The sequence below is a fragment of the Mangifera indica genome, chromosome 11 (assembly GCF_011075055.1).
Source record: "Mangifera indica cultivar Alphonso chromosome 11, CATAS_Mindica_2.1, whole genome shotgun sequence".
NCBI lineage: Eukaryota > Viridiplantae > Streptophyta > Magnoliopsida > Sapindales > Anacardiaceae > Mangifera > Mangifera indica.
The window spans coordinates 14,421,640-14,493,728 of NC_058147.1; the positions used below are offsets into that span (position 1 = coordinate 14,421,640).

The following is a 72,089-nucleotide window of genomic DNA, read 5'->3' on the forward strand; positions in this document are numbered from 1 at the left end:
CATGAACCACAAGAACTGCTTTATCAAATAAATAGAGGAGGCAGTTTTCGCTACTGATTTTATCTACTGTTTTGACTGCCTGATTGAATGAATTATGAGTGCTATTATATCTTGTTAGAAAGCTCTTTGAATCCTCTTTTTAACGATATATAGCTTGCATGAATTAGGAACCACTGGACTATGAAATTGTATGAAAAAGAAGGTTGTCCTGTCAAATGAACAAGGTGTGAACAGTATTTCACAGTTTGGAAAGGAAAAGAAAGAAAAGAAAGGAAAGGAAAGGAAAAGAAAAGAAAGGAAAAGAAAGGAAAGGAAAGGAAAAAATAAAAGAAGAGAAAAAGAAAAGAAAGAAAAGCAAGAAAACGTTGGGACTCAAGATTCAAGGGTCGTCCTAAGAGTAATGTCTGGTGAATTATGAATAAATTTAGATAGAAGCAAAATTAGTAAGATATAAGACTCGCATGCATGCTATAAACTATGAGGGGGCACTTTACACTACACCACCCACAGTAGGGCACGTCCACAGTAGGACACGTCCGTAGTAGGACATGGACCCCCAGTAGGGTCCGTTCGCAGTAGAGCATGCTCGCAGTAGAGCTCAATTCAGATTCAGAAATAGTGTAGTGAAAGAAAAAGAGCTTGAGCTTAGAAAAGTGCCAAATCCCTATAGTTAGCTTTCAGAAAGTGTTAAATAGATACCAGATGGGACAAAGTATGACCCAAATAGTAAAGAGTGAACTAAATTACCCCCTCAATCTCTTATAGAGGTTAGGATGTGAGGTTGAGTCCCAAAAGTGAGTTAGAACCGGAAAAAGAAAAAAGATAGTTTACTTGATTCTTCCCCCTTACTGAGTGTTCTTATCACTCACTCCCTTTTCTTTCCTGATTGCAGGTACAGGTGATTGAGGTAGCTGCGAGGCAGGGTCAGGTCAGCGTAGGTAGATCCAGCTGAAGCAGGTTACCTCTGGTTTATATTACATGCATACAGTAACATGTTATTATCGACTTTTGACTTTTTGAGATTATGGTACAGTTGCATATGATTACTTCCTGTTTTCAGATACTTTCAGATGAGTCTTTATATGAGTATATACATCTTTTGTTCGCTTCCAGATTTTCAGTTTTCTTGGAATACTTCCTAAACACTTTTAATGAGGCGTTTATTTTAAAGTATTTTTAAAAAAAGAAAAAAAATAGACGCTTCGAATATTAATTCGTAACATTTCTCCTTCGATGGGTAGTACTTCTAGGGAAGGATGTTACACATAACCTCATATAGGAAAAAAAAACTAAAAAGGCCAAAATGACCTTAAACATACCTACAAATGTTACATACCTTATTTAACTTCCTATAACCAATACACATGTGTATCAACCCATTTTGTTTTTCACAAAAAGGATCATACGTTTCATGATGAATAGCTTGGCTTGATGAAACCATTGTCTAAGAGCTCTTGTAATTATTTCTTCAATTTTTAAAGCTTAGTTGGGGTTATTCTATACGATGCTTTGAAGATAGGTGTTATCTTGGGAGAAAACTCAATACTAAACTCCACCTCTTTTTAGCACCAACCTTGACAACGTTTTAGAAAACACATATAAGAATTCATCCACAAAATGAGTGGATTGCAAACTCAAGACTAAATCATCATCTTTACCCACAACATGTGCCAAATAATCCATATAACCTTTACTCAACAATTTTTTGGTTTTAATACTACTAATCATCATGCTCAACACATGGCCTTTATCGAAGGTGAACTTCTCACCATCATCTAAGTGGAACCTGACTTCTTTCTTCCTATAGTCAATTTCTGCTCCATACTGACTCAAGAAATCTATACCCAAAATCATATCAAAATCAGACATGTCAAATACAATCAAGTTAATTTCCATTTATTTACCCTTCAAGGCCACTATCTTACCCAACAACATTTGATTACAAGGAATTTATCTCTATCAAGCATTTCAATGCATATACTACCCACAAATGTAGGTTTTAATCCTAGCTTCTCAATAATACCATGTGTAATAAAACTATGAGTAACACTAAAATTAATCAATATATATAGAAAACAAGAATGGAAAGTCAACTGACTAATTACAATAGATAGGCTAACCTTAGCCCGTGCCTGAGTGGCTTTAAATACTTTGGCTTAGCCTCTTTGATTGTTTATTTAATGAGGGTTGATACCACAGTGGTGTACTTTCAAGTGAAATGACCCAGTTATTTGCATCTATAACATAGTCCCATTTAGACTGAAAGCTCTTTTTGCCTCTAGGGTCCTAACTACCACCTGCCATAGCCTGTTTATACCTTAGCATCATCTACTAATACCTTAGGGCTATGGTTGTATATCTGGTTTACTTTAACATACCTCTCTCTCGAGCCATCTTTAGCCTCATAGTTTTTTATCTATAGGCTATGTTTACTGCTTCTATGTAGGAATTAGGAAGGTTGTCTCCTGTCAATACATCTTTTGTTATGTTTACCTAGAGTTTATTAATTTAAATTTTTGTTTTCCCTTTATTATCCATATTAGTCATACTTGGAGTATATTAGGCTAGTGCATTTAGTCTAGTAGAAAACTATTTAACCATCATGTGTTCTTATCTTAGGTTAAGTTATTCTTGTGCCTAAACATATAGTGTATCTGCTTCCAAGAACTTTCTCTCAAAGGCCTATTTAATCTCAACTTATGTTATCATATCCATTGACAGGTGTTATAAAGTGTTTGCCACCAAACTTAGACATCAGCTCTCATTAGGTAATTGGTATATTAGACCTTTTCATGGTATTTCATCTCAAAGAGCTTTATTGCCTCCTCAACGACCTTCAACCAATCATTGGTTAACACTGATTCTAACTTTGTATCACGAAGGTCTAGGGCCTAATGTTAGCTAACTAAACTGTATATGGGGTAGAGATGTCCCTACTACCAACAGTTGTAGTCCTTTATACCTCTTTGCCCTTTCAATTTGATTAAGGTGATGCATTCATCATTGATGGGTACTTAACAATCAGAGAGACCTCAATTGAATGTCTTATACTCTTAAAAGTCTCTTGATTCTCTTGAAGAATGTATTGGACCATTTTTCTAATCACCAAGGTTTCAATTTGTGATACTATAGTTGCATTAAATTTTTATCTCTACATCTCCCCCTAATTGTTGTTCAAGGTAGGGATTTCCTACTTATTACGCATAAGTCTCTTATATCTCCTCATCTTGAAATAACACACACACATACACACATACACACTTAGGCATACATATATCACAACTCAATTGCAAGTTATATCATATTTATAATTGTCGATGTACGAAAACCGTTAACATTGCATAAAAGCTATTTAGACATTTATGCATGAGCAATGCTATGTGTACCCATTTTTGGTACACAATGATATGTCATCATGTAATTAGGTGATTTTAAAACATGTGTCATTATATGATAAAAAAACATCCAATCACATAATAACACTTCATCTGTATATACAAATTATGTATTAAAAATAGGGTACATATAGTTTTATTGTTTATGCATACACACAAACACTTAACACTTTTGAGTTGCCAAGACCATGTTTTGATACTAAAAATGTAAGACCTTTCTCTAACTACATATCTCTGCTTGAAATATGTATCTGAAGTGATGTGTTGCTTTAAAATTTTTTCCAAACAAATACCTTAATAAATAAACACATGCATAACTCCTATTAAAATAAACACAATCCCTAAAAGTGTATTTATTGCTTAATAAATGAATAAATAGGTCTTAAAAATATTAAATTATAAATCAAAGGTACATAACCATATCTAATACATTAAAAAAATCAAATCATCAAAATGACTAAAATGCCCTTATTATCATACAATGTCTTAGGCTAAATCGTTGCCTCTGTCACTGTCTTGTTGTTTCATATGTCTACATACAAAATCACAATAGAACACGATGAGTAAAATACACTTAATAAGTAGGTAAGCACATAACTTATTATCATAAAAATATCCTTTAAGTGTCTTATAAATATCGATATTATGGTATTCCAGATGTTTCCCGACATCCTAAATGCTCATTCCCATTTCAACATCATCCTTGATAATTCATGTCCAATAATACAAAATGATGTTCTCGACATCTGATGAAAGCACGTGACATCCTCGATGTCAACTATATGGTGTTCCTTGTACACGTGTCGATAGGGCTAAGGATTAAGGTCATATAAATAGTTACGCAGACTAACCTTATTGTTTTCACTATAACACCACACATAACTCGGTGGCTACATCACACTGTACATAACTCGGTGATGGTCATATTGTACACAGCTTGGTGACAGGTCACATTGCACATAGCTTGGTGACCAATCATAATGTAAATAGCTTAATGAGTAGTCACACTGCACATAGCTTGGTTACCAATCTAGATTACATTAAGCTTGGTGGAACACACATCGCACATAACTTAGTGGTATGAATCTTATAGCACATTATTGGTATTTTCGATACAAAATCACTATGATTGGGGTTCGTACTATTATTCACATAATTGAGCATCTCCATAATGGTTTCCATTATAAACAAACTTTGTTAGGACCTTTCTTCTAATTTTTTCTTCATAATTATCCCTCTAGGGATAAAATGGTCATTTCACTCATCATATGCTATACTCTCATATTTTTAATCACTAAATTCTATTTTTTTCCAATAATACAATAGGGTGTTCTCTCTCCTAAGACACTCTTATGCAAACATCAAATACAAAGATTATTTTTCCTAATTCCACACAACTGACACAAGGGTGTATGCCATCAATTTCTAAAATTTGGTTCTTGTGTTTAGTCGTATTTTAGATATCCAAGACCATTCCCAATACCATAAATCTTATACTATTCATTGCACATACATACCATGTTAATCCTCACTACCAAAGGTTTGCAATAATCTATTCAATTACATATGTTTCATCAAACTTCACTCGTTCAAATGTTATATATAAAACACAATCATCAATCAATTCCCTATGCCATTCATTGACAAATTTCACCCATAAATTATTACTAAACATATGCAAATGGAATTATGCTTTCTGGAATAATTAGTTTCTTTTTAAAATACATAACACCATTTAATCAATTGACATATATCCATCCCTAAAACATCTATCAATGCATGTATCCACACAAATTTTGTCTTACGCACATATAATTCCTTTAACATGAATGAATTATAATAGTAATCAACGTGAGAATCAATCATGAATAATCCTCAAAATTGAAAGCAAGATCCTACTTACCTTTCCTTCGTAGATTAGCGTCGCGTGACAAGATGGATTTTCGATGATTCACATTTTTTCTCTTAGCTCCCAACAATCTCACAAGTCTCATAAATCTTTGCTTTTCAGTGAATTTTGTGAAAAGTGTTCAACCAAACACGTTTGAACCTTTTTATTTTCACTGTAATTAGTGAGACATAAACATGAACTATTCATACACAGTCGTAAAACTACTCCTTATCTAAAAATTCAAATGTATTGACTATGTATAAGTGTGTATTATTTATACACGGTCATGCATGTGTTCTAGATTTAGTTAAATTACACACAATGCATAAGAAAAGACCATTTTACCATTGTCATAACAAACACAAGTGTGTGGCAACTCCACACGACCATGCATCGAAGTAAATAACCACCATAATGCTTGCAAAGCGTGTACTATTCATACACGGTCATGCATGCCTTCCAAACTTAGCTAAATTACACACAATGCATGAAAAAAGACCATTTTACCTCTTGTCATAACATACACAGCTGTGTGGTAACTCTATATGGTCGTGCATCATAGTAGTCCCTCATTTACCACATATGTCTAACTATGAGATTTTTATATGAATTACCACCTTGGATGAACCCTACCACGGACGTGTATGTGATGTATCCTACATGTGTATCTAAATTACTACCCTTGGGTGGGCCCTACCATGAGTTGTTGTCATCTTTCACATAGTTTGACACAATCACTTTGGTTAGCTATCTTAATCTACCTTGATACAACCTTTCTTTTCTTTTCCCTCTTTGCACATAGCCTCGGAGTAAAATAGTCTATTTCTTTACTTAATATAAACACAAACATCTTTTAGCCTTACTTTCCCTATGTTTATCACATTGACCACATAGTGGGCATCCACTTTTAGGGAAACTACATAGAGATGTGTGTACTATACCATATGATCCTGTGAGTTTCTCTTCAAGATGAATGTTTTACTGCTCGTTAAGTATTTTCTCTATAAAGGGATACATGGGCATGTGAGCTATCACACACCTATGTATCACAATATGAAAATCATGCCTTATTGGTTCCTATGAATTTTGGCTAAACTTCGACAAACCATTCATACATATTCATTCCAAACATGTCAAAATCTTAGATCATGATAAAAATCATCTTAATTTCTCGATTTCTTCTTGTTCAGTCATGTTGAACATATCAATAAAATACTTACATTCATCTTAATCATAATAACAACATGATAATCATCAAAATCATTAAAGTATATCCATATTAACAAAAATTCTATAACAGCAGTTCATGCTCATCATCAACCAAACTTAAAGAACTGAATGAACTATACTTTTCCTCTGAAGACTTACTAATCTTGGCATGATTGTGGCTATTTTGGTGTCCAAACTCCTCTCAAGACTCTTCTAATCACTCTTTCTTTCTCTTTTGGTGGTCTTTGTTTAGCTTTGAAAAATATGAGTGCAAAAATAATGCACATCAGACCTTGCACCTCTTTTTATTTTGTCTATCAAACACGACACACGAGCATGTGTAGCGTTACTCATTAAAAGAAATTTTCGAAATCAATGTGAAATTGAGCCTTATCTAGAAATTCAAATATATTGACTACATACGGTCATGTGTTTTTGCACATACAGGTATGTGCTCCGCTTAACTTAGTCATTTTCATGTGCTTAATGTGAAATGACTTTTCTACCCTTTCTAAGACATGAACAAACATTACGGTTGTGGTGCATGATTGTCCCCACTAAAAACTCATTATAACTCAACTTAAATCACATATAAATGTATAAAAAGACCAAAAAACCCTTTGACTTATATGTAGGTGCTACGTGGATGTGATATGACACTTTCATGACGTCTATATAATAATAGCCATTAGAAATTTCATCACTTAAATAAATTGATTAGAAAGAATTTGGTCAACTGGATTTTTGAAATCCAAAAGCATGGCTTCTAGAGAATTTGATGACCAGAAATAAGAAAATTCACTCGGTCAATTTGGTTAATTGACTTTGCCCCATGAAGTTTTGAGAAATTACAATTTTTTTCTATAACTTTGAAAATTGACAATTTAACTCGGTTTGGATACTTTTTCAAACCCAACTTGGAGATATGATATTTTAGTTTACAAAGAAAATCATAATTTGAAATAAGTTGTTGGAATTTGATAAAAATCGGTTTAACTCATTAAATTAGAAAAATTACACTTTAACATAAAAATTGAAAGATATGACAAATTTCATTTTAACCAATTTTGGTAAACTTATTTAAATTGAGCTTTGAGATATAACATTCTAGTATACAAAAATTCTTAATTTCAAATAAATTATTAAAATTTGATAAAAATCGATTTAATTTAATAAGTTTGAAAATAACACTTTAACCTAAAAATTTGAAAGCTGTGAATACAAAATTTTGAAAAAGTTTCACATGCAAATAATTACTCTAATTAAGACTAATGTTTTAAGATTATAAAAAATTTTATCTATATTTGAGTTTTTCTTCAAAGTTTTGAGAATATTTTATTTGAATTTTGTTTTATATTTCCCAATTTGATCCTCTCTCAAGTATATTAGATACTTTTTTATAATCTAAAACTTACATTTAAGTAAATATATTAATCAATATGTTTAGAGGATATATTTGTTTGTTATAATCAAAATAAGAGTAACGTAACTCTTTCAGCCAATAAATTTTGATGCGTGATCATTTAAGATGTTTGCACGAAATACAAAACCTAATTAAAGAGGTTATAAAGGGTTAGTCAAAGGGATTGACCTTGCACACAAAAGAATTGAGTCAAAGTCTGATTTATACATAAATTGATGGATCCCTCTATGCTAAGAAATACAAAGCCTAATCCACTTTTGCATATCATCAATTTTAATTATTCAATTTATGTTGCATAGCTTAATCACTTTTATGTATAACTAACTTTAGTTATAATTTATTTATTTTTTTAAAAATAAAATGCTTACTTGAAACATGTAACGATAATGCTAGATTACACCATTAGCCTCATCTTTAATATATCCATTATAATCAACGTTCATATGTTTTGCTACAACCATGCAAAGCAATCATATTATATTTCAACTATAAAAGTTCTCATTTTTGTATCAACAAATATTTCTTTTCTTTGTCCATATCTTTCTCTACATGCATTGTCTTCTTTGCACATATCTTTTATGCTGGATTCCCTTCTCTTTCATTGTTCATCCTCTTGAAAATTTTTCTTTAGAGATTATTTTCTCGTAACTTTAACGGTAAAAATAAAATACTAAAATAATAAATTTAATAATAATAATGATAATAATATATTAACATCAAACTCTTTCCTATGTTAAATTTTTTAAAATTAATTATACTGTGTCTGGTCTGAATCAAACGGCTCTTCAATCTAAAGTGTAAACTATTCATATTTTTGGAATTATTTGGTCCCATCCATCTATTCATTTGGGCCCATTCTTGAACTACTCTCACTCCACCCACCAAATAAAAAACACCCTATCTAACAAAAGCTTTTCAGGGGTTGTCAATTTTCGTCCTCTTAAATTTCCTGGAAGGGGTTGAGTCACTCTCACCAGTAGCTGTAGAAACTCGGTAAAATCTAGCCCTCCTTTATGGTCAAAATTTCAGTTTCTTTTCTCTGCCCTAATTAATTCTGTTTCTTCTTTATTTCACATTTGTTTTAATATCAACTTCTAAATACAAGCCTACTTATGAAAAAATCTGTAAATATGGTGATGTTACGTTTCAATCAAGTAGTTTGCCCCCAACAATTATGCGCAACAATAGCAATTTGTTTTAAAAAAAAAAGAAAAGAAATAAGAGTAAGAAAACCCTTTAACAGAGAGAGCAGGTTGAAATGAAAATTGAAAAAAAAAAAAATTCAACAAATGGTTGTATTTTTTGTGGAAGAATGTAATTTAAAATTGATTCTGAATTTTGGTAGTTTCACTGCTTTTAGGTTTTATTTCCTTGGGGAGTTACGGGGTGGGATTTTCAGACTATTACAGCATTTGATTTTCATAAAATTAGATTTTAAAGGCAATGCCCTCATGTCTCTGAAATGTTTGAGGGGAATTTTATCCTTTCTTTTTGTTTTTCAGTTTAGAAAATGCTTCCATTTTGGGCTTTGAAATCGTATTTTGCATACCAAAAGATTGACATCTTACTGAAGAGGGCCTTAACAAGTTTCTGTGTTTTGTAATTAAAAATGCATATGTTTTTCCATTTCTTGATTCGTAAATTTTACAGTTGTTTGCGTAAATTTTCTTCCCCATATAATTAGGTCGTAGTTTCAATTTCGTTTATGCTTCCACTGGTGTATATATTTATTTAATTGTACTAGGCTTTCTTGGGTTTAACACTTCATATATTGTTCCCGCTGCAAACCACTTCTCATGTATGGAAATAATTAGATATTTTTTTCATGCTAAGGTTGATTTAGTGCAGATTTGTTATACAAAATGGAGGGAGTGGATAGGAAAACTGATCTGAATATTACCCGTGTTCTCTTTTGTGGGCCATCCTTTCCTCCTTCTCATAATTATACTAAAGAATACCTGCAAAATTATTCGTTCATTCAGGTATGTTTTCACTTTTAATCTAGGATTCGCTCCTTTTAACGAGTATACCTCCTGATGGTGTACTATAAAAGTACTTTGCTAATTTCATCCTTTCTAAACAAGAGGTTGGTTGTGGAATATGATTACATGTCTTGAAGTTTTCAAGTTTTGTTGCTGTAGAAAAAGCTGTGTATCTGTATATGGGCTGTAAGTTGGAAAATCAACAGAGGTTAATAACTTGGATTACATTTGTTTTCATTTTTGAGGTTACATTGTCCAGTAAAACTTGAGGTTATATATTTATATCTAGCAAAGCAACACTCTCAATTGAAAATATTTTGAGGAAAACTAGGTTGATCACTTTTTCTTAGTAAATCATTACTTACAATGTACAACTACTAAGAGGGGGAAAAAAAGAAAATCATTACTTCTGCATTTTCTTTTTGGTATTACAAACAAATTTAAAGGCTTCAAAAATGAACCTTTTTACCTTTTTAATTGGAAACGTTGACTGTATATTAATTAAAAAAAAACTTAGAATGTGGAAAAAAAAAATCGACTCTTGCAAAAAGAGCTTGTCTGTAATGGAGCTAAAAGCTTACCTAGTAGCACCTCCATGGATACCATGAATAATCTTCTGTTGAAACTTGATTGAGCTTTTCTTGCATATATAAGTTGATTTTTAATCTTTATTGCATCAAATTTCCTTCACTGTCAAGTGAGGTTGGCTCTCATAAAGTTTCCTACTCATACTTTGGCATCTCAGAACCTTTTTCGTTAGCACTGATAGTGCGATCCGGCTACTCAGTGGTAGAATGAAAGTATTTGCTTGTCCCATTAGTCATGTAGTGATTATAATCAAAGCTGAAGTAATGCATTCCCTACACTTAAACATGCTGCTTCAACTCTTGCTATCTGTAAGGCTTTGATGGTGTTGATTTTGTTGGAAAATATATACAAGTAGAGATATTTTTGTCTATAATGGAACTATTATCCTTTCTTCAATTTGCTAGAACTTCGTATTTCTCACTCACAATCCATAATATGAACTCAATCTATAGTAGTCCTCAATTCTTCCTTGTATGTGGCAGCGAGCATGTATCATCCATATGTAGGTCAATTCTCATTGGGAAATTGATTGGATTTCTGACCGTCAATTTTTCTAATATAGCACCATTTATCTTAATCTTTAGATCCAATTGATGCCAACTGAAAAAGTGTCTTTGCTTGTCAACCTGTCAGGAATAATATATGGTTAATCTGGTTCTAAATATCCTCAGCATGAATATTCATACATTTTGCAGCCATATGAGACTACAATTTGAAATTTAAAGTGTTTCAAGGTGTCAAGATTCATGTTGATTTCCCTAAATTAGATGATTTCTGAAGTACCCTCTTGGTTTTCCTTTATGCAAGGCTAGATAGGCAGGTTTAGCAAGTCTTCTGTGAGTTTCTCTGTTCTGTTGAAGGTTTCAGTCTGCTGCATTGTAACTTCAGTGGTTATATGATGATGCCCCTGAATTCTAAGGGGTATTTTTGATGTTCTTGTGCTTTATGCTTTTTTCTTAAAAACCTAGCAGACTTGCACATGCAAATTGTAAATGAAGAATCAAAGAGTCAAGTTGAAATGCGCAGGGAAGAGTTTCTCATCGCTGAAAATGGGAAGAGTTTGTCATCGCTGAAAATGGGAAGAGTAAAGTCAAAAGTTCATCTTGATTATTAAAGCAATATCACATGTATATTATATTTGTTTTGAATTTAAAATGCGATTATATAATCAAGCTATTTGAAATCTAACTTGACTGTTTAGGTTTGAAGATATTTTTTCTTCATTTAAATGATATGTGTAGGACTTTGGGAATGAGAACTATAGCTGATAAATAGGGTAGTGGAGCGATGAAATTTATGTGAGATATGAGGTGAGGAAATGACAGAGAAAGGGCATACCATAGATATGATGATAGTTAGCTTCAGATGCATTTCTATGTAAAAAAGGGAGTTTTGACATCCTCAATCCAATAAAAATTTCTTATAAATTACAATGACTATAAGTTGGGTGAAACGTATAATACAAACTACCTTAAGAAGTTATTGGAAGATGGACTTTGTCTTCTTCCAAGTCTGGCAAATGAAAAGGGTGATTAAATAAACCTGGATACTAGATATAATTGTTGTAGTTAGACATTGATGTTACAAATAAGGTAGAGACTATTCAATAATTCTATTGTAAAGTAGTGGTACATCTTGGATAGTATCTTAAAATCCTTGTCCTAAGTGATAAATCATTGTTTATAGTATCACTATATAACTTATTTGATACAAACCTAGTTCGATGGCACTGTATGCGGTAGTTTGCTCAATTAATAGTATTGTCAATGAATCACTCTGACAACAATGTGACAGACTATGTATGGAAACAATATTGTAACAAGAACAATGGATATGAGAAATATTTGTATTGATAATTTTCTGGAATACAGATATGAGTTCACATTTTCAATGTTTCCACCAACACAAATCTTATAAAAGTAATTAACACCAGCAGATGCTAACGCCCTACAACTAACACAAAGTTTAACTAAATTTTTAACAACATATAACAACTCCAACTTTCGAGAGGCTGGTCTCTCCACACTCTAATTCTTCTTCATTCTTTTCCTCCTCCTCTTCCAATGCTTCTCCCTAGGTCTATATCTTTCCCTCTTTTCTTCTCAGTTGACCTCTTTTCTGGTTTGCCATTTTTGATTGAAACATTATGGTTGTCCCTTTAATTAGCTGCGTCTTTGTTATCTCTTTTTCTGTTAATGCCAGTTTTGTCTTTGAATCCTCCTTTACTTTTTCCTGTCTTCCTTCTGTTTCCTTCAGGCTTCCTTTTGCCAACAACTGTGTGTCATTTGTTTCTTCTTAAATACCGCCACCTGTCCTCTCTTCAACTCCATTTTTCCATTGTTTCTTAACACATACTTTACTCCTAACATTATCACATCAACTCATCATTTACATGACAATGCCATGTGCAACTGAGAATTTTGGAATACTTATTAAGATGTGTAAACCTTTTGTATTTTAGAAAATACTAAAGTGCTATTCTACTTAAGGTTTTCTCTAATTTTTCCTTGAGAAATCTTAGCTTCAATGGTGTTTGGAGGAGAATTTTTTTATAGATTTAGTATGGAGGCAAAAACTTTTACTTTAATTATGATTGCTTCAATTGCTTAGCAACCAAAGTTTTTCCCCCGAAAAGTTATCCTATTGGAGGTTACTTTTGTTGCCTTCTCCCCTTCTATATTAGTGACTGAACTTTGAAGATAATCTTCTCAATCTTGTGCTTTATTTGGTTAGATCCTATAAGAATTTGATGTGTTGATGCATTCTACTTTTAGGTGGGGATCCTAAGATTCTAGTGATATTATTTATGTCGCTTTTCTCTTTTTACCCTTTTTTGGACACTAACTTTGAATGTGATCTTGTAAGTCTTGGTGATTTATATGGTAAGACATCATAGGAATTTGATCTTTGATGCAGAAGTGACTTGGAAATGTGCTTTGGGTGTGAGCACAATATATTAGTGAGCTAGGCACCAACTAGGCAACATTTGGCAACTTTGGTGCACAAGCAAGTGGCATGTGTGCGCTAGCTTCAGGTGGGATATCCAAGGATGGCTAGTGGCAAGTCGATACAAAGTCAATGCAAGCTTGCATGGCTTCCAGATGACATTCTTTCATTTGATGGCACTTTAGCACAAAGTGTAGGCAATAGAGCACTTAAGCACAATTCAACATATAAATGTTGAGTGACAACCACTTTTTCTAGATCAAGACTCTTATCCTACCTTTTTTGGAACAAGACAAGGACCTTTGAAGGCTGCAAGAATCCAATATCAAGTAACTCATCCAATTGCCTCTGCTATTCTGCCAAATCCATCGGGGACGTCTTGTATGGGGCGATGGCTAGTGCCTTTTCCCATACTTCGGCTCTATCTTATGATCAACATGCCTACAGGGAGGCAAAGTTTTAAGGAATTCGAGTGGCATCACATCTCTGTAAGCATTAAGCACTTGGGCAACATAGTCTGACACTTCAATAATTTTGTTAGCCTTAATCTCTACCAAGATAATTAACATGATCACCTCTCCCTTCTTTAACCCAATTTTAGTTTATTAGCCGATTACATATGCTACTTGCTATTTTGCTTGCTTATTTCCTCCCTCACGAAGCATGTACATTGTACATCCAAAATATCCAACCCTTGCAGGTGTGGGGAGACCATAGCTTTTGCGAAAATGAAAAACTCAATACCCAAGAATACCTCAAAGTCATCCAACCTGCTTCCATTCGCCTATCTTCAGATCGGTTGTGGTCATCCCTTGGATTGGTTGTGCACTTGAGTTCATAGTTTTGATTCTACTCGAGCTCTTTGTCACTTTCAACCCAAGGACAAAAACCATTCTCTTAGCCATGAAATTGTTGGTCACTCTTGTATCTAACATGGTCTTGACCTGGTGCCCGATCAGAACAACATCCACATACCTCAAGCCTTTGAAGCAACTTTGCCCTTTACTCCTCAAGGTTAACACCTGTATTGGATTAAGTTGTGTATTAGAAGTTTCAAGCTCTTCATTTGGTTCATATTGAGTTATCAGGGTCGTTAGCTTCTCATGCTTTGGATAGTCCCGTTGCTGACGGGGACCATTGCATAGAAAGCAGTGAGAATTGGACTTCCATTAGGGTGGATCCTGTCCCCACTATGAAGTCTCTCTCTTGGTTTTCTTATAATCCTTATGACCCTTCTTATAGTTATTATTGTTTTTATTCTAGTCTGGTTTGACCTTCTTTTGTTAGGGTTACTAGATGATCGCTCAAGCTAATATTCGACCAAACTGTTGGTCGCTGCAATAGCCATAGCTAAATCTTTCACATTTTGCCTTCTAAGTTCAACCTGTGCCCAAGGTTGAAGTCTACAAAAGAAGTTAAATAGCTTGTCTTCTTTGGGCATGTTTTTAATGTCTAGCATCAAGGAACTAAATTCCTTGATGTAATCCCTCAATGATCCTGTGTGCCTTAGCTTTTTCAAAGCTTCTTGTGCCACCCATGCTGTATTGAGTGGTAAGAACTGGTCATTCGATTCCTTTTTAAGGGCATTTCAGATCTCCATCCTAGGCTGTCCAACACTTGCATCATCGTCGAGACTAGTGTGTCACCATAGTTTAGCATCACCAGTTAAGTGTAAGTTAGTGATTGTTATTTGATCTTCATTGGAAGCACGGGCAATTTATAAGTATTGTTTCATGTACTAAAGGAAGTTTTCAAGCTCCTTTGTATTTCGTGCCCCTTAAAACTATTTTAGCTCTGGAACATTATGTTTGAAAGAACCAGAACTCATCTTACAAGTAACAAAGGACCCAATGTTGGCTCTTTTCAATAAGGCGATGGCACCTTCCATAGAGGAAATCTTATCCTCCATTTGATATGCTAAATCCAGCACCTAATTAAGCATCTCATTGCACCTCTCAAGTAAGTCTTTGTGGTTATCCGAAATGCCCTGTCTAAGTTCCCCAATCTACTAGGAATGCATGATAGCCTGCTTTGCCTAAGAAATTGCATCAAATGTCGGTGTTCCAACCAACACCTCCAAAATACTAACTCACTTTATTAATGTTGCCATATTCATGGCTTTAATACCACAGCTGTCACTAGTTCACAAACACAATCCACAAATTTGCACCTATGATTAGCCAATAAAATTGCACCAACTAACAAGGACAAGCATGGCAACAAACAACAGTCCAGTAAGCAAGAAACACAACACAATAAGGGTAGAAAGCAGCACAATAATAATTTACGGGAACCAATTTCTCAACCTTTACATTAAACACATAACAAGGAACAAGAGTCTGTTAATGAAATTTACAAGAACGCCTTTAGCTCTCACTATGAAAATCTCACCCTTTCACAACTCTCAAACAAGTATCTCTCTTGTTTACAACTTTGTGTCTAACTCTCAACACAAAGGTGGCTCACATTTAGTTTTTCCACTAACTAGCAACATAATACACGGCAAAACTTTATAAAGGCAATTGGGGCTAACACAAACATCCACCTTGGCACAATTTTCCTGCACCACCACCCAGTTAGATCTCATGTAGAGCAACATGTTGGAATTCAACGTCACTTCCCCATGCACAAGCGATTGTCACTCAACATTTATAAGCTGACTTGTGCTTGAGCATCTTACTGCCTCCACTTAGTGCTAAAGTGTCATCAAATAGAAGAATGCCATTTGGAAGCCATGCATGCTTGTATTGACTTTGCATCAACTTGCCATAAGCTTGCCATTTGCCATCCTTTGACACCCCAACCTTCAAATGTGGGTTCTAAGATTCTATTGAGTGATTCCTATGAACCCTGTTATGTGGCAAAGCCTACATCTTACTCATAAATCTAGGCTTTGCTTAGCCCTCTGTTGTTCATCAAGTGAATCTGAGTTTTTGATGCATCAAGTTATTTTGTGAATTTGCTGCAAATAAAATTATTGAAGTTATTTGTTTGCATTATCTCTTAGTATCTTGAATGCATTCTACAAGGAATATTTTTCTTGTATTTTTATAGACAATTGAGTAGTGTGCTCGGAACGTTTTATGTCAGTCTTACTAAATTTCAGATTTGATGATATGCAGAAGGTTCTTGCATGATGATATACCTTCCATATGTTTCGTGACTCTATCCACCATTGCTAAATTATGTAATAGGAATAGGCACAATAATGTCAGATTTTTCTTGGACAAAAAGTTTCTGTTTGTCTTCATGTATTACTTTTTTCCATTTAATTCTTGCAGGTTGATGTTGTCCCACTTGATGATGTTCCTAATGTCATACAAAACTACCATCTTTGTGTGGTAAAAAACATGCGGCTTGATTCAAATGTTATATCTCAGGCAAAGAAGATGAAGCTAATAATGCAATTTGGTGTTGGCCTTGAAGGTATTTTTCAATTGTATGTGTTCATTTTCCATAATCTTGGAGCTTCTAGCATATGATACACACTTTTCCTCTTTTTTGCTTCATTTCTACTATTGAAATTTATTACGTACCAATGTGTGCTTTTTTCAAGGTGTTGATATTGATGCTGCTACAAGATGTGGAATAAAAGTTGCTAGAATCCCAGGTGGCATGACTGGAAATGCGGCATCATGTGCAGAAATGACTATATATCTAATATTGGGCCTTCTTCGGAAGCAGGTTGCTTTATTCAATTTAGTAACTGCTAAGCACTTTACCTTTCCCTTATTATTTTATTTAGTAATGAAGGAATAGTTGTTCACTCCAAAGTCATTGCATTCATCAATTGCTCAATGCTTCTTCCTACAAGTTACATAGTAAACTGCTTAAGTTTTTACTTGTTGGTTGATTTGTTAACTAATAAACCTTTAAATTGTTGACTGCAAGCAAGGGAATATAATAAAGGAAATCCTATTTTATTCATATTCTTGGGAGGAAATTTGATTATTACTACTCTCTCTTTGTCAGTTTTATACTAGTTCATTGAGTTGATATATTTTATCTTGTACTAGAAAATTTAAAGAGATAGAGTATATATTGATGTAGAGTGTTTTGTCTCTGATTTTTCTTCTTTGACCATCCAAAAACTTGAATTGTAAAATCCATTGCTGATTATGTTGGATTTTCACTGATTTTGTTCTCCAATTTTCTGGCAACTGATTTGTCATCTAGTGAATTGCATTATTTTTAAGCATTGTGGGCCGTCAAATTTTGATTAAAGTGAATGAATTTTCTTGCAAATATACTTATGCCGTTGATTAAACTTTTCAGTGGATGGTTGTTGCTCCATTATGACCACCACTGAAAAAAGGAGCTTTGGCAAGTAGTCTTTTAACTTAGGAGTGTAGAATTTGGGACAAAAGATAGATATGATCTGTAAAAAGATGAGTTCATTGGAGGGTGAAATTTTTGCAAAGAAATTGTTAAAGAGAATGATGTAAACAAGGTTGATAAGAAAATTGTAGCCCTAGAATTCCAGTAAAAGTAGAAAAGCCATTGAGGGGCTAATTAATTATGACTCTGAATTAAATGAGGGTCTTAATATTTGTTGTATGGTTTTCTTCCCATAGTAAGAGTTCAGGATTAATTAAGCCTCAAAGGTACTAATAGAGACCTAGAGTAATATTTGTTGTATGGTTTTCTTCCTATTGTAAGAGTTTAGGATTAATTAAGCCTCAAAGGTACTAACGGAGACCTAGAGTTAGTTGCAGTGGAATGGTTCTTGTACTCAGACTCTGTTGTTTGGTTACTGTTGAACAAGAATTACCAAAGTGTTGTTGCTAGAATCTAGTTACTGATGTAGATTGTATTTGGGTTGTTGTGTGATGAAATATGTTGTAAATCAACTCAAGAGCAATTTATGAAAATACTTCTTGTATTGATGTAATTTTCAGTAATGCAAAGATAGTTCTCTACTACTGTTATCTATTATAAATCAATGCAAAAACTTCACCATAGCTAAATAATAACAAAAAAAATAAACTCCCTCCAATATTCAAGAGGTTGGAAACTCTCCCTACTCTTTCTTTCAATTTTCTTCCTTTTTCCAATTTTTTTGCCTATCCTTAACGTTTCCACTCCAGCTTTCTTATAATTCCTTTACACTTTGTCCTTCCAATTACAGTGTGCCACGTCCCCCTTTTGCATGTCTTGGTGGTCCAGCCTATTTCTCAGCAAATCTTCATTTGGCTTTTTTTTTTGTCTCCTATTTTATTGTGGAATTGCCATTTGTCACTTCCATAAGCTTGACACATGCCACACTTATCAGTTTGTTGTTTATGCCCATTCGCTTCTTGTTTTGCTACTGCTGCTTCTTCATCTTATAGGATATATGATTTGCTGCTACTTTTTCTTTTGCTAAGTTGTTGCCATTTTTCAGCTCTAGTCTTTTGCCATTTGTCTCCAACCTCTCTTTCCTTCCAAGCTTCTTATGGAGCACAGGTACATATACTTACATTCTAACATTATCCTGTCCATCCACAGGCATTTTGTCCTCAAGGTACAAATGAGGGAAGAGTTGTTTGAGAGCCTTATACGACTCCCACGAGTTCTCATAGCCTGGGAGTTGATTCCACTTAACAAGTGTCTCCAACTCACCATGAGATGAATATTGGTAGTCTAATAACTGTTCCAGTTGCACTTCTAATTCTGCCTAAGCAGTCTGGTAGGGGCAGACTTGCTACATTAGATCCCCTTCTCTTTTTTAAACGTGACACTTGGAAGATGGGGTGTATTTTAGTCATTAAGGTCAGACTCAACTTGTACGCAGCCTTGCCTATTCTTTCTACCTCTCATACTGATCATATAAATGTGGACTAAACTTATTGTTTGGGCGGGAAGCCAACGAACGAAAGCGATAAGGTTGTATTTTAAGGAAGACAATCCCCCATGTCGTATGGTGTTGTCCACACATTCCAACATACTATCTTCCTATCTCTCTTTTGAAAACAATTTCTTAATCGCTTGTACCCCTCCATATTTCCCTTCCACACATATAAGTGCATTCTTTATAAGCAGAGAAGTTTCAAACCCCCCCTTTTATAGCACATGCATGATTGACCATATCTTTTCCAAAGACAATTAAATTAGCACAAACAATTAACTCTAAAATAGGTGCTTCAACATTAACTCCAATTTCACTCATCCTCATCACATCAAACCATTCAACAATATCTTCATGCCACTCGTATCGAACACAACTTGCAAGGAATGAAGGCCATGTCTCGAGATTTGGTTCCAATTCATCTAATTGCCTTCTCTTATTTGTCTCAAAACCATTATCAAGATAGCTTAGTGCAAAGTCAAAAACCATGGTATTCCTCAAAACATGAATCCTTATTCTAGCAGACACCTCACAATAATAATTAATTCATCTCTTTTCCGCATCATTCTAAGAAACTCATTCATAACATGAATAATATTTGGGAAGCTTATTTGTAAGACTTGATTCTGAATAATCCTACCAAAACTAAAACAACCCACTAAGGACAGAGAAGTAAACCCAGTCCATAAAGGCACCCCAATTTGTTTAATTAGTTTTACTTGCAAACCCAACTCATAGAGCACTCTTGCTAACATGATAGGTACTTGGGTTTTCTTCATCACATCGATTTTCCTCAGCTTCCTTTGCAGTTCAACAATGTCCTATAATGGCATTAAAAACGTCTCAAAATGGCATAGAAAATCATTCACCAAGTCAGTCTACCGATGCACCAGGAGCTTTTCATATGACTTCCCATCTTGCGACAGCTAGAAGTGTCCCAATAGGTTTTGCTTCAATTCATTCCAATCAAAAAATGATTATTGTCCCTCTTACCATTGCGGCAAATTTCGAGCAATACCTTTCCCTACTAGAGCATCATCGACGAGCATTGGGTGTTCCAGTTGTCAGTAGGATCTGTCTCCGTGGCCACATCCTCGATTCTCTTATCCTCTCGTCTTTGGAAAATGATGGATTAATTGAAGGCTCACATTGATGTGGTTTACTCGGGCATGAGTTAGGGATGATAGATTGTTGGCATAGTGTATCACCGATTGTCGGATTTTGACTAGAAAAAGATTAAGGTCACACTAGTTTGGGAATGAAGGAGAGGATGGGTTGTATAATGATATGATGAGTTGGAAACGATTACGGGAGTTTGGTTATGTTGGGTGGATTGGGGTTTGGTTGTAATGGTCGAAATAATTAGTTTGGGTTGGATTAGTGTGGTTTGGATTGGGTTGGGTAGGAATAAGTGAGTTTGAGTTAGAAATTTGAATATAATTAGGTTGGGTTGTACTGGTGGGCCGGTTTTAGTTTTGGTTAATTGAGTTGGAACGGTAAGCTTGGGTTGAAATATAAGTGGTATAAGTGGCCAGGTTTGGCTGTAGTCAAATAGGTTTGAGGGACTAGGTTTGTTTTGGGAAATATATAATGCTAGACTTAGTGTGGGCCACTTGGGTTTTGGCTAAAGCCTTGGGCTTTATTATTATTGTATGGGTTGATGAGATTGAATGTGGGTGTCATTGGGCTTAGTTGAATTTGGGTTGGATTGGGTATTTGAGAAGTGGGCAGTAATGAGTTTGGGTTTAATGAGTTGAGTTTGAGTTAGATAAATAGGTTGTTGGGTTGGGTGGGGTTATAATATTTCCTTTCTCCTTCCCTCCCCTCTTTCACGCCTCCTTATTCTACTTTACTAGCTTTCATCTCTTTCGGTTGGAAAACATGAAGGTTAAGTAGGTGAGTTGATTCAAATGGTCCAACTTCGTTAGAATCTACCCAATATTCGTCGGAATGTATTGTCTCCACCAAATCAACCTTGACTTCACCAAAGATTGCTTTGTCGTCACCAGATATTGATGCCCCTCTGCCGGAATGTTCAATCTCAGTCTAATCGTCTTTCTTCCTCTTCGTTTGCCCATTGAATACGATCAAAATGCCTTCATCATCTAGATTGTCTTCTTCCACCACGAGAATGGCCCATGATTGGCATATACAGTCATGCCTTGAGTCTTCTTGGCCTTCACAGCGAGGACAGATTCCGTTCATGTTTAATTCTCGGATTTGCCTTTGTGTTAGTCGTTCGATGATCCACCATTGTGCACCGTCTGTCGACTTTTTCTATCCTCAAAATTGGAGCTCTAATGCCAATTGATACAAACCTGGAGTTAGCTGCAATGCAATGGTTTTGGAACTTAAACTCTATTGCTGTGTGGTTACTGCTAAGCAAGAATTGCTAAAGTGTTACTGCTGGAATTTGATTACTGAAGTAGATTGTATTTGGGTTGCTCTGTGATGAAATATGCTGTAAATCAATTCAAGAGCAATGTATGAAAATACTACTTGTATTGATGTAATTTTCAATAATACAAAAATAGTTCTCTGCTACTGTTATCTATTACAAATCAAAGCAAAAACTTCACCATAGCTAAATAATAACAAAAAATAAAATAAAATAAAAGAAACTCTTCCCACTTTTTTCTTTCAATTTTCTGCCTATCCTCAACGTTTCCACTCTAGCCTTCTTATAATTCCTCTGCACCTTGTCCTTCCAATTGCAGCCTGCCACATCTCCCCTTTGCATATCCTGGTAGTCCAATCTCTTTTTCAGCAAATCTTCATTTGGTTGTTTTTTTGGTCTCCTCTTTTATTGTGGAATTGCCATTTGTCACTCCCATCAGCTTGGCACATGTCACATTCATCAGCTTGTTGTTTACACCCGTTCGCTCCTTGTTCTGCTGCTGCTTCTTCATCTTACAGGAGATATGATTTGCTGCTACTTTTTCCTTTGCTAAGTTGTTGCCACTTTTCAGCTCTAGTCTTCTGCCATCTGTCTTCAACCTCTCTTTCCGTCCAAGCTTCTTTTGGGGCACAGGTACATATACTTGCATCCTAACAGGTGCCAAAGTTACTGATCAATAATATAGCTTGCAGCTCAGTGCAGGCTTAATATATCATTTTTATATTGTAGGCATAAAACTAGTAAAGTTTTCATAAATTAAGGGTGTTTCTTACATGACCAGTGCAGTAATAAACATGGTTATGGTTATGCACTCATGCCATGAGATATTAAGATTGTCAAAAATGCATCACACCTTATTTTCTGCTTGATTCCATGGTGCCATCATCTACTGACCACCTGCATGAATATTCTTCCTGTTGTAGACTGAAATGCGAATTTCGATAAAGCAAAAAAGACTTGGAGAACCTATTGGTCAAACACTACTTGGTAAAACTGTGAGTAACAATTCTCCTCAATCTTTGTTTTTTTGGGTGAAAGACTACTGGGTAAAACGGTGAACCGCATTTTGTGTTTTTCTTTTTTTTTGGTAATTCACATTTTGTGTTATTTGTTTTACTTTGTAAAGAGCAGTTTATTTCCAAAATTGCCCCACAATACACTAATGCATTATTGATTTAATTACTATGATGCAACTTATAAGAACCATTGGCCAAAAATCTTAATCTGATAGGTTTGAATGCAACAACAATTAAGTTCTCATGAGCCCCTTCACATGCACTTCTATGTGGATTAAACATAGCCACAATGACAATACAAGCTTAATTGCAAATACAACATATTCATCGAGGAATAACATTAAGGAATACTTTATGTCATTCAACTTAAAAAGTTTATAGTTGTTGTTTCCTGTATTATCTGGATACATTACTCTAATTAATAATATCTTTAATTTCATGATAGAGCAAAACTAAAATCTGTAGTACTTAGTGATATTGCACAGGCAGGGCAAATTTGTATTTGTGATACACTTTTGCAAAGCTAATCTAAATAAAATAGGAAAGGGTACTATTTGGTGGTTTGACAACCATTGTTAATTGGTTATCCCATGATAGTCTTTAATTATAAAAAAACTTAGTTATTTTAATTAAGGACAGTATTTAGAATGCGAATTTACTCGCTATCTTTGCTTATCTATTATGGGAGTTGGACAAATAAGATATTAGATATTTCCTTGTTCTTTCAGGTTTTTATCATGGGATTTGGAAATATTGGTATTGATTTGGCAAAGCGCTTGCGGCCATTTGGCGTGAAAATTATTGCCACAAAAAGGAGTTGGGTTTCACATTCTCAAGTTTCTTGTCATCCGAATGGTATGTATAATGTCCCATCATAGGACATTGATACTCATTTTTGAAGTATTTTTATTTACTTTGTTTTATACTGTGAGCACTTCCAGTTGAAAATGGAGTTACGGATGATTTGGTTGATGAGAAGGGATGCCATGAAGATATTTATGAGTTTGCCAGCAAGGCTGACATTGTTGTTTGTTCCCTGAGTTTGAACAAAGAGACAGTAAGGCTCTGCTTGTTCACTTTGTATACTTTCAGTTCTACTTCCCTGTTCCATTGACTTGGATTTGGTTCTACCTGTATGTTCAACTTGAATAATCTGACATGGACCTTCCTACAAAAAGGTTCATAGCATGCTATGTGGTAATGAGAGATTTTTATTTCTCTCTTTATCTCCACTTTATCCATAACTATGTGCTCTTGTAATTTATCAAAGCCCAGTTCTTTGTTAGTTTATTAAAGTATTTTAACTCTATCTATATATTTATCTATCTACATTGTCTGCTTTCATTATTGTAATTAATTTTCTTCTATGTTAATAAAAAACATTGTTTCTGACATGTCTTGTAAGAGTCCAGCCTTTGTCTGCCCATATATTGATATTTTCAATCTAGGCTATATGTAACTTCAGGCTTGTTCCAAATTAGCTGGACTAGTAAATTGAAGTCTTGTTTTAATTAATAAGTTAACATGAATTCTGCATCTTTATACAGATGTCTATTTACACTATTCCTTGTCTAACCTATTTGCAATTTGGACATTTTGACTTTCAGGCTGGCATAATAAACAAATCATTCTTATCTTCAATGAAAGAGGTTAGTTTTACTAGTCTTACTGATCTGTTTGAGAAGCCTAATTTAATTTTTTTTAAATTTATCTATTTTCCAAATCCATAGCTTCAAGCTATTAGAAACCCAACTCAAATATTATTAATATAGAAATAAATATTGTTGGCAATAAGAAATATCAACTTCTTCCAAAAGCAATTAGAGGTGTCTTTCCCCTCCCAATCAGCCAAAGGCTGTCCAAATTACCCAAATATCAATAATCTCCTCCCCTTCTTCTCAATGCCAATAACCGATATTTATACTTCCAATATTTTAAATTTCAAATCCAAATATTATCTCAATCAAATCAAATATTTACTTATCATAAATATCCTATAATTAAATCAAATATATTATCCTAATTTAAATATGTTTTATTTATTTATTTTATTATTATTATTTATTTGATCCTAACACAAGCATATCAAAGGGGCATAACATATTCTAATGTCTTAGAAACAATAAGTAAACAATCTAATGTTAATGGTGCTAGTTTGGGAACGGTGTTTTGGATATGGTACATTGAGCTTTTCTTGAAGTTTTTTGACAATTACATGCTAGCATTGAGAATTAGTTTTTTCACCTTGACAAGCTATATATGTGCCTGTGTTATATCTAATTTTCCTTTGATAAGAGGAAATATTTAAACTTCTTTTAACAACTCCACGAGTGTTTAAATTTTAAGGCATTTCTGATTTATTGGGAGAAACATATTCGACTAAAAGTTTTGGCAGACGGTGTATTGTTTCTCGCCACATACTTTTCATATTGGTCTTCTCTTTGAATCTATATTTCATAATTATATTTTGAGCAAAACTGTTATGCTTATACTTTCACACCATTTGGAAGGAACGTGCCCCACCTCTTGGCTCTTAACCACGAAAAATTTTCCACCCACTTGCTCCTTTCAGGTTTTGGCCTTTGTTGGCATGAAAAGAATTAACTTTCCTGGTAGGCAATAAAAATTGTGGTTCTTTGAACGAGGTGTTGCCGCCTTTTTATCTAGATCTAATTGTAATAAGAGTTGGAAGTATAAAACAACTCCAAACAACCATTTGTTTAGATGCTTTCCTCATTCCTAGTAAATTAGAATAGCAATTACTTACCTGGTTGCTCTATAATTTTGTTGGGGTTATAAACAAGGTCTTGTATTTGAAAAATCTGGGCTTCTTAGAATTCTCATCCCTATTATTTGTAACTTTAGTCCTATTGGCTTGGCATCTTTGTGGGTACTTTATGATTTGTCCAGAGTAAAAGCTTTGTCACTTGGTCCTTGACAGTCTTATGAAACGGTGTCAGTCTAATTTGTTTTTTGACTATTTTGGCCGTAGATTTAAGCTTCTGCTGTGAAACCCTTTCCTAGTGCTTATCATGATGCCATCCATGATCAGATATACCTTGTCTTCAATTTGGTTGTAGGCTCCATCTCTTCATGCTATCCTAGTGAAGAGAGGATTCCCTGGCAATTTTTTAGGCCACTCTACTATCCAGTGAACTGGAATAAAGTCTGATGCATTTTCCCAAGCCATTCGATATTTCTCAAGGATTCTGTCTGGCTTTTTGAAAAAAAAAAAAAAAGTCTTGAATTAGCTGCAATCCATGCTCCAATTCATCCCTTTTGATAAAATACTTTGGACGAATAATGAATGGGGGCTTACTTCCTTTCACTTGCTATTTGCAATGTGGATTCACCCAGGTACAGCCCATCGGAGTGTCTCCCCTGTCACAAAACATGGTTCTTTTGGATGCAAAGTATGACCATGCTCCATCTTCCATATGGTATCAATCAGAATATCTTGCATTGCTCTCATGGCCGTTTTGACTTTGTTGTGAGGATGACAATATCCCCTCATTTCTCCTGTGCTGTTGCTGAACTTGTCAGTATAAATATATTATGCTTCAAATCAGCTACATTTCTGCAACCATCGGACATTAACCCTTGAGTAATGATGATCTTCTTCAGCCAACATGAACCTCCATCATGGAAAAATTGATGAATCGTATGCACCTCATGTATCACTATCTTTCTATAACAGTAATAGATAACAAGAGCCTGTGCATATCGTGAAGGAAGTTCCTTCACAATATGCACCCAAGTCTAAGTTATTCTTTGTAATCTTAAGGATTCGCCTCCATCTTCCATATGTTATACAATCGGAATATCTTACATTGCTTGTGGCCATTTTGACTTTGCTGTGTCAACAACAATTTACCCTCATTTCTCATGTTCTGTTGCTGAACATGGCAGTAGAAATATATTATTCTTCAAATCAGCTACACTTCTTCCACTTTCAGACTTAAATCCATGAGCGATGAAGATATTCTCTAGCCATCATGGACCTCTATCATGGAAACATTGAGGAATCATATGCACCCCATTTATCACAACATCTTTTTACAACAGTAATTGATAACAAGAGCCTGTGCATATTGTGAAGGAAGTTCTTTCACAATATGCACCCAAGTCTGTATTTCTCCTTGTAATCTTAAGGATAAGTTTTCTAAACTGTTCCTCTTGTTCTAATATAAAGGTATTTTGTTCTATACAATCTTTGGCTAAGTATTTGAGCCCAGTCACACCCAGCTCACTCAGAGGAAGCTAATGCTTGTGCTTTTAGGTCTTTCTCATTGCCTTTTCCATTCTAACACAAATTGCAGATTACTTGAATTCACCAAATACTAGAACTTTTTTTTTTGTTTTTGCCTTTGTCTTATTTTTATTTTCGAGAAAGAGGGAATCATCTTATAAAATTCGCATTCACACGAAAAAATAAAATAAAACAAAAATTGTTGGTGTTAATGCATTTTGTCAGGATTCTCTTTTGGTGAATATTGCTCGTGGAGGTCTTTTGGACTACGACGCTGTTGTTCATTACCTAAGCAGTGGCCACTTGGGAGGGTTGGGCATGGATGTTGCTTGGACTGAGCCTTTTGATCCTGATGATCCAATTTTGAAGTTCAACAATGTTCTAATCACGCCACATGTTGCAGGAGTTACTGAACATTCTTACAGATCCATGGCTAAGGTATGCAGCATAAAAATATCAACTCATTTCTTTAAGTAATTTTTGATAGAATTTGGCTTGGGTCTGGTTTGCTTCTCTAAACCCAGTCAATTCATAGCATCCTTTGGAAAATGTAGAGTGCATTTACTACCAAGCAGAAAATGTAAGACCTTGAGATTGAAACTAAACTTATTGTTTTATGTTGACAAATTTTGATTAATAAATTTGAGACCTGAAGTTACAGAAGAGGTGTTAGGAATTATAAGGGATTGATTGCAGTTTTAATTTCTCCAGTCTGTTTTTCTTGAATTGTAAGATGGTTGCTTAATTGTGACTGAAAAATGGGTACAGTGGTGCACCAAAAGTTTAGCCCATTTTGTGAATTTAATTCTGCTTATGTTGCACTTTCAAAATGTAATAACCATATATGCTCCCGGTTAATTACATAGAGCTTGGATTATAGTTGTTTTTTTGAGTAGATGAACTAAATGTTGCTTTCCATTAACAGGTTGTCGGGGATGTTGCTCTTCAGCTTCATGCTGGAACTTCTTTGACAGGGATAGAGATTGTCAACTGATTCAATTCAGGGTTCATTCCTCGGCCATTGAAGGAACATCTATTAGTTCATATTATTAAATACAATTATTTAAATGTTAAAATCCAGAAACATCACTAGAATCTTTGTTGGCTTTTGGCTGAACTAAATGTCTCTTTCTTTTAATGATCTAAGTAATTGAAATTTTCGTTATCAACAGGATGATAATGCATTAAATGATATCCTGATTTAGTTATTTTGTTTCTTAATTAGAAACTGAATCATAATAATATTTAATAGAGAAATTAATTAAAGTGACCCTTTAAGAGGGGATGTATACGAATATGTACTCATTACTTTATTCTTTTATTTTATATATATATATATATATATATATATATATATATATGAAAACCTTGATATTTACAATCAAACAAACATCACAAGAAGTTTTATTTATTAGATAATTGAGTATTGTTGGTTGGTGTGCTAGATTAATTTTTTATGTTTGTAGTGCATTTCTTAAATGATTAGTGTTATGTGCATGATGTTAGACAAACGTTGATGAGGTTGTGATATCATTCATAAAGATGTTTAGGGTTAATATTGTTGAACAGATACAAAAGATTAAACAAGAATTCAATGTAATTTGTAAAGTCAAAAAAAAAAAAAAATCTTATTAATAATCTGATAATTTGATCGACTGTTTTGAATGATAAGACTCGTGCCTTTATATGAGTTTATTTTCTTAACTAGACTATGAAAATTTACTAATATCGGTTTAACTAAAATTAAAAATATTAATTTATTCCAAATTCTAAGAAACTATGAGTCTGGGAAATAATATTAATAAACTTTAATAAAATTGAGTTTTTCTAAATAAATATTTCTAAAAACTTTTTATTATATTTAATAACTTCCTCAACTCAAAATAGGATTCTTGAAATTATTAAAAAAAAAATATTAATAAAATATTCAATTAATTAAACTAGATTAGGAAACTTGTCTCCACATGATTTGCCACCTCATGTCACATAAGCACACCACATTATTTTGTTATGTCATGTCAAACATGTCACGTCAATCACTCATTCTCCCTCTTGCTTCTAACTTGTTTCTTTAATGTGCTTATTCATTTTTCTCACCCAACCTCCTTCTTCCCTTAGAGCTTTTCTTGACTTGTTTTCTTTTTATAATTTAGTATTATTTTTCTTCCACAATTGGAATATCTTGATCCTCCATCATTCTTCCCTACAAAAAAGAAAAGAGACTCGTCCTCTAGTTATCATCATATAATGTACCATCTAAACATAAAAAAATATCATACCAAGTTTGAATCTTTCCTTTACTTGATTTAAATTTTGGTTCCAAATTTGTAATCATTCCATAATATTTTTCTTAAGTTGACTGGCAATCATGTAATTCTCTTTAAGAAATGTAACAAAGTCACCTTAATCAAAGTAGAGATCATCTTTATCAATAACTTGTGAGCCATTGGGTTGTGTAAGAGTGTAAAACAACCTCCTCTCTATATCTTCTTCATGCCCAGTGTTGGACATCTAACATGTCAAATTTTGTAAATCAAATTATAGGAAATTACTTACCCAAATTTGATTTTGTATTCGAGATGCATCCAAAGCATTCCAACTACATGATTTTTACAACACGATTTGCTCTCACGCACTTTGTATTTGGATTCTAGAGGAGACCTTTTGGTGGCCTTGTATTTTGGTTTTATGTTTTTTCTTTCTTGGGAGGAAAGAATGATTTTTGTCACTTTTTCATTTGGTAGTTTTATGATATTTTTATATATGTTCAAATGCCTTTAAACCACCCTTCTGATTGCCCAACTGCAGTTAATTCCAAATGGGTCGGGTCGACCCGTCATAGGTGGATATAAACCCAATATCTCCACTTACATATAACAGGAGATCGAATCAAATACTTACACATAAAAATCTTATATAATAGTACATTTCATACTTGCAAATGTGTTGTGCGATATTACAAACAACCTGTATTTAAGAACTAATTATTTTGCATCTATTAGAAATAACATATCTTTTTTCAACCTAGAAAAAAGATATAATAGATCATTAGTCTCGTTGTGCCCAGACCCTAGTTAGTAAAACTGTGTATGATCGGCGTTTCTATTTAATTCACGTATTAAATATAATGTTTAGAATTTTTGAATCTGAAACATATTAAATGCACATTTCATAAGTTTCTCATATTAAAGGCATATTAAACGGTCATTTTATTCGTTTTTTCTTTTTTTGAATTGTTAAGGAATCCAAAACGAAGTAGTTTTGATGCCTAAATTTAAAGTATGAAAGTGTTCCTTTAATTTTCAATTAATTACCATAGTGCTGAGAAAAAAAAACATATTTTTTTCAAACATCTAACCTCTTCATTTATCACATTAGGTTCATACTCATTACTGCAATTAAAATTTTTTCATATAATTTTTTTACACCAAATTGATTTTTTTTTTTGTCAAGCTCAACTCTTCATCTTCATTATTCTCAGAAAAGGTAAACTTTTATTGTATTGTTTTTTACTTGTTTGTAACTTCATCATATTTATAATTCCTTTAATATTTGATATATGAATTAATTTGAGACATCGATCGTTTATTAATGTTGTTACATATTCACTTGGTGGTCAATTAAATATTTTACATATAAATTGTTATATTTATTTTAACCAGAGATTCTATAAAAAGTGCTAAAATTATTATTTATATTACCATATTTTTAAATACATATTATTGACGATGTATCATATTACACTCGTATATACACGTTTCGAATTTTTCCCATATCTAAATTTTATGACTATTTTTTTATAAACGTATTTTTTACCATTCATCGTATCATGCCCGTATAATTCTCATACAGGTTTTTTTCTAGTACTCGTATTTACGAACTAGCTCCTTTTAATCTTTTATTATTATTATGTTATTTTTCTATATGTCCATGATCAAATCCATTCTCTTTTATAAGTAACAAGGTTGGTCAATCAAGGGATACACGTAATATATATAAGTCTTTCTCTTTTATTGAAAATTCTCAATTTAAACTTAGTTGTTTTTCTAGTTATATTTCATAGACCGAATTGTGTGTGCCCATAGATGTTAAACTAAGATAGCAATACTAAAAATAAATATTAAATAACAACAAAGAGTCTAAAGGTACTGAAATAAGGAAATCCTCATAAAGTCTTAGAAAGTAAGGAAGTAGGGATTTATTCTCTCACTATTTCTATTGGTCGTCTTACTTATGCACATATAGTATGAAACATGTGTTACAGTATACATTCTCCACAAATGTCATACATTAACACTATACAAATCTTGGTTCAGTTGCTACACCTAGTGTCTAATTTGAGTTCTTACTCATTTTCACAGTTACAAGTATTTATCAAGAACTCACATCTAACATCCACAAGTTATTCGGACGTAGAAAATTCAAATTGATCATTATCAAATGTATTTATCCATGATCTCATCTTGATAAATCATCAATATGACATTTCGATTAATAATTCATTTCTCGAGCAACTTGTCTCTTCTTTATGCACTTTCTCAGCATTATCTTTCTCAAGAATTATGTCTTATCTTTGCATACGCTCTCAATGCCAAAGGTAATTGCTTGTGTAAGTAAGTCAATCTCTAACTTGTGTAACATTATAATCTTATTGAGCTTTCAAACAAAACGATGTATATATAGTAAAACACCAAGAATTTGGAGATGCAAATTTAAAATAGAATGAACTTAAATTCATGATTTTCGACGTTATGTTACGAGTACAATATATAAACTCAACAACTTATTAATCACAATCTATGCAATCCAAGAGATTTAACATATGCAAGATATATATCTTTTGAAGCAAGTTTGGTCAAAGGATCAGTGATTATATGATGTATAAAAATATATTGTACTCTCACTTCCCTCTTGAAATGATATGTTCTTACAAAATAGTACCTATTATCAATATATTTGGCTCTACTATAAAATTTGATATCTTTTATAAAAAGTATCTCAACTTAATTACGACAATGGACAATTATTACTGCAACTATATCATCTTATATATCTAGATTCACGAAGAATCTTCTTAACCAAATAGTTTATTGCATAATCATTGAACATGATAAATACTCAAACTCTATTGTGGATAAGACTATGCACGTTATTTTTTTATTGTTCTATGATATAAGCCCTTTTTGGAGTAATAATGCATAACCAGAAGTAGATTTGTGTTGGTCTAAATCACCCCTTCAACTGATATTTAAATAGTCAATTAAAAGTAAATTTGATCCTTGATAAGATAAAAAATAGGCCAAACAACTATTTCCCACCCAAGGTATGCTGTAATGACAAGTTTCCACCCTTTAACTATGGAAACACTAAATACCCACCCATAGCCGGTTAAATTTAACAGAACCTTAACGCCTGAAAATTTTATCTCTTTTTGTCCCCCTAAACTTTAAAAACTAAAATTTTCCCTTAGCCTAAGTTTTAAAAAACGGCAGTTTCACCCTAGGGTTTGGTTTTGAAATCTCCGACAACATCTTTGGCTCCATTGCCGACGACCTCTCTCTCCCGAAGCATCCTCTCCTTCCGAAGATCTCTTTCCTCCCATTTGGAGGGTCGATCGACGTCAGAGACATCTTAGGAGACGAGACGAAGTTTTCTGTCTCCCAAGGCGTCTCTGACATCAATCGACCCTCCAAATGGGAGCAAAGAGATTGCCAGAAGGAGAGGATGCTTCGGGAGGGAGAGGCCGTCGGCAATAGAGCCAGAGATATCGTCGAAGATTTCAAAACCAAACCCTAAGGTGAAACTGTCATTTTTTAAAACTTAGGCTAGGGGAAAATTTTAGTTTTCAAAGTTTAGGGGGGCAAAAATAGATTATATTTTAGTTTATTTTTTAATATTATAGAGAAAATAGTAATTTTACCCTTACCACCATTATTTTTAACTAGCCATGGGTAGGTATTTGGTGTTTCCATAGTTAAAGGGTGGAAACTTGTCATTATAGCATACCTTGTGTGGGAAATAGTCGTTTGGCCTAAAAAATAATCCACAATATCCTTTAGATATATCAATATCCTCTTGATAGCCTTCTAGTATGTTTTTCCAAGATTTGACTAATATACACTAACTAGCGTGATAATAGAATAAATATCTAGGCATATACACATTATAGTATACATAAGACATCCAATAATATTTGAATAGGATATTTTTGACATTTCTCTTCGTTCATTTTGAGTTTTAAGATATATCTCTCCACTTAATAATTTGTCATTTTACACGAGTAACAATGGATTTATAGTTTACCGTATTGAATTATTCTAGAATTTTTTGAATATAATACTCTTACGATAAAATCAAAAGTTTCTTTAAACAATCCCTCTTGATTTTAATTCCTAATATGTAATCTATTTCACCATTATCCTTTATGTCAAAATTAATAGATAACCAACCTTTGATTGTCATCATATATTTCAAATCGTTTCTAACTGTCAACACATTATCATGTACAAAGATAGAGTTGTAAACTTTTGTCATTAAACTTTTTGATATAAATATAGTGGTCTTGATCAATCGTTTTAAAATCATAAGATATTGTAGCCGTATAAAATTTCAATTACCATTATCTAGATGATTATTTTAGGTCAATTATTGATTTTTGAAGCTTGCATACTTTGTGTTTCTGATCCTTAACAATGAAACCTGCTAGTTGTTTTGTGTAGATTTTTTGGTCAAATTTCCACTAAGGAAAGTTGTCTTGATATTCAGTTAATGCAACTCTAAATCCAAATGTGCTATTATAATTAGAATTAAATGGATTGAAGTAAATCTTACAACTAGTGTGCTTTTTACTGAGTATAGTGTATTGCCAAAAAGCGGGTTTTAAATATACTATTGAGTTGTTCGTCTTATGTTTGAATTTAAGAATCTATATGTTTCCAAAGGGTTTTTAATCTAGTGATAAGTCAACCAAGCTCCAGACTTGGTGTATTTTCATGTGTTTTATCTCTTTTTCTAATGCATTTACTTATTTTTTCCTTATCAGGGGATGAGAAAGTTTCATTTATGATTTTAGGTTCTTCATCATCTTGGGGAGTAATAATGAAAATCTTGTTTTCAATTTCAAAAGCATTGCTTGGGAACTCAAAAGTCCACTCTTATGCAATTAAAGATAATCGTTTCTACTATTTGAAATAAATTGGAGCTCAATTTCATTGTTCCCACTTAGTTGAAATGGATAAGACAAACAATTGAGGATTATTGTTCCTATTATCTAAAATAAGGTAGAGCTTAATCTCATTTGCTTCTATTGTCTAAAACAGGTAAATGTATTATCTTTTAGGATTCAACTAATGGTTGTTGAGATTTACTTATTCCTCAATCATCTTTCATCACATATAATGATGACCTATATCAATATCACTCTTATTAAGAAAAAAACATCCTCTATGAATGTAACATCTCAGGATATAAATTTAGTTAATTTTTTAGTGGAATCCTCTCCAATGAACATATACCTTTTGGAGTGTTTATTGTATCTTATAAAGATACATTTCTATCCGCTCAGTCCTAATTTCTAAAAATTATAAGAAGAGTCATGGAAATTTGTTGCTAACCCTTAAGGTTGTAATGCATTTAGATCAGACTTTCTACTTGTCCATAACTTACAAAGAGTGGACGCAACTAATTTAATAGACAGATGGTTAAATGTATACGCAACAGATAATAACATATCCCCTCAAAATTGTATTGCAGGATTTGTCTATTCCATCATTAACCTAAACATTTTTTATGAAGTTTACTTTCTCCTCTTCGTTGTACTAATTTATAGTGGAGTTCTTAGAATTGTTAGTTGTCTTACTATTTTTTTATTACACAATTCATTGAACTTTTCAATCTCATTTATATAGTATTTAAAGCAGTCTATTGCTTGTAACAATACTAAATCAAGTATAGTTATCTATAAAAACAATGATATATAAGGCAACATGCCTTCTTTTAACATTCATAGGACCATATATATTTGAATATACAAATTGCAAAGGAAGTTCAACTCTTACAGTTTTGTCAAATAGTTTTCTACTAATTTTTCCAACTAGATAATGCTCATATGTAGATAATCCAAGTTTTGTGAAAGTTCTTAAAAAACTTTCATAGGCCAATCTATACATTCTATCTTGGCCAAAATGTCATAATCTAACATCCCATAGATTTGCATTTACATCCATACTATTGAGAATAACAAATAATGAAAAACTAACATTATTATTATCATAATAAAGGGTGTCTAATACCATAAAAACATTCAACAACAAACCAAATCCATATAAATCACTACTATTATATATTTTGATAAACAACCTAGAAAAATTTAAATTATATCTTAGTTTAAGTAGAATAAACACTAAAATTAAAATTCATCGAATGTCTTAAGCATATAAGATTTTATGTAGGTATACGATTCAACTACTTTGCAAAACTAATTTGTGCGTGTCTCTCACTCTTACTTCAACCCTTATGTTGTTACCTACATAAATCAATCTCGTCTCTTACAGAATTCAACAAATTTATACAAAAGCTTCTTTGTCATGAGCTACATGGTTTATGGCTCATGATTCCACAATCCATATAGGATGAGATTCAATTAATTGCATAATATTGAAAACTAAAGTTTTATCACTTAATATAGATTCAAAGAATATTTTTTTCAACTTTGTGCATTCACGAGTGAAATAACCATTTGTTGCTACAATTATAACATCTCATCTTACTTTTATCTCTCTTTCCAGCACATTTCCCCTCTTTCATTGAAATTGCGTATTCTCATTTTTAGAGCCTTGTACACTCTCCTTCCTCTTCTCGAACTTGTGCTATTTACTTTTAAAGCCAGAAAAAACTCTTGAAACTTGACTCTACAAAATATGCATGAGCATTTGGTCCAGCTATCTGAAAGTGTTAGTCCTTTAGCTTAATGTGGTGAGAAATATTAGTGAAAGTATTTATATTCTTATTGTGAATCATATGCATCTTCATATGTTCCTGCCAATTAGGAAAAGATCATAATATTGTATGAACCTATTGTTTATTTGTCAGGTTGTGCCTGCTAACTTCAGTGTCATAATCATATTTGATATGTCCCTTAGATGTTGTTTCATCGACTTGTTAGGGGCATTGTTATATCTGTTAAATTTGATGGTCAACAATGTTAGTTGAGGGACTATAGTTCTTCCAAATTTTTCTTAAAAAAAAAAAAATCCTTCCAACGTATACAGTTAAGCTTTAATGGTATTCATATACCAAATCATCATTCATGATAGAGATATGTATAATTTGGTTCAAACCATAAAACCAGACTAAACAATTCAAAAATTACGGTTTGGTTTGGATTATAAAACGGTTTGATTTGGGTTGAAAATTTTTTGAAAAATGATTTACGATTTTGGTTACGATTTGAACTATTTTCAAACCAAATCAAACCGTAAACCATATATATATAATTATTATTATTATATTATATATAAAAAATATTTTATTTTATAAAAATTATTAAAACCTTACCTACCCCAAACTTTCTTTTTAGCCTTATCTCATCGCTAGAATCCATAGTTCTATCACTATCGTTTTGGTCTCAGTCATCATCTGAAGCATCGGTCAACTTGTCGTCGATCAACTCATCGTCTCAAGTTGGCTTGATTATGGGTTTTTGTTTGTAAACATTGACATTTAATTAGCCTAATGTATATATGTATAGAATAATCTCTTTAATTAATGTTAGTATGATATTATCTAATGTATAGTTTATCAAATTTTGTAAATGGAAGATATCAATGATAAGTTCTCACTAGGAAAGGAAGGAAGTTCATCTTTCTTACCTCAAGTTGAGAGCAATGATAGTGGTTCTTTAGTAACAAAAAAAAAAAATTATGAAGGAAAGATCTAAGGTGTGGGAGCATTTTACTAAGTTTGAATCTAATGTGGAAAGCAAATGCAAATGCAATTATTGTGGTCAAGTGTATAAGTGTTCCCTAAAAAATCTTGGAACAAGTACACTAAAAAAATCACTTGTCTAGGTGTAAGAAAAATCCCCTAAATAATGTGAATAAAGTAAACCCCAAGTAAAAAATATGGAAGTATAATGTTGTTGAAGGAGAAAGTGCAGCTGGTAGTGTAAATTCAGAAAAATTTGATCAATTTTTATTCAGAAAAACCCTAGAAAAAATTATCATAGTGGATGAACTTGCTTTTAAGTTTGTTGAAGGGGAAAGGTTTAAGGATTTTTTTTGGGAAATGCAACTTAGATTTCAAGTTCCATCATGTATTACAATTGTAGAGATGCTTATGAGATTTTTATAAAGGAACTAGAGAAGTTAAAAAGATTCATAAAGAATAATTGTAATAGGATTTCTCTTACCACTGACACGTAGACATCTTTACAAAGGATTAATTACATGTGCATCACATGTCATTTCATTGATAATGATTGGCAATTGCATAAGAAAATTTTGAATTTTTTTCCCATCACTAGTTACACTAGTCAATTAATCGAGAAAGCAATTAAGAAATGTTTGCTTAAATGAGGTATTGAAAAAGTGATGGGTATCACAATTGATAATGTCAAGTCTAATGATTACTATGGGATAATAAACAAATAGGGTGAAAGTGTCTTAGGGGGACAATATTTGCATGTGCGGGTGCACACATTGTCAACTTGATTATTAAGGATGGTTTGGAATTAGCAGAAAATCATATTGCTTGCATTCGAATTGTAGAGAGATATGTTCGACAGTCTCCAACTAGATTGCAAAAGTTCACATCATGTGTTGAGGAAAAGAAAATTTAGAGTAAAAATTTGTTATGCCTAGATATACCCGTTAGATGGAACTCTACATATTTGATATTGGATACAACCCAAAAGTTTCAAAAGGCCTTCAAAAGGTTCACAAAAAATGAGTCTTATTTTTCTAAACAACTTAAAGAATCACTAAAATCTAACGAAACTAGTGAATCTAATGAATCTAATGCTTGGGATGGTTTAAAGAGGCCACCAATTGATGTGGATTAGAATAAATCTAAACAATTGACCATATTGTTAGAAATCTTTTATGACCTAACACTTCATGTATCTATAACATCATATGTAACTTCGAACTTATATTTTCATAAGATTAGTAATGTGTTTTTCTCCTAAGAGAGTGGAGTTTAAGTGACAACTTTGATTTTTCTTCAATGACATGGAAAATGGAAGAGAAATGTGACAAGTATTGGAGAAATCCAAGGAATCTAAATGTTTTGTTGTTTGTGGGTATAGTTCTTGATCCTCGATACAAACTTGAATATGTGAATTTTGAAATTTCTCAATTCTATGATGATGATGTGGCTATTTTCGTCTAACGTAATGTGAAATCAACTTTGAATGATTTATTTGATGAGTACAGAAAGTCAATTGTGCAAACAAGTGCAACTACCATAAGTTTTGATTCAAGTCAACAAATTGAGACTTAAAGAGGATTAACAAAAGATTTGTTTCTTAGAAATCTATTTAAGAAGTATAAGGCAAACCAAAGTATTGTGGAAAACAAAAGTGAGTTAGATAAGCATTTGGAGAAGGATCTTGAAGAGGATAGTGTTTCTTTTGACATTTTGACTTGGTGGAAATTAAATAGCTCTTGATTTTTAAGTATTGCACAAATTGTTCGAGATGTATTAGTAATGGCTATCTCCACAATTGTGTCTGAGTCTGCATTTAGTATGGGAGGTTGCATTCTTGATTCCTTTCAGACATCTTTATCTCTAAAGATTGTACAAGCTCTCACATGTACAGAAGATTGGCTTCGTCATGTCCCTAAAGGTAATATGGATGAATCACTCATAGATGTAGAACAGTTAGAGAAAGATAAATGTCACTTCTTTTAAATATATAATTTTAATTACATTATTATATATTTATACCTCAATATGAAGTTTAATTTAAATTGGATTGTCTTTCTAATAGATATTGCAAAGTTCTCAATGAATGATTTTGGTGCACGATCTGAAAACGATATTTAAAAACATGTCTTTAGAAAGACAAGGTACTTCTTTCAATAAGACATGTTTGATTATGAATTTTAATTGATTCTATATTTTTGCTTGTATTTTGTTTTGATTATGATGTTATTATAAATTATGTTGTGTTTATGATGTTATTATTTCTTTTTTCTTTTACACATGAAATTTTTCTACTTAGTGAGGGTTGTTTGTTTGTTTTGTTAACCTTTTATCTTAGTTTTTCTTCTAGAGGAGGGTGAAATGCATTTTGGTGTTAGTTGTTTTATTTGGCCCATTTTATATCATTTTGTCTACAAGTGCATTTACTAGGAATTAGATTGAAGAAAATGGCAAGTGACCTTATTTAAATGGGTAATCTGTTATGCATAGTTTTCTGTAATCTTGTTGATGTTGAAACATTTATTGAAGAAAAGAAGCAATCTCTTTTGGTCAAACCCCAGGGAAGAAGGGCATATTTTGTTCGTGTTGTGCAAGCAATTATAGATAGTTATGAGAAATCAAAGAAACAAGATCGGGTTGATTCCAATTCTAGTGAAGAAGACAATTTAGCAAATGGTGGGAATTCAGTGGAGTATCTGCATGTTTTGGATTGGAGGACCGAACAGAAGCTTTTGAAGCAACACTTGATACGCGATTGAAACCTTCAAATTCTATTATAGGTAATCGTTTTTCTCAATGATTGTAATTCTTTAGTTATGTTGGAAATAATTAAACATGTCAGGATCGAATTCTATGAAATCTGTAAATAGAGATATGTGTATCCAGAGTAATTTTTGATAAAGCTTCTTCAAATACGGCTCAAGGTATTGACGTTAATCTATTTCCATGACGTCATTTGCCCATGTACTGATTTTCAATTAGAGAGACAAAATCTATGTATTACATTGGTAAGAGAAGACTCGAGAGAATTCTGTTTTCTAATAATAAAAATTAGTGTAATCTATATTTTGGAGAGGCAGTTAGGACTTTATATAAGAGTCCAATTGTCAAATATTAACTGCCAAAAACTACCCTTTTACAATTAAGAAAATCGGATTGGGTCAACTCGTTATGGGTGGACCCGTATCCAATACCTCCCATTCACACATGATGGAAGATTCGAACCAAATGTTTAGCCATAAAAATCCCATATAACAGTATGTTTCATGCATAGTCATAGGTTCCAAGCTAAGATAGAAACACTAAGAGTAAATATCGAACAATAGTAAAGAATCACAGGGTACTAACATGAGGTAGTCCTCATAAAATCTCACACAATGAGGGAGCAGAGATTCATTTTCTCACTACTTTAACTAGTTGTCCTACTTATACACATATAGTATGAATTATATGCTACAGTGTGTATTTTCTCAAATATCATTCACAACACTGTATAGATCTTAGTTCAGTCACTACACCCAGCATTTAACCTGAGTTCTTAATCATCTTCACACTTGTAGATATTTATCTATATTAAGAACTCACATTTGACATTCATAAGTTATTTAGATATGGGGAATCCAAATCAGTCATTTTCAAATATATCTATTCATGACCTCATCTTAATCAATCATCAAAGTGACATTTTAAACTTTGATAAATCTTTTCTTGAGAAATTTGTCTCTCATTGGTATGTTCTCTTAGTATCACATTTCTCAAGAATAATGTCTCATCTTTGCGTGCTCTCTCAGTGCTAAAGACGATTACTCATGTGAGTGAGCTAATCTCTAATTTGTCTAACATTACTATCTTGTTGAGCTAAAAACGATATGTATGCAGTGAAAACCCAAGAATTTTGGGATACAAGTTCAAAACATAAAGTGAACTTGAATTCATAGCTTTTGACGTTGTGTCACCAGTACAATATATATATAAGCTCAACACTCATCAATCATAGTCTACGCAATCCAAGAAATTTAACATGTGCAAGATATACTTTTCTTGGAACAATCTTGGCCAAAGGATCAGTGATCATACAATGCGTAAAATTATATTGTACATTTATTTCCCTCTTGGAAATGAAGTCTCTTATTACGTTATCTAGTGTCGATACGTTTGGTTATTTTATAAAAATTCAAGATCTTTTATTTCAACAGACAACTATTGCTTTGGCAATATCGTCTTGTTTACTCAGGTTTATGAAGAATCTTCTTAACCAAATAGTTTCTTGCATATTTACTGAACTGGCTATATACTAGGCTTTCGATGTGGATACGACTACCCATCTCTATTTCTAATTGCTCCAAGATATAGGCCTTTTTGGAGTAAGAAAGCATAACCATAATTTAATTTACGTTGCTCTAAACTCTTTCTCCAAGTGGCATCTCAATAGCCAATCAAACACAAGTTCGATTCTTAATTACATAATCAATCATCCACAGAGCTTTTTAAAAATATCAAAATTCTACACATAGTCTTTCAGTGCTCTTTTCAACATTTACTTATATCGACTAACCAACCCAATAACAAAAATAAATATTTGGGTATATACATACCATAGCATACATAATGCATATAATGGCTTCTAAATAGGTACCCTTTGACATTTCTCTGCTTCTATCTTAAGTTTTGAGACATATCTTTTTTGCTCAATAATTCATCATTTAACATAGAAATATCAACGAGTTCATAATATACCATACTGGGTTGTTCTAGAATCTTTTGAATATTATACTCTTACGATAGAGTCAAAAGTTTTTTTGAACAATTCCTCTAGATTTAAATTTATAATATGTAATCTGTTTTCCCACATCTTGCAAGTCAAAAAATATGGACGACCATCCTTTGATGATTATCACTTCAAATCATTTTTAGCTATCTATACATTATCACACACATTGATAAAATTACAAATTTGTCATCAGACTTTGTCAATTAGACATGATAGTCTTGATTAATCACTTCAAGCTCATAAGATATTAACACTTATGAAATCATTTCAAATTTCAAATGCCAGTATCTGGATGACAATTTTAGGTCATTCAACGTCTTTGAAGCTTGCACACTTCGTGCTTCAGACCTATAACAATGATAGCTATATCTCGTTTCATGTAGATTTTTTTATCACGTTTTTCACTAAAGAAAAATTGTCTGGACATTCTTCTGGTGTAATTCTAAATTCAAATGTGTTATTATAGCTAGAATCAAACATGTTGAAGTAAATTTTATAACAAAAATATCATTCTACACAATTTATACCTTCTCATTAGGTATAGGTTTTCACTACAAAGCGAAATTGTATCTATTTATTGAGTTATCCGCCTTACGACTAATTCAGAAAATTCATTCCTAATGAATTTTCGATTCGGTGGTAAGTCATTCAAAACTTAAATTGGTTTGTTTTCTTTGTATTTCATCTCTTCTTCCAATGCATTTTAGAATTTTCTTATTAATGGATGAGACAATTATTCAGAGTCTTCATCATCTTAGAGAATGGTTGTGAAAATCTCGTTTTCACTTTAAAAATGTCACTTGAATACTTATAGATGTCCACTCCAATGCAATTGAGAATTAATGCTTCCATTATCTGAAATAGATTAAAGTTTAATCTCAATGCTTCTACTAGGTTAAGATGAATAAAGCAAACAATTGAGGATCATTATTCCCACTATTCGAAATAGGTTGGGGCTCAATTGCATTTACTTCCATTATTTAGAATAAGTATAGGTCTTATTTTTTAGGACTCAACTAATGGTCGTTAAGATATACCCTTCCTCGTTCTTTTCTCATCTTATTCAGATGAAACCTTTTATCATCATCATCCCTATTAAGAAAAATATCCTCTATGAATGTAGTATTTCTAATACAAGTTCAGTTAATCTTCCAACGGAATCCTCCCTAATGAACATATATTCTTTGAAGTGCTCAGTGTATCTGATAAAGATATATTCATTTCTTCTCAGTCCCAATTGTTCAAACTTATGGAAAAAGCTATGGGTAGACATTACTAACCACTAAGATTGCAATCAATTAACTCAGATTTTCTACCTAATTATAACTCATAGGGAGTGGAAGCAACTAGATTAATAGGCAATCAGTTAAGTACACAAGCAATAATAAACATCATATCATCGCAACGTGACTTGACGTTTCGCTTGCGCCTTCGTTGACTTAACCATTTCCGATAGAGTTCAATTACTCTTCTTTGCCACATTGGTTTATTGCGAAGTTTGGGAATTACTATTTACCATACTATTTCTTTTTCATTACTCAATTCCTTGAATTTTTTGGACAAATGCTCAAGATTTCGTTAAGTTCTTAAAGCTCTTATCTATTTTGTCTAATTGATTTTCAACCTCAATTATATATAGTGTCTAAAACAGTCTACTACTTTTGACTTATATGAGATCAAGTAAACAAAACTGAATCATCACTAGTAATGAACTATGAGATATATTCTCAAACTTTACATTCATAGGAAAATATATATCTAAGTTTATATATTGTAAAAGAAGTCAAACTCTTATACCTTTGTCGAATGGTTTTCTAGAAGTTTTTTTAATTAGACAATGCTTACATATAAACAGTTCTATTTATGTGAAAGTTTCAAATAAAGTTTCATAGACTAATTTATTCAACCCATTTTGGCCAACATGTCCTAATTCAACATTATTAGAATGTAAAGTGACAAACACCATACAACCATTCAACCAACAAACCAAATCTATAGAAACCAATTCTATCACATTTCAATAAAATACCCAGAGAAATTCAAATTATATTCTAGTTTAAGAAGAATAAGTACTTTGACCAAGATTTGTTGAATATTTGGAGCATATTAGATTTCGTGTAGCTATAGGATTTGACCACCTCGTAAAACTCATTTGCTTGTGTTTATTCCTCTCACAACAACTCTTATGTTGTTGCTTACATATATCCAATTCACTTTATTCAAAATTTGACATAAATCTATTAAAGATATTCTATCATGAACTACTTGGTCGGTGGCTTCTGAGTCCATAATCCACGTAAGATAATACTCAATTAATATCATAGTACTAGAAAATAAAGTTTCATCACTTTATGTTGAATAAGATTATCATTTTCAGCTCCGTTCATTCACAGGCGTTATAATTCTCATTGCTTCTATTGCAATTATTCATCTTGTTTCCGTATTTTTTTTTCTAGTACTTTTGCCATTCTTCTCATTTTAATTCATTAATCTTATTCTTTGAGCATTATACGATCTCCTTCCTGTATTAGGACTTAAGTCACTCACTTTTAAAACTTGATTCTGCAACGTATGCACGAGTACTAAGTTCAGCTGCCTCAAGAGCGCTTGTCCTCTAATTCTATGTGGCAAGAACAACTAACAGAAGTCCTTCTTTTCTCATTGTGGGTCATATATACCTTTATACGCTCGTACTATCAGAAAAAGATCATTTTTCTAAATGAACTTACTATTCATGTATCAGGTTCTGCATAGCTGAATTTAGTTCTATAATCAGATTTGATATTAAATCAAATTCAACAATTAACTATCTTTATTTGGAGACTGCAATTCCTCCAAAATTTTCAATTAAAACCATACTTATGACATATGTAGTTGAATATTACTGGTACTCATATACTATATCGTTATTTATGAAACTGATTAAGATATCATACGAAGTGAGTCTTGTTTCTTACATGCGTGATGTACATTCACAACACATTTGTGTAAGACACTCATTTGGGTTTCTGTCTTTTAGTCGGTCACGACTCTATCTTAAAAGCTTTTTGCTCATCTAGGATATTGTGTATTTCAAATGTCACACATTGTAATTTTCTCTATTCAGTATTATTTTCATTCAAATCAGCCATCATTTTCAAAGATGTTATGGTTAACTAGATCACAGAGACATATCTATCAGACATAACTCTATCAAATACACATCAATTGTTGCAACTACATATTAAAATTTAAAATATCTCACATAAAACACAAAATTGAACGTTTAATATGTTCCCAATTGTCTTCCATGACACAAATATCTGACATTTTAAACTTTAATTTAATTGTGCTAATATTAATTCTGGATGATAATTTCATTAAATTATACCAATCTCAGAATTCTCACATTTAACAAATATATATGATACAATGAATGCATCATCTATTTTGACTACGACTATTTCATTAACCCATATTGATCTTTGAGTTTCTTTATCCATGATAAAGTCTCTATTACATTTGCGTTAAATCAAATGCCTTGCATTACGTTAACTCGGGAATAATGTCAAAGTAGTGGATATTCTTTTATACATTAGTAAGCATTGTTCTATAGTACGCTGTAATGAATCCACTCAGTCCCAAAAAGTTTCAAATTCTTGTCTCGAATAAAATCATTGATTACGGGGCTTATATTCACACATGGATATTATCTCTTTTTCAATTAAGAGAATTCAACAGAATATTGATAGTTTTGATATGCAATGTGATGGTCCCTAGTCAACAAATTTGCATGAAGTAGAAACATGTATTTCAAAATACCAATATATGTTTTCAAGAGTTAAAATTAAGATATTAAATGTCATTATGCACCGTAAAACCCATGGAACACATCTCATATACAAATTCCAGTACTACACAACTGCTAATACATCTCATAGGTTTCACATGCCAAGACGCACTGGAAATAGGTCTTCACGCACCAAAATAAGCTTATACGCTCCTTCATGCATCGAGACGATACTGCACGCACCTCCACGTGCCATATAAAGTTAGCAGGCGACTTCACGCACCAGGAGTGAGTTGAACGCGCTGGCTAATGACTTCCACGCTCGGAATGAGGCTGTCACATGCTTACACGCATTGGTTAACACTACGACAACAATTTGACTATTGACTAGTCAACTGACCCGATAGGGCATTGACTGGTTCGAGTGAACTGGTTGACTCAATGGGTTCATCCATTGATCGATAGGTCTTGACCAACCCGTTGACCTGTCCAACCCGATTTTGACCCGATTCTGCATGATGAACCCTAGTTTTTTATCTTTCTAATTGGTCATTTTCCGATGACAAAACCATAGGGCTTTTGTAGCCCAATTGACGGTGAGCCTTGTCGTTCCAAGTTCCGGTGCCAATGGCGTCGAAATTTGTCAAAATGGCGACGAAGAATAAAGACCCCTATGGTCTCGGTTTTGGGTCAATTTTCATCAATTCCAACATTAATTCGAGTCGTTTTTCAATTTAAAACATGTAATACCATTCTAATTATTCATCCAACATGTTTTTCAACATCAATTTCATGCAATTTTAGCCGAATTAAATTCGTGCCCAAAAAATGAATTTTTAAATCAAAATTCAATATGTAGATTCTAATTTGTATAATATACGCAATACGATTCATAGAAAACATAGCAAATACGCATCCTAGGCTTTGATACTAATGTTGGAAATAATTAAATATGTCAGGATCGAATTATATGAAATGATTAAATAGAGAAGCATACCCAGAGTAATTTTTGATGAAGCTTCTTCGAATACGACGCAAGATATCGACGCTAGTCTATTTCTATGATGTCGTTTGCCTACGTACTAATTTTCAATTAGGGAGACAGAATCTGTGTATTACATTGGTAGGAGAAGAGGGGAGAGAATTATGTTTTCTAATAATAAAAATTAGCATAATCTGTATTTTAGGGAGGCAGTTAGGACTTTAAATAAGAGTCCAACTGTCAAAAATTAACCACCAATAACTGCCCTTTTGCAATTATGAAAATCGGATCGGATCGACCCATCATGGGTGGACCCGTATCTAATAAGTTAGATGTAACTTTTTCCGTATATTATTTTAGAACATGTTTAACATTATAATAGTAAGAATAATTATAATTCTTAATGGTACGCTTAACATTTAAATTATGTTTCATATTACAGATATCTATAATTCATTTATTTTTTATTGAATACGAAATATTGAAAGTGAATAATTTTATTTGATTCAAATCGTAAACCAAACCGCATTAAACCATATATTTCAATTTGGTTTGGTTTGGTTTGGTTTGTAATCTAAAATAGTTTAGTTTGGTTTGAATTTTTTTCAAACCATTTTTTTCAATTTGGGTTGAAAAATATTGTAAATCACACAAAACTGGACCGTGCACACCCTTAATTCATGGAACTAATCAAGATATCACACATAGTGGAATAATTCTCCTTACATGTGTGATATGCGTCCATATCACTCTTGTATTAAACATTACTTGGATTTTGTTCCTTCATCAACAGTGACTCTTTCATAACCTAATTTATGGCCTCTAAGGGCTCTTACTCATCTAGGGCATTGTGCATCTTTACAAGCCATATGTTATAATTATTTTTATTCAGTTTCTCGCCCTTATTCAAAACAACTATAATATTCTTGGATGTCATCATTAATTAGATCATAGAGACATATCAAATACAACTTTAATTAATGCAATTAAATACATATTAATTGTCATAATTGCGCATTAAAATTTAAAATATCTCACATAAGACATAGAATCGAAAGTTTATTATGTTCTCAATTGTCTTTCTAACTCAAATATTTGACATTTTAAAATTTAATCCAATTGCACCAATATTAATTCTAGATGAGAATTTCATCAAATTCTATAAATCTCAAAATTTCCACATTTATCATCTATCATGTGAGATACAACAAATGCATCACAACTATGACTAGGACCATTTTATCATCCTGTACAATTCTGCAAGTCATTTTATCCATGATAAAATTCTATGTTATTCGTGATAGGCCAAATACTTTGTATTTGCTATTTTAGGAATAACAATAAAGTGGTGGGTTTTCTTATATTCATTACTATGTATCGCTCTTCAGCAAACTATAACGTATTCACATAACAATAAAAGTTCTTTACATTCTTGTCCTAAACAAGATTATGTATTGCAAGAGTTCAATGATCAAATGTGGATACAATTAGAATATATATCATCTTTTTTCTATATAAGAGTTTGCGGCTTACTTATAAGTCTAAATATTTATTATATATATAATTGTAACACGCACCATTAGACTATTGGATGGTAACACCTTATGCTTAATATAATGGTCCTTAGTCAAGATGCTTGCATAATTTAGAAACATGTGTTTTGAAACACTGTTACTTGTTTGCATGAGTCAAAATGAGGTATTACTTGAATTTACTCATCATAGGACCTACTAAATTGGTTCCACGCATCAATTCAAGTATCAAATAGTTGTCATACATTGAAAGGGAACTATCACATGCTCTCACACATCGAAAAGATGGTCCCACATGCCTTCATGTGTTGGAAGAAGGTTACACATAACTCCACATGCTTAGACTCATCTATACAAGCTTTCGCACACCTTTGATGTGCCCTCATGCATCAATGGAACTATTGTTGACTGACTATTGACTATCACTATTAACTAGTCAACCAATGACTATTGATCAGTCAACTTACCCGATGGACATTAATTAGTTTGGTTTGACCAGGTTTACTTACAAGCTAACCTATTGACCAACAGGTTTAGGTAACCCATTGACCAAATAAGTCAGACAACCGAGTTTTCCCAACTTGACTGCAACTCGAAGATTATTAATGAACCTTAACCTTAACTCGAAGCTTAGGGTTTTTGAAGGGCCCACATCGACGGTTCTTGTTATGCCGATTTCTAATGTCAACGTTGTCGAAATCTGGCAAAATAGCAATAAACAATACATGATTTTTAGTTTTGGCCTCTAATTTGATTGATTCAAGGCTCGTTTTAATGCGATTTTCAATTCCAATCATGTTACACAATTTCAAGCAGTAATTTAGCATGTTTCCAAGTCTTAATTTCATGCAATTTGGATTTATTTAATTCGAATCCGAAAATTTGAATTTAATTAAATTTAACAAAAGTCATAGAGTCCAAAATGAATTTGCATACAAAAATCATTGGCATGACAATCAACCTAGCTCTAATACTAATGTTGGAAATCTAACATGCCAAATTATGTAAATCAAATTATAGGAAATTGTATACCTAGATTTTATTTTGTATTTGAGATACATTCGAAGCATTCCAACTAAATGATTTCCACAATATGATTTACTCTTATGCACTTTATATCTAGATTCTTAAGGAGACCTTATGGAGGCCCTGTATTCTGGTTCTTTGTTTTTTCTTTTTGGAAAGAGAGAATGATTTTTGCGTCACTTTTTCATTTGGGAATTTTAGGACATTTTATATATGTGTAACTACCTTTTAACCACCCTTCTAATTGTCCAACTACAATTAATTCCAAGAGGGTCAGGTCGACCCATCATGGGTAGACCTAAGCCCAATACCCAGTCATCTCAAGACAAGACTTTAATATCACCTGATACAAGACAAGGGCTGATAAAGTTATGATATGGCGTAAAATTTAAATTGAGCAATAAACGACTGTGTATGGTAAAACACATGTCTATAGATGGCGTTACGCGGTTTCATTTTTAAAAAGGTATGATGGATGTGTTTTAGGGATTCTAATCCTTATCCAAAACACAAAAATATTGTAGAGAGAGAGAATATCTGAAGTTTGATTATTTGGCTTCTGCTTGGCAACTTCGATGTTTCATTCTTGGTGACATGGTATGAAAAAAAGTTAGGAGAATGAAGCCTATTAACCATCTTAAGTCCTTTGTTGCAAACTCTTTAGGTAAGTAGTATTTTGTTACCTCTATGTAATACAAATTTTGATCAAAATAAAAGTTTCCTCTTACCATGATTATGTATTTAATATGTGTTAATACATCGATAGGGAGGTTAAGATTGATTAGCCACCTATTATATGTTTTGGAATAAGTTATTTTGATAATTGAGTTGTTTAATGTGTTATGAATCCATAATAACTACTCTCAAATTGATTATGATATCTTCTTAAGATGTTTAATGATGAGGACATGTTTAGAAATCTGTAGGTTATGATTTATGTCATTTTATTGTTGTATAATGATTATGTTGAATTGGGGTTAATTTTATGTACCAAGTGATTGATATGATGATATTGTTAATTTAATTATTGTCAAAGTAGTTTTATGATGATAAGTTATTGGTAAGAATGCTTGAAATCATGTTAGAATAGTGGAGGTTGAATTAGGATATGTGAAAATGCATAAAGACAAGTTAGTGTGAATTTGGGTGATTCTACTTATTTCTCAGTTTGATACACAACAGTGTGGTATGGGACACATACCCGTGTATGCGAAACCCATAACTCAAGTTAAGCTCTTTGGTAATCCAACAACTGTCAGACATTATTGACTGTTGAGCGATCAACTAAGGATGAAGGTTGCTCGTGTATACATTTACACGACTATTTATGGGGCAATATAAATATAATACCCTTGATAAGTAGAATGGTCAAGATGAATTTAAAAATGGAAAGTATGATAAGTATTAAGAGGGCACACACATGTTTATAAAGCAACACCCACGTGTATGGTTGATTTTGCTTACATAGGGAGAAGCCATAAGAATAGTAGGTCATGTATGACAAAAAAGAGATGTACACTCGTGTATTCTAAATAGCACACCTATGTAGGAAGGGTAGAATAAATTAAAAAAAAAAAGAACTAGGTTACAGATTGAAAGTTCATCCTGAGAGATAGTATAATGATCCCAAGTATGTAGTCGTACCCAATACACCTGAAAAATGAGATTTTTAAGGAGGTACAAGATATGATTTAGATAAAAGCTATAATGAGCTTGAGATTATTTAAGGCTCAAGATGTATGTCTACTAGACGTCATATGATCATTAGAAGGGGCCATCATGAGTACATATTCCCTATACTGCTTATAGTAAATCACAATTGAGATTATGTTTTGGTGTGATGGAATAGAGAGAAAGCTTACATGGTCAAGATGTCAAATCCTTATATTCGATCCAGTTCGATTGGCCTAGTATAAAGTTATAGGCCTAGTTTCCAAATGGTGATGCTTTTACTGAGAGATGTTATGAACATGTCAGATAGGAATCTAGAAAGTGGTTTCTTAGTGACCGAGTACGATATAGCTTGACTCGAGAGTTATGAGATATAGCCAAAATGTTCCTTAGAGTTTAGTATGAGTACAAAGATAAGATATAAAATCCACCATCATCCTAATGGGAGTTTAATGTCTAACTCTGGATGACAGAAATGGTATGGGTTGAGACAAAAACATTTTCGGGATTATGTTAAAGTTAAGAGTAAATTTTTCTACTTATTGAGTGATTTATCACTCATTCCCATACTTTCAAATGTATAGATATAGATGATCGTGATAGTTGTGAGGCCAACGATAGACAATTGTCATAGAGTTGCTAAGGCATTTTTATCTTTTCACATCTTTATTACTTTATATTTTATTTTTTTATACGATGTACTAAGCTATATATTATATGTCGTTTTATGATTTTGTCGTATAACATTTTATGATTTGGTGCTTTTCACTTTAGACATCCTTTGACATGTTTTCACTGATTTTATAATTGAAAAGACATTTTCATAATTATCATTTTATAAATATATATATATATATATATATATATATATATATATATATATATATATATATATATATATATATATATATGTTTTATTCTTAAGTATTTAAGTGTTTCAAATATAAGCATGCTCAAATGGTCTAATAATAGGTGACATCTTTCTTTGGAGGGCAATACCTCTGAAGAGGGTATTACAGTTGGGTTGAAGTCTAGTCTAAGTCATTCGATTGTTAATGTATATCAATTCATATCAATGAGTTACTAAGATTGACACATATTCTTGACTCAGCCTTGAGAGATATAGATTTACTAAAGGATTGTATTATGCATAATTGTGATATTTGACAAAGTTTTAGAGTTGTTTGTTGACACTTTGTCTGTCAGATGCTTATAATGCCTTACTAGAGACTAATCTTAATCTGTGTCTGGATTTAACTCAAATCTAGATACTACTGGCTTGGTAGAGAGCTTACAGGTCACACACATAAAAGAGTTGATTCAAGCTCTGGAGGTATTAGATTATTTGTTGATAATCTTAAGGTATTTTGTTAAACCTTTGTAAAATAGATGAATGAACCAAGAGGGGGTGAACAGGTTCTTAAAAATTTAATGCACACAAACAGTTAATGCAAGTATATAACAAACGCCAACAATTAAAAAAAGCTAAAGTAAATTAGTAGTGTTTAGAAAGCCTCAATTTAACATGGTTTGGAGTTTTCTCTTGCAAGCTTCTTATGTCCACTTCGCTAAACAAACTACCTTAAAGTTTCACTATCAATTAAAAAATCTTTACACCTAGTTTATTTGGGATTTCGCCCATGAACAATAAGTGATACAAGATCTTGCCAACAATGTTTTAAGTACAATGCTTTAAGTGTATAATGCCTCACAAAGGTTGGAAATACTATTGAAACATATTTGGTTTTATTAAAGATTAAAATATGAGCTTAGTGAAAGAGTATACAAACGCAATAAGAAGAAAAAGACAGAGTTTTCACAATTAGTTTTTCTAACCCTTCTCTACTTGAAACTTACTCAATTTATAGGAAAAATATGGCTAAAGATGCAATAGAGCCATTGGATTTGAGATTATAGTCATTGACATTTGAGAGAGACATTTTTCTTTGAAAAACTAAGTGTGAGCACTTAGTACATCCTTCTAGAATGGTCGACACTAGTGATTATAGCTAAATGTCAATCTGAATCAGAGCTCCCAATAGTTGATAATAAATGCTCCTACCATATAGCACCAATCGATACAACTTGATGTACCGGTTGTTCATGCTCTTTCATCTTTATTCTAAAAAATTCCAGAAAGGTTAACGAGATAAATAACAACTTGTATATTGAGTAACATTGTGAGTGGTTGATATGCTTGTATGAGTCGTCTATACACCTTTTGTGGACTTTTGGTTACTTGATTCTTGACTTTGAAGCAAGCAAGCTTTGTATTGAGTAATCATCTCATTCCATGCTTGAAAACATTACTGAAATGATTGGTATAAAATGAGAATCGATCATTTCAAACCAAATAGAATTGATCTAGAATTTCAAAAAGGTTAATGACTTGACAAGTGAGCATTGAACAACTTGACTATCGAGTGGAAATTTGCTTAGTACCAGTTGTTCAGTCTTTATTGCTAGTTGTTCCTTATTTAATTCCTACATTTTGCACATTTTTTCCAACTTGTAATGTTTTAACACATTCAACGAATTTGTTAGCAATTTTAACTTACGTTTTTATCATCATCAGAATACATAAGGGTCCAACATATTCAAATAGAGGTGAGGCTATGGATGGACTACACTTGTCTAATAGGAATGAATCAGCCTCATTTGACTATTTCTTTAACCATGAATGATTATTCATGGGCCATGAACACCCTTTACTGGTGACATAGATTAGGATAAAACTTACTCGAGTTTCACATAAATTTGTACTTAGATAAGTTACGAATCATACAGGATAAGGATAAAAGATGAATGATCATTCATGCATCATAAATGGTCGTTCATTGTGTTCTATAAATATAAAATGATTTTCACAGTTTTAGAACTCTTGCCTAAAAGCAATGATGAACACCCATCCATTTGAATACCTTTACTATTCACAAAGCCCTAGTAGCTTTAAGTAATCTGGTTCACCCTTTGTTTCGTCTGTGTTTCACATGGATACCAAGGTGTTGCCTTGTAATGGGTTAGATAGTGTTCTCATAGCCATATATAAACCGATGAAGCCTTCAAATGTAGGTATAATGTTCTTAGAACACCTTATGTATGATATTACCATGTTTCATGAGTAGATCTCCTAAAATGTGGTCCTCCATAGGGGTTTTAAAGTATTGATTGAATTTTAAATTATATTTTGTTGTCTCATTGGACTCCAACAACCCAAGAAATTTCTACAATGGTATCAAAACAGCGTTTAGGGTATTTTCTTGAAAATTTGCCTACTTTGATTGATTAGATAAATAAATAAATAAATAAATAAATATATATATATATGTATATATGTATATATATATATATATATATATATATATATATATATATATGTATGTATGTATGTATGTATGTATATATATATACATACATACATACATACATACATACATATATATATATGTATATATATATATATATATATATATATATATATATATGTATGTATGTATGTATGTATGTATATATATATACATATATATATATATACATACATACATACATACATACATATATATATATATATATATATATATATATATATATATATATATATATATATATATATATGTATGTATGTATGTATGTATGTATGTATATATATATACATACATACATACATACATATATATATACATACATACATACATATATGTATATATGTATATATATATATATATATATATATATATATGTATGTATGTATGTATGTATGTATGTATGTATATATATATACATACATACATACATATATATATATATATATATACATACATACATACATACATATATATATATATATATATATATATATATGTATATATATATATATATATATATATGTATGTATGTATGTATATGTATGTATGTTGTTGCATATAAAATTAAGATATCAATCACATTACAATTTGCAAAGTTTGATTTGCATTTGTGTTGTTGTATAATCATTAATAATCAATATAATGTACAATATGTGGTTAATTGTTGAGTTTTGGTTTTTCAATTTTGCCAAAGTTTACAGTATTTCATGAAAAATTACTTGCTTTGATTAATTAGATATATAGATGCTGTTGGATATAAAATTCCAATATCAATCATGTTAGATTTTATAAGTTTGATTTGCGTTTCTGTTGTTGCATAATCATTGATAATCAATATAATGTAAAGTATGTGTTAAATTGTTAAGTTTTCATTTTTTCAATTTTGCTTGAGCATTGTTGAGAATTTGCAGGTTACAAGAGTTTAATAAAATGCCATCAATTTCATGTTGTACAAAATCACCTTCGATTCACATTGTTGCTCATTTTAAGGGTTACTATTAGTGTAAGATAGGCTTACATGTCATGTTATCTCATGTTAATGATGGCGTTCAGATTTGGACAGGTTTTTCGATGATTGCTTCACAATAGAACCTAAAAAACGCACTACGACTAGGTTGCGCACAACGACACACAACCATTCATTACTACAATCTGTCATAGTGACAAGTGCAAATTTCCCCATTCATGAAGATTTTCATACATAAATATTCGTTCATCTAACATGAACATTTGTTCATTAGTGAAAACTCACTCGTCATCATGGTTATTAAGTTCATTGTTCACACCTCTAAAATTTTGATGAATTTCATATACATAATGATGAATGACCATCCATAAGGACTTGCATGCCTGTTTGAGGTGGAATTTAAAGTTTTAACCTTGTTTTATTGCACAAGTACCAAACTACAAATTTTCAGTCTTTTGTAGTTAAATTGCAATAATTTAACGCTTGGCTAAATAATTAAAATTAATTTAATTAAATTTTGATTTTGTATATATGTATGGACATTAATGCATGGTACTCGACATATATTTAAAAGGCTTATGGTTGTTTATTTTAATTTTTGGGAATGTATGTTTGCAATCTTTTGAAATAAAACCTATGCATCATGTCTTCTCTTTATTATGAATATACTTCTTTTCTCACATAACTTCTCTTGAATGTAACTTGAGGTTTCTGATTTTAAATATAAAATTAAAATTGGGTTTAATTTTATTTTCTTTTATTAGAAAATAGGTAATTAGGAGACAAAGTTGTGTACACTTGAAGAATGAAGACGAAGGAGAAGCATTAAAGACCCGAAGAGCAAGAGCTTGGTTGACTAGTCAAACCTCTCATAGCTCGAAAGGCTTGATATTAGAATTAGTTGTATACTGACACATTTACATTATGTTGCAGTTTACATGCTTAGAATTTTATTTTTTGCAAATATCACCTAACATGCAAACTAAAATTGGTAGGACACAATTAATTAAATCTCTCAATTAATATTAAGTCAAAGATTAATAATTGACATATTTCAATATGACACCCTGATTAAGCTCCTATTCATTGGAATTTTGTTCACTAAAGTGAATGGTACATTTTTACCAAGTGAAAAATTTGTGTTGGTCATATTGGGTTCAACTTAACTAGTATAGCTTGTTTGTTCTCCAAAGCAAAGGTAAAATGAATTAGAGGCAAAGTAAGGATTGCATTTCTCAACGCAAGGTGATATGTAGTATCCACCCTACTAACACTAAGAGTCATAATTTATGTTGCATAGTTTATTGGGGTAACACCTAACTTTAGACTGTAAGCTTTTATGATTAATTTGTTGATTTATCTAATTAGGCTAATTCTAGCTTGTTCGCCAAAGTTGGGTTAGTTCAATTGATCTCTATCCACTAGTACTTTTTGTGTACAATAGTGAAAATTGTTAACTTAAGGAAAATAGTGAGTGCTTAATTTAAAATTTTTAATTAAATTATTGATTCTTTAATCTATATTTATAGACAAACAAGTTACCATAGCAACCATGTATTGTTCACTTCTCAAGAAAGAAAATAAGTTGCGTGGAGGTAACTTTACTAACTGGTATTAAAATCTTCGTATTGTACTATGTTAGGGAAAAAGGTTATACATCCTTGAAGGGGTACCGCCCCACAAGCCTGGTCTCAACACCACCTAAGAGTAGAAGGACTATAACACCCACCTCTCGAAGTATTGTCCCCTAGAGGGAAGCGTTTCCAACATAGACTACCAATGTAATTATTTAAATGAAACAAAACAATAGAATAATTTTAATAATAATAATAATGGGATGAAATACTTTTATTTATTTAAAAAACAAAGTGTGGAAAACGAACAAAAGATGTTTCAACTAAAACATAAGTTTAAATGCCTAAATACAATCATTAAGTGTTCATAGTTTACTAAAAATATAAAAATACATGATACATAAAATAAAATGACATAATTGCCCTCCTTAGCTCATGCTTGCTGAAGTCTCGCACCATATCCATCACTTGGTCCTATCCCTTAAAAAAAAGACAAAATAAGAAAATATGAGTGATAAAAACTTAATAAGTAGAAACATAACTTAAACTTACTAATTCCCATCTTTCCCATAGACTCAATTTACCTTAAACAATTCATCGAGAGTAGGCTATTTACTCCATTTGGTTGAGATAAATATTTACTCTTTTAAATTTCAAATATTTTTAAAAGGAGTTAACATTCCTCATATGCATGAACATTCATTTTTGGAATTTTTGTTTTTAAGATGCAGGCAAACAAACATTCATCCCTAAAATAGATGTTCTTTCACTCGACACTATAAATTAAATCCAATTTCTTTTTCATTTGCTTTCACTCGAAAACTCTAATAGTCTTCATTCCCTTTCTCGGTTATCGATTGTTTTTAACCAATATTATCAGTTTTTATCGATTTTCTTGCATCAAAATATAACCCCATTGTTGACATCAAGATCTTCAATCTCAGTTTTTATTGATTTCACTCAAATCCTATTTAATCCAAGCAAAAGTAGTAGGTTTTCAATGACTCCAAGGAAAAGTCAGACAACCAATAGTCAACAAACTCACCAGGTTAAAACATCTCACTATGATATTATGATTCGGGACAACGAGCAAAAAGCACGCTTGGAAGACATTCCTCATTGAGATATCATTGTTGGTCATTGTCTATATATGCCTATTTTAGAAGAATTAAATATTGTAAATGATTTGATGAATATTGTTAAATGCATGCGATGGGAGAAATTAATTTTTCAGAGATTAGATGCATATGAAAATTTGGTGGAGATTCATAGTTCACTTAGATTAAAAACAAATGAAAGAAATAATATTTTGGATTATGATATGCATTTTCCATTACATGGAGAGAATTATGTTATGACACCTCAATAGCTAGCGGAGTAGTTAGACTGTGATTGTGGTGATATTATGAATACTCCCTCAACATTTACTTTGGTTGGTGCTTAGGTAGACTTAGGTGGGCAAAACTTGTATAACCCAAATATTCTAAGTTAACCAAGTTAACAAGCCATGTTTTGAGAATGTTAATTGAATTATTTTCTTTACTTTGAATGCCTTAAAAAAGTCTAACAGGCAAGTGACTATTCAAGACATGATGTTGATGTATGCTATTATAAACCACATCCAAGTCGATACGACTCATTGGTTGATTGGTTGATTATACTATATTAAGAATGATAAGTACAAAATTCACTTTGGGATGTTGATTTCATACATTATTATGAAGTTAAGGTTTAACTTGGATGATGAAGAAGCTAAACATAGAAATTGTTTTAGAGACAATGATTTGTCTACAGCTCAATCTCTTATGAGAATGGAAATGATCAAGAAAACTAGGGGTGATGGTTATAGATTTAAAGAAGATAGACCAAGGAGAAGAGCTCGAAATACATATCAACAAGATGCTCTCAAAGCTCCAAAACAATGCATCTTCATTTTTGAGAGCATGGAAGGATAAATTCATAGGGCTGAAAATGGAATGAGTGGGTTACATGAGATTGTTACCAATGTGGATACTCATTAACACCAAATGAATCAAAAGGTTAATGACATTTAGGACATCCTCAAGAGATAGCCTTGAACCATTGCATCTCATTCATGTTTTTGCTTCATTTTACCTTTTGCATGGTTTCATTTTGGAGCGTACGATCATCTAAATGGATAACTTTTATAGTTGTCAAATTTTGGAAACTTTAATGTTAGATGATTATGCATTAATATTACTATTTAAAACTTTGGATGATATAGGTTTGGTGGCATTATATTTGATACCTGTAAATGCTACAATGTTCATGCTTAAATGGTTGTGGTTATATTGTTCTAATTATCTTTACTTGCTTTGAATATAGTGATTATCTTGCAATGTTTGTGTTGAATGATTGAATTGCTTATATAATTTGAGGATGAATTGAGATTGATTGCTTGAAGTTGTATTGGTTGATAATTGCAAGTTTGAAGTTAGTTTGGAGTTGAGTTTGTTGAACATGCTAATATTGAAGTGCATGTTTTATATGTTTTTTGTTTGATGGCAAAAAGGAGGAGAAGGAAAAATAGGGGACACCATGCCAAAATTTTTTCAAAATTTGTCCAAATTTAATTACTTAACACCGAACTTGGTAAATATGTTTGATAAAAGTGTTAAAGTGAGGGCGAGTTTATAGGCATAAAGAAAGTGGGAGAACCTAAAATTGAAATGCATTTTCCTACTTTGATTAATTTCCAAACTTGAACTTAGTTTTTGTCATCAATAAAAAAAGAGAGATTGTTGAACCTTTAGATATTTTGATGAGAATTAAAAAAAACTTAAGTTACAAATACGAACATGTTTGAAGAATATGTTAAAATATTATGAAATAGACAAAATGTAAAAAATGCTAGAATAGACCCTGTGAACAACTAGTAGTCTAAGATGCACATTTGCTCCAAGAACAAAATTGACATGTTCATCAAGTCATACGATAGCCTATTCACACTTTTAGAAAATTGGATAAACTAAGATAGGTCACGAATGAATGTTCCAAGTCAAGTACCGAAAGTTCATGACTAATTACAAGTCGTGCATGAAAAAGGTTGCTCAGTACCATGCACATTCAATCGATCAAGTACAATCAATGCGGGAAAAAGTCAAACCTAATGTATTGACTATTCATCAAGAAAAGTATCGTCCGTTCATCTAGATTTGTAGAAAGTATTGAGGATGGTTCACGTTCATACACTTCATTCATTGTCAAAGTCAAAGTTAACTGAGCTTAAAGTCAAGAAATAAGCACCAACCATGCATAAAGGGGTAACACTCATTTCTAATGTAAATTTCAACTGTTAAAAGGCTCGTTCATCAACTCATTATTACTTTTGTTCATGGCTCTAGAAATCTGAAGACATAGAGTTACAAAGACATGAAAAATCATGCATAAGAGAAGTACCGAATATTTACCTATGGCACAAGAAATTAAATTTGATTATTGAGTGCTTTGGCTAAGGTTCACCTTCAACCAAAAATGTTAGTACAGATCATTCCTATTAAGAGTGATGTTCATTCACCCATAGATTTCAAAAGGAAAATGTCATTTTCGGAAGTCAATGGTTGTAATTTCAATTCCAACGGCTCTATCATGTTTTCTAGCCACTCTTACCTCTAAATTGAGCTCATTTGAAGTAGAAGAAGGTTAGACATTACATTGATATACCCTAAGCTCAAATTCTTCAAAAGCTCAACTATATTCACTCTCTCACTAAGCTTAATTCAAATTCTTAAAAGAACTCTTTGTACTTGCTTGTGTAAATAAGTCTTTGAGAAACATTTAAACATAAAAATCTTGTATTCATGCTCTTGTAGGCAAAATCCTGGATAACTATTGTATTGAGTGTAATCTCGGATCAATTATTGTATAAGTTTCAAGTGTAGTAAAACTTCAAGCGAGTTTATTTAAGGAAGTGGACATTGAAAGCTTACAAGAGAAAACTCTAAACCACTGTAAACACTGAGCATTTCTAATATGTTGTCTCTTTAATTTTTGTCTCATATTCATTATTGTTTTAGAATTTACATTTGTGCATTAAAAATTTTTTAAAGATAAAAAATGAATGGATTTATGAATAGATAAATATGATCAAATCATATAATATTCAGAGACATATGTTGAATGATAAAAAGTTTGCAAATATATGATGAATATGAATTATGAAAGATTTACGGAACTATTATGAATATGAATATAATGAAAGATCTACAAACCTATTATGAATATGAATACAATAAAAGGTCTGTGGACCTATTATGAATACAAATATAATAAAAGATCTATGGACCTGTTATGAATATAAATATGATGAAATGTTTACAGACCAATATTAATATAAATATGAATAATAAAAGGTTTGCAAACTTGCGGTAAATACGCATAAGATCACATGACCAGGTCATTGAGAATACAAATGACACTATATGGCAAAGGCTAATTTTATGTTTTCTAGTTATGACTAAAATTTATGATTTTTTTTTTTAATTTGTTTATAAAAAACAAGATCAATAGTGTTTTTCCTTATAATTAATAAATATAATAGTATTTTATACTTACTTTTTTCCTATGATAATGAATATGAAAGTACTTTATACATGTTTGTCCTTATAATTTATGAATATAAATATATAAATGTGTTCTATACTTTTTTGTCCTTATGGTTATTCTTACTTTTCTTTATAACTAATGATTTTGAAATTTAATTAAGAAGCTTTTATGATACAATGTTTATTAATAAGTTATATATTATGATTTTTTAGTTATCAAGTTGATGACTCAATTTTTGTCTCCATTATTTTACAGAATAAATTTTTTAGAATAGTGAGGAGATATAAAAAAACAAAATCAAGGAAAGAGAGAGAGGTCGAGGAATTCTTAATGTAGAGTTTACAATTCATGAATTATATGACTATGAATGATTATATATAATACTTTGAATATGTTTAATTTATTTGATTATATTTACAAGGAATTTAAAAACTTTTATGAGATAGAAATAATTTTATTTTAGAATAATGCCATGGAATTACTAGCATTTCAATTTGAATAAATTCCAAATTTGGTGATGGAGACCAAGAACGCAAGCAAGAGACTCGTCAAAATAGTGGCAATGATCCTTTTAGTATAGGGGGACCAATGTCTAGGGTTAAAGCAAAAAAGATGAAAGAAACTCTAAATGGGCAATTCTTGTGAATATTAATATTAAGCCTCTTTGATTATCTTTGAGGTTTGTATCATTTAGGGTGTTACATTTCAACTCCATAAGACTGTTAAATTTAAGTGTGATCTTGTTTACTTAAAAGACCAAACAAAGATAACCTAGAAATGAAAATATTTTAGAGTTGATTTTATCCAGATTTGATAAAGAGTATTGAAATATTGGATAAGTGTTAAATTAGCATGAATGGGCATTACAGTCAAAGGAAGTATCATTCCTAATTCATTGTTGACCTTATCCAATGTTTTATCGCATATCTTGAGCATTAATCATTGAATTAATGCTTATTGATATAATATCACATAAACAATTGTGCATGCCTTTAAATGGTCATTTGGATGATGTGACATACAACTGTTCCAAATGTATCACATCGATACATGTATTCCACCCCCTTGGTAAGCTCGTTCGTGAGTCTATATATAAATAAACTATATTGCGAATCACATAAACTTTTTTGATACTTATCATTTACTCTCAAAATATGACGTTGTCTTAAGTGTTCTAGCTGACACCTAATGTTCTCTATTGCCTTTTTATGTTCATATGCCTTGTGTGAATCACCTCAAATGTCATATTGTGTTGAATTGAAAAGCCATACACATGTCTTATCCTCATTAAAGACATAGGAGTCTCCAAGCATTTGTTAGTTGTTCAACCACCCTATGTTATGCTTGTTTTAAATTAGGCTTATTAAAGTCCATAATATGATCCTATTGAAATCATGGATGAATATCGTGTAAAAAAATTTTAATTTTACTTTCCTTGTGTTTCATGGATGAAAGTTTGTGCTAACATCAACATTAAAAACTTTGTTTAATTTTATATTTTATAAATGAAATAAAAAAAGTCCAAAAGACTATTTCCCACCCAAGGCAAAGTAAAATCCTAAAGTGTCACCCTCTAACTTTCAAAAATCCAAATACCCACTTATGAGTTAATTTTATTAAAAATCACAATTAAGATCAAGGGTAAATTTGTTATTTAATAAAAATATTTAAAAAATTAAAAATTTATTAAATTTCACCCCTTGATATTAAAAACTAATAATTTTCCCCTCACCCAAAGTTTGAAAACTAACTTTTTCATCCCTAAGGTTTATTTTTCTCCTCATTCGGTGATATCTTCGCTCTAACCATCGATCGACTTCCTATCATCTTCAAGGTTGGCTGATATTTTCTCTTCAGTGGCCATTTTCATAAGACGAAGATGAATTATTTTTGTCCGATGAATAGATAAAGAGTCGATCTTCGTCTCTTCGATTGGATAAAAACGATTCTTCTTTGTCCAATGAATAGATGAAGAGTCGATTTTCATCTCTTCGATCAAATAAAGATGATTCGTCTTTGTCTGACATCAAAAGAATCGTCTCATAATTTAAAACTTGTCATCTAGATGAAAATTGTTTGGACAAAGATTAGAGGTAAAGAATGCGACAACAAGCTTTGACAACGATTTAAGATGGAAAAGGGTGTCGTCGGTGCCAAAGATGGTAACCAGAGGTGAAGAAAAAAAAAGCTAAGTTTTTGGGTGGAGAAATGTGATTTTTTTTTAACTTGGAAAAGTTGTTGGAAGGGGTGAATTTGTGAGTTTTTAAAACCTAGGGGAAAAAATTAATAAATTATATATATTTTTAATAATATTATTAAAATGATGAATTTATCTATGACTGTAACTGAGATTTTTAACCAAATTTGACTTATCGATGGGTGTTTAAGTTTTTAAAAGTTAGAGAGTGGTATTTTAGTATTTTACTATACCTTGGGTGGGAACAAGTCTTTTGGCTATAAAAAATATTATTTCAAGAACTCAAAAAGTTACCATTACATGTGTGAAATATCAATATTAAAAGAGAGAAACTTTAACCAAAACTCTAAATTTCTAAATAGTTTAGTCATCATAATATATGTTTATAGGGTTTATTTCACACAAATCTATTGGAAGATTCTTTAATATAGTCTCACCCAAAGCCTACAGTTTTTGGGCTTTCATTTTCAATAACTCGTGATTTGCTAGAATTTGGGGGTTGAATGAAATCAAAACTATGCATACATGCATATATGTATGTATGTATGTATGTGTCACGAGGCTTGCATCATTGTTTGCTGACAGTATGTATGTATGTATGTGTATAAATCCGGTTCGGGCGGGTTTTTGCACACCCTTACAAGCACTTACAAAAATAACCTGTTTCCGAACGAAAACCCTTCGTGGGTCGCAGTCAATAAGGGAATGGAAGACATTGAAGATTTGTTGTTAGGTAATGGAGGCGGCGGTGCTGCTCCAGGTTTCAGGTTGCCCCTCAATGCTGTTGGAGTCAATCCCAGAAAGAATAACAACAAACCAAAACTCACCAAACTTGATCACCCTCTTGTTTCCAAAGTCCCTGGAACCCAGGTATTACTTATTTCTCCCTGTATCTCTTTTTTGTCATCCTTTTTTTCATTAATTTTTTTTGTTCATTTCGATCTTCTCTTACTGCAGACTATATATATCAAGACCTTCGGATGTTCGCATAACCAGGTACTCATCTGTTTCATTAATTTTTTTTTTTGTAATATGGGAAAATGATTCAAGATTGCAAAGTATTATATTTGCAAATTTTATTGGTAAAAGTTGTTGCTTCAACTGTATGTAAGATGCAGTGATAGAGAAGTGCTAAAGATTTGGGGAGAATCTAAATATGGGTTAAAATTACATGTTTTAATGATTTTATACTTGTTACCTGCATATGTGTTTCTGTTTTTACACACTCTGTCTGAATCCCAGTGAACATAATCTTCTTGGCAAGGTTATTGCCCCTTAGAAAAGGGTTTTTAGCAATATACATTTCAGGGTCTTTGTTGAAACAATGTTACTTTTGGTGGTTTCTTATAAAGATATATTATGTTTAACTGGGATAATGATAATTCTCCTTGTCAACACTTTTTATGGGGTTCCTTCATGAAAAATCCATTTCACAAGTGAGCTCCTTTTCACAATGTTTAGGACGAGTCATAGGTAATGTTGAGCCTCATCTCGTTTGCATAACGGAGCTAGATTACTCTCAAAATGTTACTTGAGAACATTGCCTTGTGTATAGCGCAAGGCAGTGCTTGACATCACTGTCTTGTGTGCTCAAAATCAATGCTATTGTTTAATGAAAGACTCCCTGGATCTGGCTGGCAAGAGGTACATTTTTTTCCTGTTCTGGTCACTATTTTAGATCATATTACAAAAATAAATGGAATACACTAATTTTTAAAACTTCTCCTCCAATGTTGTCATTTTTGCTTCATGATTAGGAAAAAAAGCTGTACGGTTAAATTCTGAGTTTATTAGGTTTCATCTTTGGATGTGTGCCCTAGGGAGTTAAAACCTGTGTTTTGTGAAGGATTTGACTTAGTTTTGATATTACTAATGTTGCCTGGGGATATAATGACCGGTTTATATCACTAATTACTTTAGTTTCATGAAAAGTTCCCTATTTTTGATGTGATAAATGCTTAAATATGAAGAAATTTTCCCTATTTGTCTTTTATAGGGAATAGGGCTCTCCTTTGCATAAGACAAGTCCTTTATTCTTCACAGTTTAAAACTAGTTGGGATTGGCTACTTTTCTACTCTGCTACAATACCTCAAAGCTTCTGCTTTGCCTCATGGTTTTAGATGTTATAAAGATAACAAAGCATGACAAGGTGGTTGAAAATGGAAGTAGAACGGCTTATTGATTTGTGAATTTATCCTCAAATTTGGTGTTTGTGGTATCATTTCATATTGTTAAGGTACTGTCTCTTCATTTGTATGTTGGAGGCAAAATGAAAAAATATACAAAGCTTATTAACTTTAGATTAAAGAATGGAAGCACAATCTTTTCTAATGTGCAAGTGTCTCAAAGCTTAGATTTTATTTGACATGTCAAGTCTTTAACATTTTGTGTAAGCTTTGTGACGATTTTGTGATGTTTGAGCTATTTACTAGTCCATCAATTTTGTTTGATTTGACAATACCATTTTCCGAAAAGAGATCTCTAGGTCATAGTATAATATTCTCATATTAATGAGGATATTTGGGCATGTAAGTTTGATTGAGGAGGTAAAAGGGAAATTATTTTGACTTGGGCTTAACAATTTTTGCAATAGTACAAAGTCAGGTAGTGTACTTTTCTTAATGAACCTTGACAGTTTGATGAATTTTTGCAGTATACTTAACTGTTGGACATATGAGTCTTACTTTTCAGAATGCATATTTTGTATTGTAATACTAAAACATATGTTGATGAAGTAAGCTGAAACATGCAATGCAAATAAAGTAGAACCCTATCGAAGTTTTCTCTTCTATGTTTCAAAGAACACAAATAATCTGCTATTAAATCCAAGTCATTATTTTTAACACTTTTTCTTAGGCGATGTTAGCAAAAATATTGGATTGCCAATCATGAATTGTCCACACATGAATGTAATTTTATTTCTTTTGAAGAATCATAGAATATGTTCAAACCCTGTAATAAGAAATTTTATGTGAATAAAATTTATGAAGAACAAAAAATAATTAAAAAGGAAAAAGTGGAAAAGATAAGGTGGAAAATTTCAACTTTTTTTCATCAGGGATTTCTAGCTTGACTATTTATTTCCTTTTTCTTTACTCATTGTTCATTATTTCAGAGTGACAGTGAATATATGGCTGGTCAGCTTTCAGCATTTGGTTATGCATTAATTGAGAATCCTGAGGAGGCAGACCTTTGGCTGATAAATACGTGAGTATTACTGCTTGTGTTTCTTTCATTTATTTATTCATCCAAGTGTATTTTGGTAACCAAAATTGTATGTGTTGTTAAGAATGTTGTAATTCTTTTCAACTAGGTCACCCTGTCTTATGATTTTTACCTGACTTTACATGTGGGTGGTGATCTTGATCCAATTAGGGGTTTTGACAAGTAAATCAATATGTGAAATATCCACTGGGGTTTTCCCTATGTAGTTGTCTCTTTAGTAACAGGGATACAATATTTTTACAAACTACCTTTTACCCTTTCCCATGGCATATATGTGAACTATTAGTGCACTAATAATTCTTGGTGTCTGACACAGATGCACAGTAAAGTCTCCCAGCCAATCTGCCATGGACACTCTAATAACAAAGTGCAAAACTGCGAAAAAGCCCCTAGTGGTTGCTGGGTGTGTGCCACAAGGAAGCCGAGATTTAAAAGAACTAGAAGGGGTCAGTATAGTTGGAGTCCAACAAATCGATCGTGTTGTTGAAGTTGTTGAAGAGACTTTGAAAGGTCATGAGGTGCGGCTCTTACATCGCAAAACACTGCCAGCTCTTGACCTTCCAAAGGTGAGTTATAATTTATATTGCAATGTCTCCTTTCAATTCAGACTGGGAGGACATTTTAGGAATTATTTCCACTGAGCATTGGTTATTTTAAATTATCACTTGTTGCATCAATGCATTTTAATTGCCTGTAATAATAATATCTACTGATGGGGTTGTAGTTTTTCTCTCAAAATAGTTATAATTTGGTTTTCCAACAGGTGAGAAAGAACAAGTATGTTGAGATTGTTCCAATAAATGTCGGTTGCTTAGGTGCTTGCACTTATTGCAAGACAAAGCATGCACGAGGCCATTTAGGGAGCTACACTGTTGACAGCCTTGTAAGTTGTGACATGGATAATTTATTCTTAAATGCCATCTGGCTACCTTTTTTTTAATTTAATTCCAACCTTGCAGGTAAGTCGTGTGAGAAGTGTAATTGCTGATGGAGTTAAGGAGATATGGTTGAGCAGTGAAGATACCGGAGCATATGGTAATTTAAAACTGACTTGTTTTGAAATTTTCTTGTTTCTTTTGGATTTTTGGTTGGAATCTTAGCTTCCACAGGATATATCTCACAATTTACTTATTAATGTGAAGTGAACGTCTTAATAAAAGATTATCACGACACTTTAGTACTGCAGTGACTATGTTCATTTATTTTTTCAACATATAAACAAATCAACTACTATGTATTTTTGCAATTATCTTTCAAGGCATTTATATATGACTACAGATTCACCTTTATATGCTTAAAAGGTTTTGGCAATTAATAAGCTTATTCAGAGCTTAAGCTAATAAATATTTTACTCGATGGTAAACATAGATGTAACTTGCTTGTTTTGAACACTTCCATTTTCCTGAAATATTTGTAGGTCGGGACATTGGGGTTAACCTTCCAATTTTATTGAATGCTCTTGTTGCGGCACTTCCTCCTGATGGAAGCACAATGCTTCGAATTGGAATGACCAATCCTCCGTTTATTCTTGAGCACTTGAAAGAAATAGCTGAAGTTTTGCGTCACCCATGTGTATACACCTTTCTTCATGTACCGGTCCAATCTGGGAGTGATACTGTTTTGATAGTAAGTCAATAGATTATCCACATAATGTCCCCTTTCCCTCAAAACTGGTTCCGTTTGTTCATCTTTTCTGATATGTAATTGTATATTATCTGTTTCTGTAATTTTTTCTCTCCTCATACCATAGTAAAAGAAGGCCAAATAATCTCATCGCTTGATTGCTCTCATTCTATCAGGCAATGAATCGGGAATACACTGTTAGTGACTTTAGGACGGTGGTAGATACCTTGACCGCACTTGTGCCAGGGATGCAGATTGCAACTGATATAATTTGTGGATTCCCTGGTTTGTATTTCTTCTCCATTGTTCCTTGTGTGCGTGTTGAATTTCTTTTACTTCTTGTAAATGCTGAACTGAAATAAACAGAATGTGTTAACTCCTTTTAAATTGTAAATTGTTTGTCTACTTTGTGTAATGACCTCCTTTGCCTCATTGTAATTCCCATATTGTCACTGTATGGTACCACAATATCTACATTCAGGGGAGCATCAAGTTTGGGGTGCACATGATAGCTTTTAGACAACCTCCTCTGTGCTCGTGCACTCCATTCAGACAAAGCCCTAGCAATTGCACACGTGGGCAACACGCCTTGTATCACATGCTCCAGACAACGCAACATGCTCCCCAAGTAGCATAGGCCCCTCTTGGACAGACAGTGTGCAGTGCGCACACTTCATTAACATTGATGTGCATGCTCGATCAGACAAGGTCGTGTGCAACTTTCACGTGTGGATAGGCATATGGGCATTGGCCTAGACAGGTAGAACCAAGTTGCAACTTTTGCATATTTGGGCGACCCAAAAACCCAAAACAAGCCATTCCAAGCCCCAAATGGATGGCTTCATTTGGGGCTTGGAATGGCTTGTTTTGGGCTTTTGGTTCGCCTGCATGCGCTGTCTGTCCAAGAGGGGCGTGCACTGCTTGGGGCGCATGTTGCATTGTTTGGAGCGTGCACTACGGGGCTTTTCACCTGCGTGTTTGATTGTTGGGGCTTTGTCTAAATGGGGTGCGCGAGCTGTGAGGAGGTTGTCTGAATGCTAGTTCACGCAACCTGTGTCTTGCTTGCTCGTAGCCCATTTGATGAGTGTGCACGACCCATTTGCTTACATGTGTTGCCTGCACAGTTTGTCTGAGCCTAGTGCACACCTATGCGACCCACCACCTTTTAAGCCTTGTTTTTCCGACTCCTGTTTGAATTGTGATTGCCTACTTTGTTTTTCATATTTTTACGGTCTCCCAAGGCCATCTGGAAGTACCGCTATGCATCCCCCGCACATAGTGTCAATGTGCCTATGCCAGCTTGCACATGGGTGTATAATGTTTGGAATATTTACCTGTTTAGAGTTTTAGTTAAAAAGTGTGAAAGTAATACTCATTTTATGGTGCTGCATAGGTGAAACGGATGAAGACTTTGCGCAAACTGTTAGCCTTATTAAGGAGTACAAGTTTTCCCAAGTTCACATTTCACAGTTCTATCCTAGGCCTGGTATGCTATTCATGTTGCATATTACTGAATTTCAATGCCAGAGAGATAATAATAACTTTTTCCTTGTATTCTTATTTGTATTTTTGGTATATCGCTCCATGTCTCTTTGACCAAATACATGTTCTCATGCAATTCAGGAAGTATTTTATAATTTCTAGGAGCTCTTTATCACTGAGAAACATGACTTTTGAAGCGTTGGTTTTAGATCTTTCTTCAACGACTATAATAGATTAAGTTCACGTCAGTGGCTCAGATGGTTTTATGTTTTCTTGAATGTATATATAAAATAAATTAGAAATAACATGGACATTGTGTCATATGCTAAGATATGTAACTCCGTAAATTGTCTCTTAAGGTGGTTTTTTTTTTTTGGGGTCTCCTTAAAGTAACACCTGTAGTATAAAATATCAAATATATTTATTGGCTGTTCTATAATATTCTTTCAATAGATCAGGTAATAAGAGAATAGGTGATATGCAGAATTTTATGATGTTAAATCAGCCTATAGGTAATAAGAGAAAAGCTATTCTATAATCTTCTTGCAGGATGTAGTTGTTTTCTATCTTTTATTAGTTTGTGAAAAACAAATATCCCTTGCCATTAGCTTGACTTTGAGTATATAGAAGTTGTTTTCTTTTTTTGAACTTTTTGTGTGATGCAGTTCTTAACATATATATTGGGGATTTAACTAATATTAGGTTGTCAATTTTTGGTGCAAAATAAAAATGACAGTTGACGCCATCTGTTGCTTTAAATAGTTTGATTCTATAACAATTTTTTTTTTTTTCTGATATCAGGGACACCGGCAGCAAGGATGAAAAAGGTGCCAAGTAATATGGTGAAGAAACGAAGTCGTGAATTGACATCTCTTTTTGAAGCTTTCACACCATATAATGGAATGGAAGGTACATTGGAAAGAATATGGATTACTGACTTTGCAGCTGATGGAATACACCTGGTACGGCTGAACAACTTTTATAAATGATCTCTATGCTGAAAAGCCCTCTGCTCATTCTCTTTCTTTCAGCATTAACAGATTTACACTTCTACCCTTTTATAAAATGAGGGTTTAATTCCTTTTTTCTTTTGATCTGGTAAAAAAATGGACCATCCATATTTGTATATATATTTTTAACAATTATTGTTTTACCACATGTTCTGGTAAAACAATGGACCATCAGATGCAGCCCAAATGCTCTTGCTCTGCGTTCAATTTTCTAGGAGCAAAATTGTGTATTGGATTGTTTTGTATTTATGACTGGATATTTCGTTGTTGTTCAAGGTTGGCCATACAAAGGGATATGTGCAGGTCCTTGTAATTGCTGCAGTAAGTATGCTGGGTGCTTCAGCTATTGTGAAGATAACATCTGTAGGAAGGTGGTCAGTTTTCGGAGAAGTGATTGAGACTCTCAACCAAGTAGACCACAAAGCAGCTTCTAATGAGAGAAAATCTGGTCAGGACAGATGTTCTCCATGCTCCAACCAAGATGATTCATGTGCAAGCTCAAATGATCCTCATTGTGGTACTTGTGGACCAGAAAGCTGTGGAGGAGAAATAGCTCTGGAAGCAAGCAAAGTTTCCAGGATTGACAAAATGGCGGAAGATCATAGCAGTAGAAATCTGATGGGGTGGTTACTAAAGAAGCGCATAAACCATGTGCACAAGGTAGAAAATGATATTGCATCAGAATCTATGAAAAAGCAACGCATTAAAGGAAGAATTGGTGATTATGGTATCACTGGCAGGGCTGTCTTTGGAGGAGTGCTTTTCAGCTTCGTGACGATTGTAGCAATTTTATTACGTCTTGGATTTAGGACATCTCCATCCCAATGATGTTTTTATTGTATAGCGTTTGGCCTTTTTCTTTTTTTATTGAGATATTCTACTGAAGTTTGCTATGCACTGAGAATGTACCAAATTTGTTTATCAAACAGTTTTGACAGATTTAATTATTACAACACTTGCAAAATTTCATAATGTACTCATTTTTCTCCTATCATGATTGATGTTTCTTTGTTGGGTGATTATCAGAACATTGCTTCTTATTCAATAATACTATATATATAGCATCGAAAATTCACCCACAGGAGAGGAGAAAAATGAACAAAGTATACATAGAAGCCAAAAAGAATGGTGGGGTCGGAGAAACTTGCAGAGTGACTTCTTCAGCTGATGGAGGATATCGGGGACAATACTTCGACAAAAGAATGTAATCACATAGTTGCTGTATCATAATAGCATATCTGATTTGGATGGTAATCTTTTGAAGAAATTGACAGGTACGGCAGGCATCCTGCTCCTGAAACGGGGATGCCGCAGAAAGTAGAGTCCAACTAGAACTGCCACTAATTGGAATGGAGTAACATAAATAAACACTGCCCAGATCAATGAGAAGATGATAAAGATAGCAGTAGCTCTTGGATCACGCCAGCTGAGTATAGCTTGAGCCCTTTCCCCTTGTGACGCCAAATCTCCAATCACTGTC

At 32.5% G+C, this 72,089-nt stretch overlaps 3 protein-coding genes across 6 annotated transcripts in view; 2 read left to right on the plus strand and 1 right to left on the minus strand.

Moving 5' to 3' along the window:
* Positions 1-8,753: 8,753 nt before the first annotated feature.
* On the plus strand, positions 8,754-28,095 carry LOC123229332 (hydroxypyruvate reductase). Of its 4 annotated transcripts, none has more exons than XM_044655087.1 (10): positions 8,754-8,911; positions 9,767-9,900; positions 16,716-16,860; positions 16,991-17,118; positions 22,583-22,654; positions 23,404-23,530; positions 23,617-23,732; positions 24,283-24,324; positions 27,150-27,362; positions 27,850-28,095. In XM_044655087.1, the coding sequence occupies exons 2-10, from the start codon at positions 9,781-9,783 to the stop codon at positions 27,916-27,918; spliced, it is 1,032 nt and encodes a 343-aa protein (XP_044511022.1). In that variant the 5' UTR covers positions 8,754-8,911; positions 9,767-9,780; the 3' UTR covers positions 27,919-28,095. The 4 variants fall into 4 exon arrangements, with proteins under 4 accessions (XP_044511022.1, XP_044511024.1, XP_044511023.1 ...); XM_044655088.1 differs by having other exon boundaries at positions 8,768-8,911; positions 9,752-9,900; XM_044655089.1 differs by lacking the exon at positions 22,583-22,654.
* A 35,802-nt stretch (positions 28,096-63,897) lies between these two features.
* On the plus strand, positions 63,898-71,603 carry LOC123228628 (threonylcarbamoyladenosine tRNA methylthiotransferase). The gene is made up of 11 exons (XM_044654062.1): positions 63,898-64,138; positions 64,226-64,264; positions 66,385-66,476; positions 66,811-67,060; positions 67,258-67,377; positions 67,454-67,529; positions 67,912-68,120; positions 68,294-68,402; positions 69,511-69,603; positions 70,401-70,561; positions 70,886-71,603. Exons 1-11 carry the CDS (start codon positions 63,974-63,976, stop codon positions 71,435-71,437), a joined length of 1,866 nt encoding a protein of 621 aa, XP_044509997.1. The 5' UTR covers positions 63,898-63,973; the 3' UTR covers positions 71,438-71,603.
* Positions 71,604-71,628: 25 nt separating this feature from the next.
* LOC123228627 (FT-interacting protein 7) overlaps positions 71,629-72,089 on the minus strand; it is a 3,678-nt gene continuing 3,217 nt past the window's right edge. The window contains exon 1 of the mRNA XM_044654061.1: positions 71,629-72,089. This exon is cut by the window's right edge and continues 3,217 nt beyond it. Coding sequence (XP_044509996.1) covers positions 71,834-72,089 — 256 coding nt within the window. The 3' untranslated portion in view covers positions 71,629-71,833.

Bases quoted from the DNA above. Each gene is read 5' to 3' on its own strand.
- LOC123229332 (XM_044655087.1), top strand. From the start codon at position 9,781: ATGGAGGGAGTGGATAGGAAAACTGATCTGAATATTACCCGTGTTCTC. The intron at 16,861-16,990 runs GTATTTTTCAAT...GCTTTTTTCAAG, and splicing joins ATTTGGTGTTGGCCTTGAAG to GTGTTGATATTGATGCTGCT. The intron at 24,325-27,149 runs GTTAGTTTTACT...GCATTTTGTCAG, and splicing joins TCTTATCTTCAATGAAAGAG to GATTCTCTTTTGGTGAATAT.
- LOC123228628 (XM_044654062.1), top strand. From the start codon at position 63,974: ATGGAAGACATTGAAGATTTGTTGTTAGGTAATGGAGGCGGCGGTGCT. The intron at 66,477-66,810 runs GTGAGTATTACT...TGTCTGACACAG, and splicing joins GACCTTTGGCTGATAAATAC to ATGCACAGTAAAGTCTCCCA. The intron at 70,562-70,885 runs GTACGGCTGAAC...TTGTTGTTCAAG, and splicing joins CAGCTGATGGAATACACCTG to GTTGGCCATACAAAGGGATA.